We start from the raw sequence: 62,153 nt of genomic DNA, 5'->3' as shown, positions 1-62,153 counted from the left end.
TTGAGGCAGAGTCTTGCTCTGTCACCCAGGCTGGAGTGTAGTGGTGCGATCTCGGCTCACTGCAACCTCTGCCTCCCAGGTTCAAGTAATTCTTGTGCCTCAGCCTCCTAGGTTCAAGTAATTCTTGTGCCTCAGCCTCCCAAGTAGCTGGGATTACAGGCATGTACCACCACACCCCGCTAATTTTTCTTTTTTTCTTTTATTTTTTTTTTAAGTAGAGATGGGGTTTTGCCATGTTGGCCAGGCTGGTGTCCAACTCCTGGCTTCTAGTGTTCTGCCCACGTTGGCCTCCCAAAGTGCTGGGATTATAGGCGTGAGCCACAACACCCAGCCCTTTTTCCCTCTTATTGGTCTCTTGGCAGTTTAGGGGTTTTAGATTAGTGTTCTAATCTCCCATCCACCTCTGGTATTTTAACTTCCTATGACCCTTAGAGTCTCTAAATGTCTTGATCATTCACTACATGAATGAATGTTATGGTGTTTTGCATTTGCTGTCCTTGTTTTATAAAGGGAATAATCTTCCTGCATGAAAAAATGATTTATAAAATTCACTGGTTTCCTGGGGAATGTGAAAGTAAGGAGTATCATTGTATCTGGAGTATGAGTCATTTGCAGAGTTTTAGATAGTTCACCTTCTTCTTGCTTAAAACTAGTAGAATATGATATGCTTCGGGAGATGTTCAGTGATTCTAGAAGTAACAATGATGATGATGAGGATGAGGATGAAGATGAGGATGAGGATGAAGATGAGGATGAAGATGAGGATGAGGATGAAGATGAGGATGAGGATGAGGATGAGGATGAAGATGAAGACGAAGAGGAGGAGGAAGATTTTTCTGAAGAGTGTCTGGAAAGGCAGCTGCAGGCCAAGTTTATTGAATCTGGCCAGTATAGGGCAAATGAAGGTACCAGTTCAATAGGTAAGTCAGAGAAAAAACAAAGGGATGGGACCAGGGTGGGTGGCAGTGCTAACAGTTGACTCTAAGCATACATTAGACTCAAAGCTAAGCTCAAGAAGTTATCGCTTTGATGTGTAGTGGATTTTTATTTGATTTGGATCTTGGTCCATTCATTTAGGCTATATTTAATATATAAAGTTCTGTGTTTCTCTGTTAGTCATGGAAATTCAGAAGCACATTGAGAAAAAGGAGAAAAAGCTCCATGAGATTCAGAATAAAGCACAAAGACAGAAGGATCTCATCATGAAAGTGGAAAACCTGACACTCAAGGTAAATTCTTGGCTGGCATAAAGAAATCCTGATATCTTACTTTCAGTATCTTGCCTTTGTGTTTCCACTTATGTCATCTCTATGCAGGGTTCTTGTTCATTCATGAACCTAAACAGGCTCTTGGAAACTCCTAATAAAAGATAACCCTGTTTTCTTTTACCTGAGTAATTTTGATCATCTAATATAAGCATTTTGGGGAAGTGACTAGGTGATTTGAGATAAAAATTGCCAATATTGAGCATTTGCTATGTAAAAGGCACATAAAGGGCTAAGAATTGTGTACACATATTATCACATTTTATCCTCACATCCTTGAAACATAAATACTGTCACCACTCCCATTTTATAGATAAAGAATGGAAACTCAAAGAGGTTAAGTAACTTGCCAGGGATCACAGTAAATGATTCGTGAGTAAGGGATCTTTTAGTAGAGATGAAACCTCATCTCTACTAAAAATACAAAAATTAGCCAGGCGTGGTGGCATGCTTCTGTAATCCCAGCTACCCAGGAGGCTGAGACATGAGAATCACTTGAGCCTGGGAGGCAGAGGTTGCATGAGGCAAGATTGCGCCACTGCACTCCAGCCTGGGTGACAGAGGAAGATTCCGCCTCAGAAACAAAAACAAAAACAATTATTTGCCAAACTCCTTGCCTCCCTTGGTTTTTTTTTTCCTTTGAGACTCAGTGTTCATCATTTATACAATTTATTTTTCAGAATCATTTTCGCTCTGTGCTGAAGCAGCTTGAGTTACAGGAAAAACAAAAAAAAGAGAAGGTAAGAAGTATGTTTTCAAGTTAACCAGAAAACATTTGATACAGAGAATCCCCCACCTCACTTCCAATATCATTGCTGGCTGTTCCTCTCATAGGAATAGTGGTAGCCAAATCCTCTAAATGAAGGTAGCAGGGTGGAACAAGGTCTTTGTGAAAATTCACTCATTCAACAGATATTGAATGCCTATGAAGTGAAAAGCACTGGATGTACGGTGTTGAATAAGACAAATGCAATACAGTAAATCCTCAGTGTCATTGATAGGTTCTTGGAAACTAACTTTAAGCAAAATGATGTATATATAATGAAACCAATTTTACTATAGGCTAATTGATATAAAGAAGAATTAAGTTCCTATAGCATATTTCTGGTCACAAAAACATCACCAAACTTCTAAATAAAAACCAAAACTCTTCTAATATTAAACATTGAAATAAATGTGAGCTATACATACATTTGAGAAAGACTAATAAAAACAAGTAAGACAATTATGTACCCAGTGATTCCAGTTCAGGGTCTCAGATGGCCAGAGCCTATCCCAGCAGCTCAGGGCGCAAGGTGGGAACCAGCCTTGGATAGGATGGCACCCCATTGCAGGGCATACTCACACCCACACTCACACCCACACCCACACCCACACTCACTCAGACTGGGACAATTCAGACAAACCAATTCACCTAATGTGTACAGGGAAGCGATTTTATTTTTCTCATCAACATTATAACGAGGCCAGGCGTGGTGACTCATGCCTGTAACCCCAGCATTTTGGGAGGCCGAGGCAAGCGGATTGCTTGAGCTCAGGAGTTTGAGACCAATCTGAGCAACATGGTGAAACGCTGACTGTACAAAAAATTAGCCGGTTGTGGTGGCATAAGCCTGTAGTCTCAGCTACTCGGGACGCTAAGGTGGGAGGATTGCCCAGGAGGTTGAGGCTGCAGTGAGCCATGATCACGCCCCTGCACTCCAGCTTGGGCAACAAAGTGAGACCCTGTCTCAAAAAAAAACGAAAAAACAAAAAAAACCATTATAATGAAATGACATTGAACTAACGATGTTATTTGGAGACCTTTTGCATGTCATTTTGCTTAAAGTTGCAGTTTCTAAGAACCTATTGATGACATTAAGTGAGGACTTACTGTAACAAAACGACACTGAACAAAACGATGTTATTCAAGGACCTGCTGTACTTGTCCTCATGGAGCTGTCTAGCAGGGGAGATTGACAATAAACAAATTATACAAATATAAAGGTACAAATTGTGAAGAAGTGCTGTGAAGGAAAAAAGTCAGTGGTGCTATTAGAATAAAGAGAGTCTTGAATTAATTGGGGGATCATGATAGACCTCTCCTAGGAGGTGCTATTGAAGCTGAGACCAGAAAGATTAAGTCCAGGCGAAGAGTGGAATGAAGAGCCTCTTAGGTGGAGCGTATGCAAGGTCTCATGCTCAGAAAGAACTTGGCCTCTTTGAGGACCTTTGGAGTATTTAAAGCCAGGAAGAGAATGGCTTAAGATAAGGTTGGAGAAGTAGGCAGAGACCATAGTGTATGGTTCCTTGAAGGCCATGATAAAGAGGATGGGTTTGGCCTTAAGTGTAATGGGAAGCCCTTGAAGAATTTTAGATAGGAAAATCACATCTAATTTAAACTTTTTTTTTTTAAACGGAGTCTTGCTCTGTCGCCCAGGCTGGAGTGCAGTGGCACAATCTAGGCTCACTGCAACATCCGCCTCTTGGGTTCAAGCGATTCTCCTGCCTCAGCTTCCCAAGTAACTGGGACTACAGGCACGTGCCACCATGCCTGGCTAATTTTTTGTATTTTTAGTACAGACGGGGTTTCACCGTGTTAGCCAGGATGGTCTCGATCTCCTGACCTCGTGATCCACCTGCCTCAGCCTCCCAAAGTGCTAGGATTACAGGCGTGAGCCACCACATCCAGCCTAATTTAAACTTTTAAAAGATTACTCTCATTATTATCTGGAGAATGGGTTGGAAGAAGGTGAGTAGAAGCAAAGAGGCTGCTTGGGAGGCTTTGTGGTACTCTAATAACAGAGGATGGTAACTTGGACTAAGGTAGTAGCAATGGAGATTGAAAGAATATAGATTTTTAAACTGCAATAAAAATGTTTTTATAACTGTTTGAGATGTAATTCATAAACCATACAATTCACCCATTTAGGCTGGGTGCAGTGGTGCATGCCTGTAATCCTAGCGCTTTGGGAGGCCAAAATGGGCAGATGGCTTCAGCCCAGGAGTTCGAGACCAGCCGGGGCAACATGGTGAAACCCCGTCTCTCCAAAAATTAGCCAGGCATGGTGGTGTGTGCCTGTAGTCCCAGCTACTCGGGAGGCTGAGGTGGGAGGATTGCTTGAGCCTGGGAGGCAGAGGTTGCAGTGAGCAGAGATCCCACCACTGCACTCCAGCCTGGGTGACAGAGTGAGACTGCCTCAAACCTCGTCCTCCTCGCCCCCCACAAGTCACCCATTTAAACTATACAATTCAGTGGCTTTTAGCATATTCAGAGTTGTACAACCATCACTGCAGTCAATTTTAGAATAGTTTCACCACTCCAAAAAGAAACCCTATATCCATTAGTAGTCACTCCCCATTTCTCCAGAACCTCTCCCCTGCCCAGCACTAGGCAACCACTCATCTCATTTCTACTAATCTGCTGCCTATTCTAGTTATTTCATACAAGTGAAATCATATAATACATGGTCTTTTGAGTCGGGCTTCTCTCATTTAGCATATTTTCAGGGTTCATCCATGTTATGGCATGTATCAGTACTTTTTTCCATTTAAGACTAATACTCCATTGGATCAATATACCACATTTTGTTTATTCATTCATCTGCTGATGGACATTTGGGTTGCTTTCACTTTTGGCTATTATGAATAATGCTGCAATGAATATTGATATATTAGAGAATATACATTAAAGGTAGAATTGATAGGAGTTGGGTCAATTACTGGGTGTTGAAGGAGAAGGAATCATTAAGGATGTATGCCAGATTTCTAACTTGAATGACAACTGTATTTTTTCAAAGCCACAAGAAAGTGTACAAGGCGAAGAGAGAAGGCAATATAGGCTAAATGAGGGTCAAGTAGCTGTATAGAAAATGTGTGCTGACTCTAACCTTATACTGTTGAGGGTTACAATTTTAAAGAGACTGGAGTTGGTATTATGAGGATGGGCTTAGCATGGTGCTCTTAAAGTACAGGCACTACTCCCCACCCCCATCCCCACAAGGCCAGCGGAATTTTTATGTTCTATATAATCCCTTCCTCTCAGCAAATCACTTACCTGCTTAATACTGCTTTAAAACAATCAGATGAACAGTTAATGCCAGGATTGTTTCAGTACCCACCAAACATCTTTGTTTTCATCAGTGTAAGTACAGTTGTATGCTGCATAACAACATTTTGGCCAATGACAGACTGCATATATGATGGTAGTCCCATAAGATTATAATGGAGCTAAGAAATTCCTGTCACCTGGTGGCATTGTAGCCATCATAACATAGCAGCACAATTACTTAATTTTTTAATTATTTTAGTATAGCCTAAGTGTATAGTGGTTTTTTTTTTAATTATACTTTAGGTTTTAGGGTACATGTGCACAATGTGCAGGTTTGTTACATATGTATCCATGTGCCATGTTGATTTCCTGCACCCATTAACTCGTCATTTAGCATTAGGTATATCTCCTAATGCTGTCCCTCCCCCCTCCCCCAACCCGTGTATAGTGTTTATATAGTCTTCAGTAGTGCACAGTAATGTCCTAGGCCTTTACATTCACTCACCACTCACTCACTGACTCACCCAGAGCAACTTTTAGTCCTGTAAGCTCCATTCATAGTAAGTGCCCTATACAAGTGTACCATTTTTAATTTTTTATATTGTATTTTTAGTTTACCTTTTCTATGTTTAGATACACAAATACTTAACATTGTGCTACAATTGCATACAGTATTCAGTACAGTAATACGCTGTACAGGTTTGTAACCTAGGAACGATAGACTATACTGGGTAGCCTAGGTGTGTAGTAAGCTATACTATCTAGGTTGGTGTAAGTATGCTCTATCATGTTCACATCATGCCAAAATTGCCTAAGGATGCATTTCTTAGAACATATCCCCATTGTTAAGTAACACATGAATATATTTAGTATTGAGGAGCAGCATAGAAATGTAGCTGTAAACTTTATTTACTCAGAGTCCCTTATGTTAGTTCATTTATCCAAATTAGATTTAGTAGGTGTCTACTTTAAGCTGGGCTCTGCAGGGAGCTATGATATGCTTATGATGTAGTCTCTGTCTTCATTTGGGGAGAAATTGGCAAGAGGGGTAGGGACTTAAAGGAATGACAGATTGTCCATGGATATTAAGGAAGACTTCATGGAGAAGATGGTGTTTGACTGGGGCCTTAAAATATAGGTAGGGTTTTAATAAGGAGATAGGGAAAGGAGTGCATTCCATGAGAAAGCAGCATGCACACTGGCTCAGAGTTGGTGATGCCAGGGTGAACAGTTTAGATTTTCAGTGTAGGTCATAATGAGCCTTCAAAGCTTTTTTACCTGGGGAGTAACTCAGGAAGATTTTTCTGCCGGAAGTATATAGGAGAAATTGGAGTGGGGACAGCCTGGAGCTTCAAAGGTGCAAGTGGTAGAAGCAAACAGAGCTTAACAATTGATTGGATTTACAGGGCAAAAAGGGGAACAAAGATGAGTCCAAAGCCTGGGCAACTGGGAAATGATGTGCCATTAACTGAAAATAGGATAACAAAAAGTGGATTTGGAGGGGTATGTGGAGAAGTGCTTTTGAAAATGGGAAATTGGAGAGAGGCCCATACACAGAAATGATCATTGAAGCTGTGGGGCTAGTTGAGTTAGCCTGGTTGATTGTTCAGCAAGAAGTCTGAACCTAAGGAAAAACCTATCTTTAGGGGGTGGTGGGAAGAGAAAGAGCCTGCAAAGGAGAAAGAACTGGATCAGTCAGTGGTTGTAATCATGGTCAATCAGGGGTCACTCAGCAACCGAGTGAGAGGAGCCTCTAAGTTACTGCGGATAGCAATTATTGTGGTTTGGTAGGTGATGTGCAGCATAGGATTGTTTTATAATGTTCCTTTCATTTCACAGACTAAAAATTCATTCTGTTATGGAGTGTCCTGAAATGAATAATATTCAAAAACAACCTTTGTTGTAAAGATGGCATACATCTCTAAATGTTATTGGTCACTTTACCATTTCAAGTTAAAAAAATTAAATCCTATACCACAAAATGTTCAGGGCTTCTAACTTAGAAAGCATAAGTAGAACATCATCAGGCTCCTGATTGGTCAGGACTCTGGCTGTTTCTAAGTATCTCCTAATGTGGTAAGAAGCAGCCGGTAAGACTCAGTCTAAGACCCATTGTGTTCATTGGGACAAGAGAGTGTCCCAATTGTTTTATCATCTGACTCAGAATATGGCTACAGAGATCCCATCTCCTTTGCCCCTACAGTGAGCTGTGACCTCTGTATATTCACAGAAGCACAAATTCTTAACAGCAAACATATTGTTTTTTTTTAAAGCCTATTCAATTTTAAAACTTGATACGGTTTGTCTGTGTCCCCACCCAAATCTCATCTTTAATTCCCATGTGTTGTGGGAGGTACCTGGTGGGAGGTAATTGAATCATGGGGGCAGGTCTTTCCCATGCTGTTCTCATGATAGTGAATAAGTCTCACGAGATCTGATGGTTTTTAAAAGGGGAGTTTCCCTGCATAAGCTCTTCTCTCTTTGCCTGCTGCCATCCATGTAAGATATGACTTGCTCCTCCTTGCCTTCCACCATGATTGTGAGGCCTCCAGCCATGTGGAACTGTAAGTCCATTAAACCTCTTTTTCTTCCCAAACTCAGGTATATCTTTATCAGCAGCGTGAAAACTGACTAATACAAAGCTTCCCTTCATAAATTGGGCATAATAAAGGACATCATCATGGCCACAGCAGTATGCATGCATTCTTGACTGTGGCCAGTATTCTCTGGAACATTGCAAGACTAAGATAACCTTATAAATGCCAAATAACAATAGTTCTTTTTGGTTCATTTAAGTAAATTCTAGATCAAGTAATGGCACTTCAAATTTTGAATGAATTTTTCATGTCTTTCTACCTCTCCCTACAGCTCATTTCCCTACAGAAACAATTGCAGCGTTTTCTGAAGAAGTGAGGAGAGCCATTGGCCTGGCCCACAAACCTTGGATTCACCATCCAGACTGCAGACTGGATGAAACTGTGCATGTTTTTGTCCCTTCAGTTGCCTTATGTTGAATCAGTTATATTTATCTGTACCTTCTTTGCTACTTATAATATGCTCAAAGTTTGTAGTCATGTAGAAAAGGCCAATATAAAAATTTAGTAGACTTAGAGACCCCACTCGACCATGAGACTTTCTCTTTGTCAATTTGGGAATTATTATTATTAATTTAGAAATGGGGTCTTGTTATGTTGCCCAGGCTGAATTCAGACTCCTGGGCTTAAGGGATCCTCTCGCCTCAGCCTCCTGAGTAGCTGGGACTATAGTTGTGCACCACCACACCAAACAAGAATTGATTATATTGCTTCTGTGCTATGGTACCAGCAGATGATTCAGCCATGCTTCCAAAGGCAGTCTAGCCTAGAGGACATACAGCTGTTTGGTTTGCATATGTTTTAGCTTTTCTTTTGGTTTTTAGTATTTCCTAAAACATAGGGGAAAAAACGAGGTCATTTCTACTAAGCACTAGGACCTGCCATAGTGAGTTTAAGTGCCTACCTTGCAGCAGTTAATGCTAGATTGTGTTCTGTCTCTGTTCAGGTAACGGCTGCATTCCTGCTCAAGGATGATTTCTTGCTGCTGCTTATGTTCTGTTGTTTTTAGGATGGAGCTCGTTGTTATTCACCAACTAAGGGAACAGTTAGAGCAGAGATGAAGAAATTATGAACTGTTATCCTTATTCTGAGCCTTCTCCTCCTAACCCCCATCAGTTAAGGTTAGGAAGAACAAGATGCCATAATGCCTATGAAGACTTCTTGAACAATCTTGTTTGGGTTTTTTTCTAGGTGTATTATTAGTGTTTTATAGTATATGTTCTTTAAGCAATAAATAAATTGTTCATTTTAAATGGATTGTTGTCAATTTATTAAACCATCCCCCATGATGAGTGTACTCATATCCAAAAGGAAACAAGAAGAAAAGCAATAAGCTCTATATCTTAGTTCATTTGGGCTGCTGTAACAAAAATACCATAGACTGGGTAAATTATAAACAACAGAAATTTATTGCTTATAGTTCTGGAGGCTTGGAAGTCTAAGATCATGGTGCCAGCAGCTTTGGCATCTGGTGAGGGGTTTGTCTGCTTCCTAGATAGCGTCTTCAGGGTGCATCCTCACATGGCGGCAGGGCAAACTCCCTCAGGCCTCTTTTAAAAGGGCGCTAATTCCATTCATAAGGGTGGAGCCCTCATACCTAATCACCTCCCAAAAGCCCTACCTCTTAATACTAACACATTACTGATTATATCTTAACATATGAATTTTGGGGGACACATTCGGACCATAGCACTCTGATTAGAAAATGGCAGAAGATGCTATCAGCCTTGGGGCATCCTTCCAGAGTTCTTAGGGTAACTCCTAATGAACTAAGCAAATCAAATCCCAATGCTATATTGTTAAGGTGAGAAGATTTGCTCCAAATCCCAATGCTATATGGTTAATATGAGATGGAGCGGGTGGGGGTGGGGGGTGGTTAAAGAAGTGATACAAATGGCAGCTCCAATGTTTGGGTTGAATTACCATGCTGTAGTGGAACTCACACAAGGATGGAACTTGCCTTGGGCAAGTCCCTATGGTTCTTTTTTTTTTTTTTTTTTTTTTTTTTGAGATGCAGTCTTGCTCTGTCGCCCAGGCTGGAGTGCAGTGGTGCGATTTTGGCTCACTGCAACCTCGGCCTCCCGAGTTCAAGAGATTCTGCTGCCTCAGCCTCCTGAGTAGCAAGGATTACAGGCACCTGCCACCATGCCTGGCTAATTTTTGTATTTTTAGTAGAGACGGGGTTTCACTATGTGGGCCAGTCTGGTCTCGAACTCCTGACCTCAGGTGATCCACCTGCCTTGGCCTCCCAAAGTGCTGGGATTACAGGCATGAGCCATCACGCCTGCCTGCCCCTACGCTTCTTCGAGCCTCTATTTTCTCATTGTAAATCATGGGTGATAATGCTTACCCCCAAGAGGCATCTGGGGGTTTTCTGGAAGTAGCCCAGCTAGCCCCAGGTCTGATCCCAATTGACAAAGTCAGTGCTGCTTTAGGAAATATACTCCTAAGTTCTCCGTGCCACTTTTAGTGCTCCTACTCCAAGTCAAAGTTAAGCCATGGGCAAAGGAGAGGTCATGTATGAGCAGGGCCTGTGAAGTTGGGATGGAGACAGCAGGAATGCTGGGGGAAATGCAAGGGAAAAAGTAGGACTAAGGGAGATAGGCATGTTAAAGGCAAACAAAATGGAGCCCAGATTAGGACAGAAGTTCGAGGATTGCTTGAAAACCAAGAAGATATTTTTAAAAGATTGTTTTTTTCAGAAACTCGTAACTTAAAAGATGAGAATAAGGAGAAAGAATGAGGGAAAGAAGTTGAATGTCAGAGGCAGAAGGTGGGGGAAGAAGCAGAGTTTGAAAAGAAGATAGGCCTTTCCAGATAAAGGCAGGCAGGGGACTGATAGAAAGTACCCTGGGGTCATGCTGGAGAGACAAGCCAGTGAGTGTGGCACATGTGCCGCAGCGGGCATCCAGGAGTGGAAGAGGTAGAAGAGCCCTCATACAGCCTCTGTCTGATACTGCAGCCTGAGAACAGTCAGAGCTCTGCTGAGAGGCGGGGTGGTAGGGAAGACAACACAACAAGAAGGGGCAAGGGCAAGCTAGTGTGTTTGCAATGCCCCTCCATCTCCTCTGCTACCACTTCTCAATGTAACCCAGGGGGGCTGCTTCACCACTGTCCTCCAGTCACCCAAGGCTATTGCCATTCTGACTTTCCACCCCACCCTAACATACGCATGCACACATTCACTCTGACACCTCAGAAAGTTTTCCTTTGCTATAGCTCAGTGATTTTGACTTCTGTATGCTACAGACTTGTGCTGTCCAATATGGTATACACTAGGCACATGTGGTTTTTGAGCACCACATGACTAGCCTGAGTGGAGATGCGCAGTTTAGTGTAAAATAAACACTGGATTTCTATAAAGGAACTGCTCTGTGCCCGCATCCTGATGACCTTACACTATCCACGTAGGCCGCGCAGGCCAGGCTCAACTGCAGGTTGACTCAGGTCCTGGCATAACACCCTGTGATCCTCCCGGAACACAGGAAGACAGGCAGTCTTGTGAGAATTTGCTACAAGAGCGTTTCTCAGTCATCTCCTTATCTTGAGGGAGGTTGCCATGAGGCAGCTTGTCACCTACCTCCCTCATTCCAGTTAACTATAGGGCTTTCTGCCTGCTTCCCACTCCAGAGGGTACAGTTGCAGGCCATACAGCTGCTTAGCTGCAGTGTGGCATTGGCTACACAGTACCAGGGGGTCCTACCATTCATGTTGCCTGTCATCTAGCCCCTTTTGTTGTCCTGTTATATTGTTCTGTGGGACGAGGGATGCAGGGAGCTGATACCATTGCTGATCTTGCTTTTCTGTCTCTATAAGGAATAAACTGTCTGGATCTATCTGGATCTCGTGTGTGTGTGTGTGTTTGTGTGTGTGTGTGTGTGTGTGTGTGTGTGTGTTTCCCCCAGCTGAATGTGTCATCTTACTTGACATTTCCAAAGACTTAGTTAAAAATATATTTTAAAATCTCATTAATAATTGTTTTATACTATTACATGTTGAAAGGGTAATATTGTGGATATATTAGGTTAATTATTAAAATTAATTCCATCTATTTTTATTTTTGTAATATGGCTGCTATAAAATTTAAAATTACATATGTGGCTTGCATTATTTTATACTGGACAGTGGTGCTATAGTTTGGTGAGAGGCTGAGGCAGGAGAATCGCTTGAATCCAGGAGGCAGAGGTCGCAGTGAGCTGAGATTGCACAACTGCACTCTAGCCTGGGTGACAGAGTGAGACTCCGTCTCAAAAAAAACAAAAAGAAAAAGAAAAGAAAAGAAAAGAGGGACTGACAGGGTTTTATTTATTGACAGGATATATATATACACACAGGATACATATATATATATAGATGGATATATATATACACACATACACATACTATATATATTATGTATACATATATACGTATTATATATCCGTAACATATTATGGATATATATATATATATCTATAATAGAAAAAGATATATATATATTATGGATATATACATATATTACAGATATATATACATAATGGATATATATATATTACAGATATATATATATAATGGATATATATATAAAACAGATATATATATATATAACGGATATATATATTACAGATATATATGTAACGGATATATATATATATATATCCGTAATGTAAAAAGGAAAGAAAAGAAAAAGAAAAAAGAAAAGAAAAGAGGGACTGACAGGGTTTTACTTATTGACAGGATATATATATATATACACACAGGATATATATATATATATATAGATAGATGGATATATATATAGATGGATATATCTACACATACACATACTATATACATATTACGGATATATATATACACACACACACACTATATATACGTGTATATACATATATATACGTGTGTATATACGTATATACACACGTATATACACGTATACGTGTATATACGTATGTATATACGTGTGTATATACGTATATATACACGTATATACGTGTATATATACGTATATACACATATATACGTATATATAGTGTGTGTGTGTGTGTGTGTGTATCCGTAATCTCAGAATAAAAGGTAGACCTTTAAACTGAATAAATATAATTTTATGAAAACTCAATGCATTGTCCTGACTTTCTTACAATGCTTCAGCCTGGTGAAAAACCCTCAGATTGAGGAGGATGAAATTTAGAAACCATTGCTACACACAGCTCATCTCATAAGGCGCTAACTAGCTAATTTGGGGAGGGTTGGGAGAAGGTCGAGAGGTGATTAATCCGGGTAACGGTGGCCGATGAGCTCAATGGGGAGGTCTTTTTGTGTCCCACAGGTGTTGGACTCATCTGGTGGCCTTATGTTTTACAGTACTTCTGTGTCTTCTTGGTCTACCCTCTCTTCCCACCCCCAAATAAGGGAAAGATATGAAATATCAGACTCAGAGAGTATAACCAGAGGAACCAAAGTAAACAAGTACAAATTTATTCTTTTCAAAGCAGAATTCAAGGGAAAGGGGGAAAGCACCACAGTGAGTGGCAATCAAAGTTAACCAATTTGTTCCCAACCCTGTCCCTTTGTCCCCTAGACTTCCATGCCACCCTTGTCACCTCCCCCAAATCCTTTCCCCAATTTTCATCCTCCTGTGACCAGTTCTTCCAGCCAGCAATCAGCATACCAGACTTCGGTCAGGCCTCAATACTGCCATAGGGGACAGCAAGGGCATTCAGCAGGCCCCCTCTCAAATGTGGCAGCCGTGGGAGAAGATGGACTCTGCGAGCTGAGCCCTGGCCTTGAGCCTTTCCTTCTCCCACAGCCATTGGTGTTAAAAGAGTAAGAAGTAGCTAAAGTGTTCCTTGTTCCTACGGGAGCCACCCAGCAAGAATTAAGTCTCCACAGCGCCAGGACAAGGCCCCCAGTTTTTTTCCCAGAACTGTTCGAGTTAAGGCAGCTACTTTCTTGCTTATCCTTCATCTATGTGAAGGGAAATTGGATGGGATTTTTGGCCTTGAAATGGTGCCACAGGCCATGACTCTGCCATTGAGAATGTGAGTTCAAATGCTGGATATGGAGCCCAAATCTCAAGCACACACATCAGGAAGCACAAATATTCCTTAAAAAGAATCTGGAGGGAAAACATCTCCTAGGATTGGCCTCTTCCTGGCCTCAGGGTTTCTCATTTCTGTGTCCTGCCAACCCATTTCCTGGAGCACCAGAAACTCAAACAGATTTCTCTGTAGGGAAATATTTCCCAACCTTAGACCTTGAAGAAAATGGGCACTTGAGAGTCTTGATTCTAGCCTTTCTAATCTGGAGGGAAGGGTACATGTCCTCCCTAGGGAAGCATAGCACAGCCTGATGTCCTCCAGCTAGTTAGCCTTCCATGACAATGCCCAATCAATGTGAATCCACTCTGCTGTCACTGGAAGCAGAGGTATCCTCGTAATGGCTTTTTGGCCTCTATCAAATTCTGTCAAGAAGAAATCACTTCTCAGTCCTAACTGTTCTCTGATACTATTTGACAACAACACCAGCAAATGCTCACATTTCTTATCATTGATGCTAATCCCACAGTCAGAAGGTTTTCTTTAGGCTATCAACCTAGCAACTCCCTTCACCATCCTTCCAGTGTAGGGCTATAAACTACACAGTGCCATGCACAATACCCTTAGGAGACTAATACTCAACAAGATGTCTAACAACATACAACACATTTTGGTAAATCCAACCCCAAGTTGGATTCATAGTACCCAAGGATCCATTTACCTTACTGTGAGAAAATTCCCCACACATACTGCAGTGACTGTCCCTGGACCCTTGAACAATATACTCACCTTAGGCATTAAGGTAAACACAGGACCACAAAATGTCAGTGACCCCTTAGTGAGAATTCAACTCTTGACCTGCTGCTTCAGTCCACCTACAACGCAAATCCTACATAACAAGATCTACATCTTTTCCACCATGCCTGGCCCACTGCAGTTGCCACAGGCCCTCAGCAGCCCAAGAGCTCTCAGGTGGGGTGGGGATAACAGAAAAGATCTTCCAGGACTTTCCTGGTAAAAAATTGCTCCATAACATGTACCCGCCTAAGGCTTAGGCAGGCATATGCCTCCAAGTCCTTGAGCCCTCCGTCCCACATTCCTGCCCACAATCTAGGCTCCTACAAATATGCTCCCACTCTGACTGATGCCCAGGTTCTATGATTGATGCCTGCCTACCACCTGCTCACCATCTATCCAGATACCCAGTTCTCCTGCCCAGAGACCTCATGAACACTAAGGCAGATGTTATGCTGTGAAGTCTGACACCCTGGACCTGTGGCTTAGTGGTGGAGGAGGCAACCCTAAGCTTCTGGACCCAAGCCGCTGCCCTGCCTCCCCTGCGGCAGATCAAACTAGGTTCCCAGCAGTTCTACCCACTGGCCCACTGCTGGATTATAATACAACACCCCAACCGTCACTCCCTCCTGATTGTGGTGGCAACTGTTGCTTTCTTTAGCCCTGAGTGAGACCATAAGAGCTGGAAGGGGCCAGAGAATGTTCTCTGCGTCTTAGCTGGCAAAGGCTAATAAAGGCCTGTTTGTCCTTTTCTGCATGGGGTGGGCAGAGCTTGGATTTGCTCTATTTTGGCACCTAAACCACTTAGGGGAGCCCAGGAAAATTCACCCAAGGCCCAGGTCTCAAGCGAACAAGATTTGGAATAAGTGAAGAGAACAGTGACTCTTCCTGTTAGATTCTCTGTGACCACGGGTTTCTGTTGCTTTGGTCTTGAGGACAGCCCACCCCAAACATCAATGGAGAGAGATATCCTAGGGGAGCAGCCAGGATACATTTATCTTTCCAACCAGAGGCTGGGGCTAACAAAGAGCAAGGCAGAACATTAATACTTCAAGAGGTATTAGAATTTAATGTGTAAGTGAGGCCAGGAGAGCACTGATGTACAGTAGATATGTAGAATAGATATGTATGTATATAAACTTAGGCAAATGAAGTCAACTACAGGGCTCTAGGTTATAAAGCTCCTCTTGGTAGAAAGCTGCCTAAGTGGGCTCTGAATCTATTCAACATTCCCAAGCCCACTCCCCCACCCCTACTATCTATTCTGAACAGTTTCTGGATAAAGAGATCATGGTATATGTTGCCTAGGAAGAGCTAGTTCAGTCTGAGGATTGGATTCACCTTCCAGAGTTAGAAAGAACAATTTTAGGCACAGGAAGGCCTTGTTGTTGTCTGGGTGGAAAGTGGCCAGCTTCCTGATTTGTGGCCTGTGGCTCCTATGGAGGGGCCACTACACACGGTGGCCAGTTGCAAATGCCTGATGATTAGCTGGGGACAATCAGCCACCTCACCTGATTCAGCCTGAGGGCTAGAAGGGTCACAGCCTGGAAGGGCGTTGGATGGCAGTCATACTACTCCAGACTTGAGGTGGGCTTCCTCTTCCTCACCCAAAGAAAGCAACACTCCCTTGCTCAGCAAGCTGCCACTGTGTCCTCAGGTCTGTGAGGACAGACTCAGAGGAGCAAAGGGTGGCTTCAGCCAGGTTTCCAGAGCAACTCGCAACTCAGTGGGTCTCTCAAAATGCTGAGGCCTTTAAGAAATAGGAAGATGTGGGGCAAAAAAAAAAAAAAATCTAAACCCATAAGTATAGATTTAATGCTTCCAAATATAACGTAGAAGAACCAGAATGAACTGTTCTTCCCTTAAGGAAGGTCTGTCAGGGACTGAGGCTAAAGAAAATGAAGATATTTGAGGAGAAACCAATACCTAGGTAGCATTAGGATGGCTAGCGATCTGTCCTGGAGCTGAAGTAATAGAACACACACTGCCCAGACTTTTTCAGGGGCACTTGGGGTGGGGAAGGTGTCTCAGGGATACCCTTTTGCCTCCCTGAGTTGTGCCAGAGAGTAGGGGTAAACCCTGTGGATTCATAATGCTGGAACCTTGGGGTAATTAGGCTTCTCTCTCTCCGTAATTCTACGGAGAAGGAAGAGGGGCCAACAGGTACTGCTTAGCTCTGCAAGGCAGCTTCTCTGCTCCCCATCTGAATGGTCAAGTGATATTTGCCTGGGCTGCAACAGAAAGGTACTTAAAGGGCTGACCTCGAACTTGAAGATTAAAGGGAACATTTCTAGAGTCAGAGGAATCATGCCTCCCCTTCCCCCATCACCGCCCGCACCCACCTCACATACCACCAGATCCCTGCTGCTGCCCAGAGCCCAAATAATACTAGTTGAGGAATGTGGGGCCAGTGGAAACTGGAAAGGTTGGGTGAAGGCTGAGGAAAGGCTTTGACCGGAACCAGGAGAGGACTATGAACTATAGGATGGGGATCTGGCTCCATCAAGAGGCCAGCAGGGTGTTGGCAGTCACATCAGAACTTCGCACACTAGGGAAGGCATGACGGAGTTTCTCCATGATGTCCTCCAAGCACAGGCTGACATCCTGGCTCTTTGACCCCACATCATCTGGGTTAAAAAACAGACATTTGAGAAGAGAACTAGAGACTCCTTTATGAGGCCAAGGGACCAGATAGAATTCTGCCAGCTGAAGGGCAGACCTGCCCGCAGCATTTGCATCTTCCCAGCACAATGCCTAATACATAGGTTGTGCTCAATGTACATTTATTTGTAGAATAAGCATATGAATTAATCAATCAGTAAACCAATCATCCCTGACCCTAAGCACAAACGAAGAGGAGAAATCAGTCCCAGCCCCGCAAAGCCTTGGGCAGGAAATCGAGGGCAGGACAAAGCCATGGAGAAAGGGGCTGGGAAGGGCCAGGGGAACTCACCTGCAGCCTCGGTGTCTGGAGTAGTCTGTCCCTTCTCCCGGGGGTGACTGCCTTCTGACTGCTGTGGAGAGGAAGCTAGGGACGAGCCTGCAGAGCCACTGCCATCTGATTCGGTGGGTGGCTAGCAAGAGGTAAGGCATGACTTAAGTGGCTTTGCCTTCCTGACAGACTTACTTTGCCTTACTTTGACAGACTCCTGAGCTTAGAAGGGACCTGAGAGACTTCATACCATCCCTCTACCCTTAGACTTTAAGAAGCTTTTGGTATTACCTAAAACAGTGGCTTCCACTTTTAGGAAACTTCTTAGAATATTGAATTACCCATTACCTTCTTCCTTTAGCAACATGTGCCAAAGACTCCCAGTTCTTATAAGAATGGCACTGTAGGCTGGGCACGGTGGCTCACGCCTCTAATCCCAGCACTTTGGGAGGCTGACGCGGACGGATCACCTGAGGTCAGGAGTTCAAGACCAGCCTAACCAACATGGAGAAACCCCGTCTCTACTAAAAATACAAAATTAGCTGGGCATGGTGGCCCATGCCTGTAATCCCAGCTACTTGGGAGGCTGAGGCAGGAGAATCGCTTGAACCCGGGAGGCGGAGGTTGCAGTGAGCCGAGATCAAGCCATTACACTCCAGCCTGAGCAACAAGAGCCAAACCCTGTCTTGAAAATTAATTAATTAATTAATTAATTAAAGAATGGCATTGTACCTAAAGGTCTCTTGCTGTCATTTCAGCTATAATTAAGCTATTTAGAACACAATTCTCTCTGGAAATGTAGAGTTTCACACCTGATCCTTGGTTCATGACATAGCATATGTTAGAAACCTCCAGGAATCCATAGAGGCCATTCCTTGGAGGATCTGGGGAAGAGGCAGAAGAGTGGTATTTTCCATTACATATGATGACAATAATAGGTAACATTTGTGAAGTGTGTACTAGATTCCTGGCATCATGCTAAATTCCATAAATGCATTATCTCCTTTTATGTTCACCACGATTCTATGAAGTTGGTACTGTTACCATCTCTGTTGTACAGATGAGGAAACTGGGGCTTAGAGAGGTTAACTAACTGTCCAAACACCCCACAGTCAATTGGCAGAGCCACATGCAAACCGAGAGCTGCCTGACTCCAGAGCTTTACCACAGCATACACACTGCCTCTCAGAGATGAAAGGTGCAAAAAGTAACAAGAAACACCTTTAGATAGCACAAATCTTTCTCTTGCCAAACTTGTCCAAACCCACTTCTTTCTAGCAAATACCATGATAGCAAAATCAATGTTTTAGATGATTTTTGAAGTTTGTTCTTATAGTATGGGATTCCAATGGGTTGTGAAGAAATAAGCCCTCAGAAGTCTTCTCTCTGCCCCAGGCCCCACAGTGGCTGGAGGGTGACACAGCGGGTGGCATGGAAGGTAGGTGGAAGAGAGTTGGCTGAAGATGTGACCATACCAGTCTCTTCTTTCCCCCGCCCCCCATCAACTGCAGGCCCAGTTCTCTTCAGGAAGCTACCTGACAGCCACTGCCAAGGCGCTCTCTCTTGTGTCTTCTTTGCCACAGCCCTCAGCAACCCAGCCCTTCCCCTGGGCTCAGAGGCCGCCCTGGCTCTTTTCCTGTCTCCAGCCTCACCTGCAGGAGAAGCTCTCTCAGACGCTGCAGCTGGGACTCTAGCTGCTTGTTGTGATCTTCAAGGATCTGCATGCGCGTCTCCAGGCGGCTCTTATGTTGTCGAAGGATACGGGCCTCGGCCAGAAGCTCCTCATTGCGGTGGTCTGGTGCTGCCTCAGTGGAGCCGTCAGCCAGACTGGGTGCTTCGGCTGCCTCCTCATGCTGCCACTTCAGGCGCCTCAGCTCTCCCTGGAGAATCCTGCCATGGAGAGAGACACCAAGACCTATGGCTCTAACAGGGCTCTGACTGTCCAGGTTGCAGATGTCCCCTCAGGCCTAGGTGTGAACAATCCCTATGCTCTTCCACCCCACCTCACCCCCACCCCCACCCCTACCCCCACCCCCAGCTGTCTCAGTGCTTTCATGTGCTGCTTTAGGGATTAATTCTGACCTTAAAATCAGGCAGAAACACAGTCTGCAAATAAAGGAGGCATTAGGGCCACTGACTCACCTACTCCATTTTTAGATGTTTAGATTCCAAGGGAAAACATAACATAAACAAGAGACCACCTGTCTTGCCTCTTCTCTCCACAACCCTCCTCTTTGGCCCACTTTGAACACCCATGCTGGGTCATCAAAAAAACAAATTCCAAACAGCTGGCCTACTTTTGGGGCTATCACTTTTGGCTTTGTTCGTTTTTTCTTTATTTGCAGCAGAACAGTCACTCTCAGCCCAGTGTTTCCCAGGGCCTGCGGACTGCTGCTCAAAGGCAGTTTCTCAAATGATTCATGGTAAAAATCCAGGGTTTTTTTTTTTTTCACTCTGTTGGGGATCAGTATGTGATCCCAATGCACATGACTAGTACATAGCTCACACCACGTGCAATTCATCACACAAGTTCAACAACACTCAAACTGGTCTCTACCCTATTCAATGAGATGAGCCTACTAATTCGGTGCTTGAATATCATAGCAATGTCAAATTACTGTAAAAGTTTCTAAAAGCTTACTCTCTGTTTTTTGTTTTTTGTTTTTTATCTTGCCTTGGACTGGTCACAAACTGGCCCTGGTCCGCTCTCCAAAATCTGAGTAGCACTGTTCTAAAGACTTGCTACTCCAAGTGTGGTCTGTGGAACAGCAGCATGGGCATCCACTGGGAGCTAGTGAGAAATGCAGAAACTGAGGGCCCACCCAGACCTGTGACTTAGAATTTGTATTTTACCAAGCTTCCCAAGTGACTATCTTACACACTACTGTTTGCAAAGCACTGCTCTAAGGGGTACTATGAATTCTACTTCATGCCTCATAAGTGGCTTGGACCCTCCTTAGGTCCCTGCTGCCACCTTTACTTTATGGAAAGTCATGCCTTCCCTGTATTCTTCTTCACCATCCCTATTCCAGACCTCAGACGCTCTATGTAGTGTCATCGTCCTCTGGAATACTTTTACTAGGGTGATACATATTTCTTTCCACTTCCAACATTGAAAGGTCTCTGAGGGCAGGAACATGTCATACCCTCTTCTGTTTTCTCTATGCATTCTCTCTGCTTGCATCTCATGTGTTCTTGGAAAAATTTGGGTTACATTAAAAGGATTCAGGCCGGACACAGTGGCTCATGCCTGTAATCCCAGCACTTTGGGAAGCCGGGGTGAGCAGATCACTTGAGGTCAGGAGTTCACGACCAGCCTGGCCAACATGGTGAAATCCCGTCTCTACTAAAAATACCAAAAAAAAAAAAAAAAAAAAATTAGCCAGGCATGGTGGTGCATGCCTGTCGTCCCAGCTACTCGGGAGGCTGAGGCATGAGAATCGTTTGAACTTAGGAGCCAGAGGTTGCAGTGAGCCGAGATCACGACACTGCACTCCAGCCTGGGCAACACAGTGAGACTCTGTCTCAAAAAAAAAAAAAAATTTAAAGGATTCAAATAATTAATATAATAGCTAGCATTTATTGAACCCTTACTATAAGCCAGGCACTGAGCCAAACACATTATATGCCTGATCTCATTTGGTCTTCACGTGACCCTAGGAGGCAGGTTTGATGATCATCATCCCCATTTTACGGATAAGGAAATAGAGGATTACAGAATATAAGTAACTTGCTCAAGGTCAGACAGCTAGGATGTAGAAGTGCCTGGACTTAAATTCAATCTGTCTGCCTCAAGAACCCACACAGATTTCTGCTATCATCACACCCACCGGTTCTCATCTTCCAAGTGGGCCAGGATCTTCTGTAGCTCCCCCTTGCTTTCTGTGGCCACACTGCATGGAGCCTGCTGTCCAAAGGCTGACTCCCGGTCTGTGATGGGGCTGGAGTGCCGCAGCAGGTACTGGTCCTCGTCTCTGCATGGGTGTGGGGAAAGCAGAGTAGGTGGCCAGTTGTTGAACAGAGAAACAACTCAGCTCTCAGCTCAGGCCCCAGGAAATGCATGCTGGAGGATTCACTTCTAAGTCACATCGAGAGGGAAAGGACATATACTGAGGCTTGAGAGGGATGAAAGTGTTCAAAGGAGGCAGAGGCTGTGGTTGGGGGTATTGAGAGAGTGTTTTCAGGATGCGCGTATCTGGGTTCTACTTACAGCCCGCCGGGAAACAATGAGCAAATCATTTCCCTTTCTGTGCTGTTCCCCCACTCTACCCTCCTTTGTTTCCTCTTCCTCTAGGGGAATCTGAGTCCCAGTCAGGGCAGATTGATCCATGTAGCCAGCAGCTCCTAGGACCTCTGAGCAGGGTGAGGACCTCCCTAGAGACACAAGACCCCTTCTCTGGGCTGTCATACCAGGGAGTTCCCTTGGCTATACTTCAGCCAAGTCCCTGATGTCTCCCAGGGTTAGTGTAGCACTAGATAGGGCTTTGGCATCTTGAGCGCAAGATAATGGCTCCTTTCTGCAACTTCAGATGAGGGACGGCATATTCTTCGTTCCTCAAAGTTGTGTATAGAAGGATGGGATCTTGTAACAGTAAGGGACTTGGAAAGATGGCAGAGAGCAAGTACATCACTCATTTCCTAGGTTGATTGATAGAGGGAAGACTGCCTTTCTTACTGAGCACCATGCCCAGAAAGCAGCCTTCCTTCCTCAGGGAGCTAAGGATCCTAACCACCACACACCCCCATTCCCTGGAGGATATACCCTTCCCAAACAGTGGCACAAAGATCTCAAGGAGAACTATTTCTGGCAAATAAGCAGCTGTGGAAACTCACATGCTGTCATCTGGGGACAGGCTGTCATTAAAGAAGGAGCAATTTTGACTTTCCATCTCAGCAAGCCTAGGAATAAAGAGCAGAGGCAGGAGAGAAAACAGGATGTGGGGCCTGCTTCCATCTCAAGGACTCTAATCTCACAACAGGATCACTGGCTTTGAGAGCTGCCCCAACTACTCCTAAGTATTGGACCTTGCTGGCTGCTGCACACCCCACTATGCACATCCCCTGGCCCTGACGCCATTCTCCTTGTCCCAACTGAAGATCCTTTCCCCTCGGACTTCCTACAACAGCTCCCACCCACCTCCCGCAAACCTGGTGGTACCTGCTGGCAAAATGCTCAATTCGGGAGTGTGTGTCGGCATGTGGCAACATCGGGGAAGAAGCCGGCCTAGAAGAAAGCAGCAAAGACTCGGAGGACCAAAGACTGGGCAGCCTGTTTCCTCCTCCCTCTCCTGCTCCCTACATTATGGACATGGGCAAGAGCTGATGGGAACAAAATACAAAGACTGGATTCCAGTCTACTTCTCAGGCCATAGGGCAGGTCAGGCCCAAGCTGAACTGCCCTATTGCTAGTGGGATTTACCTTGGAACATTCTCCTAGCCCACCCGGGACTCGGCCCCTTCACAGCATATGATCGGGCTCAGTGAGGCTGCCCACAGCCCCTGCTCAGCCACCAGTACTCACGTCTCACTGTAGTCAGCCTCCAGCACTGATTGCACAGGCAGATAACCTCGCTGAGGGTGTTTGCTGAAATAATGCTTGGAGCGGAATTTATTCTTTAAGGTTGTGGCAAAGTCCCTCATGTTCTCACTGGATGTGGTCTGAGGGGGAGACAGGGCAGAGGAACTTACCCTAATGGCTTCCAGATACACTGGGCAGGTGTGGCTGCTCTGCTAGAGCAGACAGCCTGCTGGGTAATCCACTCTTGCTCATGCCCACCATACCCTGCTCCTAGAAGAAGGTCTGGGAGGATATATGCCAAACTCAACACTGGTTGCCTCTGGGAAGTTGAACTGGACGGGTGGGGGCCAGGGTGAGGAGAGAGAAGGACTTTCATTTTATACTTTAAAAAAATTAATTGTCTCAGTTCCTCTAAAAGCAAAAATAATAATAATAATAATAATTAATTTTGTAGAAACAGGGGTCTCACTGTGTTACCAAGGCCGGTCTTGAACTCCTGGGCTCAAGAAATCCTTCTACCTCGGCCTCTTAAAGTGTTGGGATTACAGGTGTGAGCCACGGCACCCAGCCTTTGTTTTATACTTTAAACGCTTTTATATGATTCGAATATTTTATAATGAGCATATGTTTGTTAATTTTAAAAATAGCTTTTCTATGAATTCTAATGATGTAGAGGATGAGCAGGTGGTAGAGGATTATCAGTCTACCAGATCCAGCCAGTTTTCCATGTATGACTTTTCTAATGTTTTCTTTAAAATGATAATAAACGAAAAGTAAAGGGCATGGTCCCTGTTCCCACCAGGCCACTCGTTTCTGTGCCAACAGGATTTGAAGAGATGAAAGCTTGGACAGATGGATTGTGGGGAAACAGGTTGAAAAATAGGAGAGAGAATAGGGGAGAGAGAGCAGTGGTGGGAGCTGGGGATATGATCAGGGCTTTGGGAGCATCTGCAGGGACAGAAAAGGATAAAGATGAGTAGGGAGCAGAGTCAGTGCTGGAAGCTAAGCATGGAGCTGTGGGTTTTAAACACAGCACAGGAGCAACTCTGTGGCTGGAGTTCAGGGATGCTGACTGAACTGGGCTAAGGCAGGTATGGAGGACACAGTTACCAGGGAAAACCAAGTGGAGTTTGGGGGTCTAGGTAAAGGACATATCTTTCTTTTTTCCCTCCAAGGGATGAGTAATTAATTTGTGCATAAGCTTTGGTACTGACTAGAAGGGGTAGAAATAATGACAAAGCATCAGGGAAAGACTGAGTGACCCAGTACAGAAGCAATATAGGAAGCTAGCCAGGAAAAACTTAAGTGAGCAATGGAAGGCAAATCACCTGGAACTGCCTTGCTCTCTCTGTTTTGGTTTGTTTGTTTGTTTTGCTTTGTTTTGTTTTTCCTGAGACTTTTCTCTGCAGTAAAACAGTGAGTGCCCTTTAAATGGCTGAGAGTGTCCTGGGCCAGCTGTGGTCAGGCCTGGTGAGGAAGAAGCTCTGCTGGAAGAACAGAGAGGCCTGAATTTCCCAAACCAGTGAATCACCAGAGCTCCTTGGAGAATGCTCCCCACGGGAAAGCAGAAAACAATGAGCCAATGCTGGACAAAGTGGATCAAGGCCTACTACCTAAGAGCTGCCAAACCCTCCCACGCATCCTGGAGGCTTCATACCGGTGTGTAATACTCCATGATGGGGTAGTGCAGCTTATTGCCTTTGCTGGCCCTGCCTGTCAAGAAGCAGGTCTGGCAGATGTCGACGTTGAATTGCTTCAGACTCCGGTACCTTGGGGGAGAGGAGATGTAGTAGGAAAGAGAGTCCAACGTGCCACAGTGACCTCCCTGCTGTTCCCCTAACATTAAAATATACATACACAGTAGAAGGGGATGAATGAGGCATGGAGCCATAACATGCCCAACCTCGCATACATAGCAGTGGCTGAGTTCTCAACAGATGAACAACTTTATTCTAGAGACTATAAATCTCTATGAAATCACAAGGCCAGATTCCCAAGAAGTGTGGGAAATAGCATTGTCTCACCACCTTTGTTTAAGGGAGACGGGAGGGAAGCGGGGGGTAAATATCTCATTATATCAAATGGCCTTCTAAACAAGGACGGCCCAAACAGGTCCAGGCTCCCAGGGACCACCACCTATCCTGGAGAAATTACACTTCCAATATGAAGGCAGTTCTTTCTACCAGCCTTGGCTAAGTTGTCTAAAAGTTATTTCCAAAGGTTGTTCATAATAATATACCTATTATTGCAGAATAAAGAATAGCCCTTCAGATCTACTTCCAAAGCCTGGCTGAACTGCCCAACCTTGTAGCATAGGACAGTGAAATGCCTAGACTTAGAGGAGTCATACGATCCAATATCTAGTCTAGATCTACCACTAACTAGCTGTGTGCCTCATTTGCTCATCTTACGAAAAGCAGAGTGATGATAGGGAGAGTTGTGGGTTAGTGTTTTACAAAGGTAAAAAGTTGAGTGTTTTATGATGAAAGTCCAATCCAGGATAGTGGTTACCTTTGCTGGGGAAGGAGGGGAATATAATCAAGGAGACCTCAAATGTATTGCAATAATGTTTTATTCCTTAAGTTGGTCACGGGTATATACTGTGGTATGCTGAGGCCAGCTCATACCAGCTCACGACAGTTGGCTGTTAAAATTTCAGGGGTTTTCTAAGCTAGTTGTTAAATCTAGCCATTATTAAATTATATAAACTCACAATTAAATAAATTATATTACAAACAAAGGTAATAAATACTCAAAACTCATTACTTCCTAATTACTTTGCTACTCTCTATACTCTTGAGGTTACTTAACATCTATTGTATCTGCATGGTGGACATACTATATAAATGGTGTGCAACTGAGTATCTGTTTCTGACTCTGCTCAGAGACCTCCTGTAAATAGCCTGATGTCATTCACAGTGGGAGTATATACATCACAGAAATTAGCAAATGCTACAGATCAGGTTTCCTTTTTTCTTTCTAGAGAGTAGGTTGTGAAACATTTGCTGCATACCATTTAGTATATAGGTGCTCTTACACCTATGTTCTTCTACACATTTTTGTAGGTCTGTAATACCTTATAATACAACTAAAACAAAATATTTCCTCACTTCCCATTTAAAAACAATTAAACATTCTGCAATAGAAAGGATTATAACAGTATATAATAATGTACAATAGACTAGCTGTAATTATATAATAATTAGGTAACACTTTATTTTATAATATCTGAGTTATATGTCACATATTTATTATTATCATCCCAGCAGGTATTGTTTTCCCTACCTGAACCCCTTGATGGGGCACTGCCTACAGATAGAGCACTTGGTCTGATGCTTCACTTGCTCAGCAATGGTGACCCGATGCAGAACAGCCAGCCACACCATGGACTGGGGCTCCAGGTTGACCCACTCCAGGAACTGGGACGCTTCAATGACTGGCTTCCCAGTGCTCTACGGAAACAAGAAGACCAATGGGAATGACTGAGGCCCAAAGTGTCTTATCCCTAGAATGGCAGCCCTCAGAAGGGCAGGAGAACCAGCAGGGGCTAGGTTGGCCTGTTCTCCAGAGATGTTCACGTTCTGCCCTGTGCTAGTTGAGCTGACACCGTCCCTAAGAGGACTATGATTCTAGAGCCCAGAGAACCCTCTGCCCTGTTGTTCCATCCCAATAAACTCCCTTGCATCTGCATACTTCAGATCAAAAGCCTGGCTCGTAGTCCTCCTTCCCTTCTTCCCACCCTTCCTGCAACCTCCCTTCCCTCCTCCACTCCCCAGTTCCATACTCACAAAACGGAAGCAACTACGGACACTGGGCTCCACGTTGCTGCCCCCAAAGGCTGCCACTTCGCCCAGCTGACGGGGCACCTGAATGGCCTCATGAAGCAGAACACCAAGGTGGCGCTGGTCACACTGGCTGCCTGAGTTGGCCACTTGGCTGAAGAGGTCTGCTGGCCCCACCGTCAAGAATGGCCAACCCCGACACAGGAATGGCCGGAGAATGGTGAGGAGAAAGGGCAGGAAAGGAAAATAGGGAAAGAGCACAGACTGAGCTAATGACTCTTCAAACTGGACTACAGAGGTCTATCCCTGACCTTCTAGTAGCTGAGTTCTAAAAAGAGAATTCTCTGAGTTCAGAGAGAAAAATCAGGCCAACACAAAGAGAGAATATCAGGGGGAGGGGGAGACAGAGAAAGAGTGAGAGAGAGCGAAAGCAAGAGAGAGAGAGAAAGAGAGAGATCGAGTGCACTGTGTGTAAGAGCAGTGCCAGACACAGATATGATACTGTTGGGAAAACAGATTCTTCCAGAAACAGGATGATGGGGTATGGGCTCAGGGGCACCTGAACATGAGTCACGGTCAGGCTGCCATACCATCTCTCCTGTTTATGTAGTCTGACACTGCAGTAATCTCTCAATTGTCCACACAAATGGAAGGAAACACTGGCATGCATAATCCAAAAAGAGAAGCTAATTCAAAACATCTGATCATCTAAAAATTATCTCTAAGTCGTTGTGGAATCTACTATGATACTTATCTTTGTATATGGGTTATTTAAGCCCTTCTAGGACTGTTCCCTTCCACATCCCAATCCAGCCTTAGCAAACCTCTTCCAGAGGTTATTCTCTGTCTGCTTCATACCTCGCTTAAGGCTTAGAAAATACACAGAAATAGAAGGCAGAGAGCCTAGGTTCGAGTTCCGGGTCCATTACTGCCTAGTTGTAGAATCATGGGTAAGTCATGAACCTCTCTATGCTGCAGTTTCCTTACTTTTTAAAATTAGAGATGGAGTCTCACTATGTTGTCTAGGCTGGACTTGAATTTCTGGGCTCAAGTGATCCTCCCACCTGGGCCTCCCAAAGTGCTGGGATTACAGGCATGAGCCACCATGCCCAGCCCGGTTTCCTTACTTTTAAATTGATGATAAATAATCACTGTTCATCCCACCGCAAGGAAATGTTGAGAGAAATACATAATATCATAGCCATGAACATGTTTGGAAACATTCTATTCCCTGTAAAGTTTTTCCAGACTGCTGTCATCTGTCTCTTTTCTGTCATATGATGTAGGATATATTCTTGGCCATTTGGATTATTCTCATCAGTACTTTCTAAAAAATGCTTTCTGTGTACTTCCATCTCCTCCTCTGGACTGTAAATCATTGGAAGCAGGGACCATGTCTAATTTAACTTAGCACTCACCCCATTTAGCAGAGTGGTCAACACACATTAGGACTCAACAACTAATCATGCTGCTACTGAAAAGTTCAAAATGCTGAACACAAGATGGAAGACAGAGGGGAAGGCAAAGGTACTATAAGCCAAAGATGTGAAAAATTACAGAACAACATAGTGTCCACCTCCCAGATATTGGGGATTACTGTGCCCTGCCTGTGTACATAAGAAGTCTCTAGTGACACGGCTTGAGCTTCAGACTGGAAGAGGGCTAAGCCTAATAGGCCACAGGGTAATGCAACTAGAACATCAGGGCCCTGGGTACCTCAAAATGCCAACATAGATCCTGACTAAGTACTTCCATCAGTTCAGAAGGAATGAAGCCCGTTGGAGTGACACTGGGAATAGTAATATACCTTAGGCCCATCTTGTCCTTTGGCTGTCGTGTGTTCTTTGCAATAGTGTGAACCAAGAAGCATCATAAGGTAGCCCAAGTAGCCCTCTGCTGAGTCACAGGATGTACCTTCTGCTTATCTTACACCCTTCCTCCTCCCTGCAACACCTCTCCCTCTACCCAACACCACTCCACACTTTGGAGTTATACTCACACTGAAGTTTTTCCTTCACTTCCGTGCCACACAAACATGCAATGCCAGTCTTAAAAGACAGTGCCCGCATCTTTCCGCTGCGACCACTAGGTTTAAAAGAAGAGACTGAGAACACGAATGTATGTAAAGGGTTAACATCTTGGCAATCATTTCCCTCACAAAGTTGATCCCAGCAGCGCCCTGTTCCAACCATGCCCCAAGCTGAGCTGGGTCCAAGTCTACTATGGGAGCAATACCTTTCCACCAGGCCCACTTGAGACATCCCATTGAATTTTATCCTGGAGGCTTCCAGAGCTGAAAACCCTTACCTATCAAAAACATTGAGGAGCCAATTGAGGCTCATGTCCACACAGAGTGGCACGTTGACCAGGATGCCTCTTTCCTCCTCCAAACGTTCATATAAGGCAGTCAGGCAGTGAATGACCTCCACCACATCCATCACGTGCTCACTGGCCTGCAAATCATGCTCATTGAAGATTTCCAGGGCTGTGGTTAAAGTTACCAGGTCCACTGGTAAGGAAAGAAGAGAAGGGAAAAAAATATAGCCAAAAGTAGAACCCCAGGGATTAAATAAGGAGATAAAGCCACCAGCATCACCAAATTTGACTCAATCTCCAGATCAACCATTTGCAAATATAATACAAGCTTGTCCTTTACCAAGACCCTCATCCAAGGAGGCAGAAGGCAGCAAAATGTTCCTCAAATTAACCCAACATGTTTTTATATCCAATGTTCTTTGACATCAGTTTCAAAAAGATGATGGGACATGAGTAAACTCAACTCCTATGTTGTACTAACTCCCAAGGGATCAAATCCCATTTTAAGTTTCTCTGTCTTTGCATGAGTTTCAACTGCAAATAGGTTTGTCTGTAAGTTTTATTCTGAGAACCTAGACACCAGCAATGAAGGCTCAGGTATGGTTGGGGAAATGTGACATACATCAAGAGGACATCTTAATTACCCTCAAATGCTGGCTCAGCCCAGCCAGACATGCCTGAGCCAGGAAGTCTGAATGAACAGTGTCTCCAAGAAAGACCAGAAGGCATATTATAACTTCCTGTCACAAAGCAGTTGCTTGATTATACATACTGAGCATGGGAAAAGGGTCAAGGAGGAGCATAACAGTGGGGTTAATTTGGAAACACATCTGGGGCCTAGCGAGAGTGGAAGGGAACTGGGAAGAGCAGAATTTGACAGCTAGCATATTGCAGGCTTTGGAGAGTTTCCACCAAGCCAATCAACAACCTTTGCCAAGGTGGGAGGAAAATGAGAAACAGCAGACAGATGAGGAACAGGAGAGGGGTGGTGAACGTCATAGAGAAGTACAAAGGAGACGTACGGCGCAGGGCTTTCTGGACTCTGCGGAGCTTCATGGCAGTGCGATAAGCTGAGAACTTAATGTTGTTCAGATCAGCTGCAAAGAATGGAGAGAGACCCACTCAGATCAGAAAAAGTCAAGTTAAAGCCACAACAAGATACCACTTTACACCCACCAGACTGGCAAGAAATAGATGTCTGACAATAGCAAGTGTCAACAAGAATGGGGATGAATGAGAACTGCCAGTGAAAATGTGAACTGACACAATCATCTTTGAAAACAACCTGGTATTACCTAGTAAAATGGAACAGTCACATATCCCACCACCCAGCCAGCTATATATCCCAGAGCAGTGACTTGCAAATGCTTTTTGATCAAGACTTGCAGTATGAAATTCATTTTATAGCATACATGTGTATATGTAAAAATAACTAAATCAAACATTTCAGGAAGCAATTCCTTACTAGATTGGATAGAGTGAAAACAACAAAATTAATATCAACTATGACTCTTGCTAAGGATCTGTTGCATATTAATATTTCTTGCTCTATTACAAATTTTTAAATGTTTGTCACAACACACTGAAATGATGTTATGACCTGCAGACTGAAAAACATGCCCCAGAGAAATCTTTGCACACATGTACTGGAAGACACATACAAGAAACTCCTCAGCAGCACTGTCCTCATTAGCTCAAAACAAGAAATGACCCACATGTCTGTCAACAGCAGAAACTGTGCTATATACAATGGAACATTCTATAGTGGTAAAAAAGAATGAACTGAAGTCACATGCATCAGCATGGATAAAATGTGCAACAAACATAATGATGAGTCTCTCTTAGTAGGCAAAGATAAGGCACGCAAGAGTCACACTCGTCACAGCCTGGACAGTCTTTTAAAGCAAATCAGACTTCACATCTGTAAGAATAATGCACTAATCCGGTGATAAAATGGTCCAGAGGGGAATTTAGAGCCTCCAGTTGAGAAAGGTGCGAGGGTAAAGGCAGGCAGCCTGTTGGAGAAACGATGAGGCACTCATTCCCTCTCTCACCTGCTTATTGACTGCGATTCTCTTCTATTCTTTTTAAAACCACTTTATTGAGTCATAGTTGACATACAAAAAGCTGTACAGATTCAATGTCTACAAGTTGATGAGTTTGGAGACAAGTATGCATCTGTGAATCCATCACCCCAATCTATGCCATTAGTACATCCATCACTTCCAAAAAGTTCCAACTACCCTCTTTATTGTTTTTTCTGTAAGAACACTTAACATAAGATCTACCTTCTTAGCAAATTTTTAACGATACAATCCAGTATTGTTCACTATAGGTACTATGCTGCACTGTAGATCTCTAGGAGTTATCCATCTTGCACAATTGAAAATTCTTTGTACTCTTGACCAGTATCTCCCCATTTTCCCCTCCCCTCAGCCACTGGCAGCCACCATTCCACTCTCTGCTTCTATGAGTCTGTCTATTTTAGATTCCTTACATACATGAGATCATGTAGTATTTGCCTTTTGTTTCTGGCTTATTTCACTTAGCACAATGTCCTCCAGGTTCATCCACATTGTTTCAAATGGCAGTATTTCCTTCTTTCTAAAGGCTGAATATTCCATTACATGGATATACCACATTTTCTTTATCCATTCATCTGTAGATGGACATTATAGGACAAAGGCAGCTGTGTATATGCCCACCCTATACAGGAAACCCACATTCTTACCTAGGGTTTGGTATAACTCTGTCATCTTGGGATGGTCCCAGCATGTGGTCTGAGCCTGGTGGCTACAAACAATAGCATCAATAGCACCAGCATCTATACCACCCACCCACCCCCACACACAGGTGTGCACACCACTCAGTGACAGGTTGGATGCAAGAAGCTGCAGGATTCGAGGGTAAACCCAAGATGCCAAAGCCCAAGGGTTCACCTTTACCCAAGTAGAATCTTGAGATCTTGAGATGAGTAGGAGAAAAACCAAACTGGATGGAGGAATCCCAACAGGGTGACAAGGACAGGTAGCAAAAAGGCAGGAGAGGGAGGGGGTGGGCAGGTGACTGACCCGCTTCTGATTCAGATGGTCACTCACTTGATGTAGTAGGGAACTTTATTGGGTGAAATTGCTCTTTCCCAGGGAACCTGGACAGAGGCTGGTAAAGGAGAAGAGAAAGAGAAAAAAAGCTGGCCACTAATGCTCTTAAGGCCCCCAGCTACTCCCTTGCTCTAACCTCCCAAAGAGGTGGTCAAGCCCAAAAGGGGATGTCTGAATTTCAATGCCAGCTCTTAACAGCCTCTGAGGGTGGGGCAAAGAGTTCTAATGAACACGCTTCTCTCCCTGATGTTAGGGCAAGGCAAGGAGAAGAGGTTGTCACCGATATCCTAACATACCAGAGATGTGGCAAGGGCATGAACAGGAATACTTGGCCTTGGCCACCCTGACAATCTTCTCCCTGAGCAGACTGCCATTTCTACCCATCAGCTGCAGGCAGCTGGATTACTCTTGCGGATATGAAGTAGACTCCACTTTCCTCTTAGGGCTCAAAGATCTTCCCCTAGAAGGTCAAGCTTCTCAGTCCTGTGGGACTGTGGGTAATGGTACTGCCCATTTCTCTCTCTCTCATGAGGAACTCTGGAAACTCATGCCTCTCTCTGCCTGTGTCTATCTTTTGGACCTTCCAGGAATGGCTCAGTTTACATGGTCAGCTTGCTCACTGCAGTTTTCCTCGGTACAAGAGTCCTCCGCCTGCAGGTATAGCTGTATGCCAATGATGATAATAGCAACAATTTTAACCACAGTTAACATTTACTGAGCTCCTACTATGTGCCAGATATTATGCTCATTGCTTTGTGTGCATATCTCATTTTTCTGTCTGTATATTCTCACCATCTCCACTACTACCAGCCCCCCAGTCTGGGCCACCACCAGCCCCCAGTCTGGGCCACCATAATCCCTCACCTGGATTATTGCAATGTACCTCCAATAGGCCTCCCTGTTCCCACTTTGCTCCCCAGTAGTCTCTTCTCAACACCCTGACTCTGTTGAAACATAAGGCAGATCATGCCATCCCTTGGCTCAAACCCTGCCAATGGTTCTCCATTGTACTGAGAATAAAATCTGAAGTTCCTCCCATTGCCTACAAGGCCTTACATGCTCCAGCCTCCCCTACTCCCGCACACTTTGCTCTCCTTACTGTTTCTCGGACACATCCTTACCTTAAGGGTGTGGAATATGCTATTCCCTCTGCCTGGTATGCTCTTCCCTCAGCTATCATCCACACGGTTCATCCCTTCACCTACTTTAGACCTCTGCTCAATTGCCACCTTCTCAGTGAGGCCTCTGCTAACCACCCTGTTCAAAACTGCAACACCTCCATGCTTAAGTCCAGCACTCCCTATCCACGCCTTCCCTGCTTTAATTTTTTCCATAGCCCTTGTCACCAAGTAACCTTATATATATTTTACTTATTTGTTTGTGGTCTGGTTTCCCCAGCTAGAATATAAGCTGTCTAAGGATTTCTGTGTGTTTTGTTTACTGATGCAGCCCCAGTGCCTAGAGCAGTATCTGGCCCACAGAAGGCCCTCAATAAATATTGTTGAAAAAATAAAGTCATTTAATTCCCATAACCTGATGAGCTAGGTAATATTTTTCCTTCTTTTTACAGATAGGAAAATTGAGGTTCAGAAAGAGTAAGCTATTTTTTTTTTTTTGAGCCTGCACAGCTATTAGGTTGAGGTGCTGTGCCTCAGACCCAGATCTCTCCGATTTGAGAGATTGTTCTTTTTTTTTTTTGAGATGGAGTTTCATTCTTGTCACCCAGGCTGCAACCTCCACCTCCTGGGTTCAAGCAATTCTCCTGCCTCAGCCTCCCAAGTAGCTAGGATTACAGGCGCCCGCCACCATGCCCAGCTAATTTTTGTGTTTTTAGTAGAGACGGAGTTTTGCATGTTGGCCAGGCTGGTCTCGAACTCCTGACCTCAGGTGATCCGCCCACCTCAGCATCCCAAAGTGCTGGGATTACAGGCGTCAGCCACCACGCCCAGCCGAGAGACTGTCCTTTTAACCACTATACCACACTGTTTTATCCTTACTGCTTCTCGGATGTCAAGGTATACTGGGCTCCCACCAGGGCCCCAGGGGATAACAATAGACTCTCCAGGAAGATGGCTGAGGTTCTGCTAAGTGGAGTCCAGTTTGGTTCACGTACAGGAGAGAAAGTGCTGTGACCCAGGCCCAAAGTCCCGGTGGGCATCCTGGAGCTGCTTAAGCCTCTCACTAACTGACGCCTATGGAAAGAACAGGGTGAGGTCAGTAGATTCATTCCAGCTATTTAGAGTGGGATCCCCAGGTGCCTCCGGGAATCTTTATGAGCTTCCTCAGGGACTGGCTTTTCTCTGGTTCCAGCCTCTCCCACCGTCACCCAACTCCTAGCCACCCCCCAGAAATCCCAAAGGTCACAGCAGAGCATCCCTAATTCCAGGCCACAGTCACTCTTCCCTTGCCCCTGTCTACCCTGAGTGCCCAAATCCAGAAAGACCCCTCTTATTCGTTTCAATCATTCCCTGCAGCTTAGAGGTTGAAAAGCCCATTCCCCAGCCCCACATTCTCCACTCCTCTCTTTTCCCATGAAGATCCTATTTCCATACCCCTGAAGAAGTTTCCCCCAAGCCTAGTTATATGGAGGCACCTCCCCATGGTTCACTCCAGGCTGCTCTCCTACCTGTAGTTGTTTCCATCGGACGTTGATCTGTTCCAGGGCCTGGGAATTCTCCATTGACAAGTGAACATCAGAAATGGCAAGTTGGTGGGCCAGATCATTCACCAACTTTACTCCATCTTTCATGGGGGAGAATTCTTCTTTGAACAGCTGAAGAACCAGGACCCAAGTGCCACAGCAGACAGAGTGGGAAAGAAGAAACATTAGTCATTCACCTCTACTCTTCCCTCTTCACCCAGAGGTTTTATTTCAATAACACAGCCTAGTGCTTGCCTATTAGGGCAACCAGACTAAGGTGTGGGTGGCCACTGTCCTTATCCTCTTCCTCTCATCCTCAGAAAACACCAGGAAAAGAGAAGAAAGTAGAAAAACAGAAGAGACTCCAGCCAAACCAGCCCCAAATCTAGCACATAAACTGACAGCAACTCAGTTGTAGTCCAGGCCAACAATGGAGTCTCAGCAGCAGAAACATTGTCAGGGTCTGGGGAGAGTGTCAGGTCTCAGGGTAGACTGTAGTCAGGGGAGGGGGCTTGCATACCTTAATAGCCTGGATGTGCTCTGGGAGTGAATCAATGAAGAGATCCCCAATGGGCTCCCAAGTGGCTCGGACTCCCTCAGCTTGGCTCAGAGTAGTGCTTAGTTCCTCCATTGCCCCTTGAATCTCCAAGAGCTGCTCCAGAGTCCGTTCAATGTGACGGTGCTGGTCCACACAGCGGGCTGTCAGCTTCTCCCACAGTTCACTGGCCACGGTCGCCTGCTTCCATACAAAGCGGCTGAGATTCTGGATCCGCTGTTTCGGGGAGGTATCTGCAAGAGGAGGCAGGAAGCCAGGTTAGGCCAACCAGGCAGGGTCAGCTCAGAGAAAGAGACAGAAACAGCCCTTTATAAAATGTGTGTGTATGTGTGTGTGCACATGTGGGCATGTTTGTGTATATATTCATACACACACAAATACATATTTTTCCATGGTTGAGCCCTTTAATACAGTCACGTTTTTTTAAAAAAAACTATTTTTAAATCATTGTAGAGTCATAGGCAGTTATAAGCAATAACACAGAGATTTCATGTACCCTTTACCCAGTTTCCCCAAATGACAACATCTTGCAAAACAACAGTATAATATCACAATCAGGATATTGACATTGACATAATCTGCCAATTTTGTCCAAGGTTCCCCAGTTTTGGTTTTTTTTTTTTGAGACAGAGTCTCGCTCTGTCACCCAGGCTGGAGTGCAGTGGCGCGATCTCGGCTCACTGCAAGCTCCGCCTCCCGGGTTCACGCCATTCTCCTGCCTCAGCCTCTCCGAGTAGCTGGGACTACAGGCGCCCGCCACCACGCCCGGCTAATTTTTTTGTATTTTTAGTAGAGACGGAGTTTCACCGTGGTCTCGATCTCCTGACCTCGTGATCCGCCCGCCTCGGCCTCCCAAAGTGCTGGGATTACAAGCGTGAGCCACCGCGCCCGGCTGGTTCCCCAGTTTTACTTGTATTCGTGTGTGTGTGTGTGTGTGTGTGTGTGTACACGTGCGTTTAGTTCTATGTGATTTTATCACATGCGTTGGTTTACATATCCGCCACCACAGTCAAGAGACCATATTGTTTTTTTCCACTTACTATATCATGAGGATTTCCTCATATTTTAAAACAGTAGGAAATGAAAAAGTAAGACATTATAAGAGGTATAGTGAGGCAAACCATCTAGAGCCCTATTCATACGACCCTGGAATGTGATTTTGCATTAGTTTCTGTTGCCCACTTCCAGCAAAAGGGAGGCATTTTATGAAGGCTCAGCCCAGGAGAAGTTGGTGTAATGTGTCTGGCTTTTCCACCTGGGCTCCTAATCTGTAGATTTCTTCTTCCTCCCTCATATCTCTCCTCAGAAGATCCAGAGCCCCATAGCCCCAGGCTAACTAGAATTGTGCTGCTCTTTCTAGAGCTTGTCCTATCTGAGGCCCATCAGGCATCAAATTAAGTACTAGCCCTCCCATTGAAGGGCCAGAAATAAACTGATAGGGCATATGGCATTGACAAAGGGCTCAATTCATGAAGGGTCCTTTCAGGCTATTCACAATCCATCTGAGAGGGTTGAGGATTCTTTTTGGAGAAGAGGGCTTGCTGGACCACCACTCAGATCTAGTCACCATGAGTCCCATCCTACTGCCTTATTTGAATTTAGACCAGAGTGGCCCTCTCTATCAAGGGAAGGGGCTAGAAGTCACTGGAGTCAGTATCAAAGAGTCACAGTCGGCTGGGTGCAGTGGCTTACACCTGTAATCCCAACACTTCAGGAGGCCAAGGCAGGCCGATCACTTGAGCCCAAGAGTTCAAGACCAGCCTGGCCAACATGGCGAAACCTCGTCTCTTCAAAAAACACAAAAATTAGCTGGGTGTGGTAGCATGCACCTGTAGTCCCAGCTGCTCAGGATGCTGAGGCTGAGGCTGGAGGATAGCTTGGGCCTGGGAGGTCAAGGCTGCAATAAGCTGTGATCACGCCACTGCACTCCAGCCTCGGTTACGGAGCGAGAGGCTGTCTCAAAAACAAAGACTAAACACAAAAAAATCCCAAAGAGTCATAGTCAATTCACCTTTCAAAGGCAATCATCACCCAACTTTTTAGATTTTATAAAGGTTTATTATTTGCTGGTTTGCATGTCCCTCGATGTTGGAATAAAGCAGTATTTTTAAATTATGATTATTTTACTTTGTTATTTTATTGTATATTATTTATTTTTGGAGTCAGGGTCTTGCTGTGTTGCCCAGGCTGGAATGCAGTGGAGCAATCATAGCTCATTGCAGCCTCGAACTTCTGGGCTCAAGCGATCCTCGCATTTCAGCCTTTCAAGTAGCTGGGACTACAGGCACACACCACAAAACCTAGCTAATTAAAAAAAAAATTGGGGGCCAGGTGCAGTGGCTCACACCTGTAATCCCAGCACTTTGGGAGGCTGAGGTGGGTGGATCACGAGGTCAGGAGATTGAGACCATCCTGGCTAACACAGTGAAACCCCGTCTCTACTAAAAATACAAAAAATTAGCCGGGCGTGGTGGCAGGTGCCTATAGTCCCAGCTACTCGGGAGGCTGAGGCAGGAGAATGGCGTGAACCCAGGAGGCGGAGCTTGCAGTGAGCCAAGATCGCACCACTGCACTTCAGCCTGGGAGACAGAGTGAGACTCCGTCTCCAAAAAAAAAAAAAAAAATTGTAGAGATGGGAGTCTCACTATGTTGCCCAGGCTAGTCTTGAATTTCTGGGCACAAGTGATCTTCTTGCCTCAGCCTCCCAAAGTGCTGGCATTACAGACATGAGCCACTGTGGCCAGCCAGCACTATGTTTTTAAAGGACATACTGGTACTTTTATTCATTGAGTCAGTTCAATTCGAGTGGTTTTTTGTTTTTCTTTTCCACATCTCATTAAATGGCCACACATGCTGCTCTAAAGAGCCACATACAGCTTTGGGTCACACAACTGTTGACCCCTGCTCCAGGCTATATTCTCTTTGCTTTTTTTCCTGCAGTAGGAATCTTGCTTCCCCCCAACTTTGGATGGACTCCTGGGGGAAACGATCCTCCTAGATAACAGATAAGAAAATGAGTCTGGGGAAGGCAGGAGGGTGTTTATTCAGCAGTACATGGCTCAAGAAGAAGTGGGAAAAACAGAAGACCACCTACCTTTGCTCTCAGAATGAGGCTCCTCTAATTCCTCAAATGGGTGCTGGGACAGGAAGGCCTGAGCTGACTCCAGCACAGAATAGATGTAGGGGCCCCGAGACTTGACTTCTTCCATAAAGGCCTATAAAGTTTAGCAATAGGGTCAACAGGAAAGGAAAGTTTTTCAATCACTTTACATTCCATCCTGCAATCGACAACCTTTCTTCTTCTCAGTGTGACTTGATTCTTTGGCATTATCAGGTATCTTTGAACTACCTAGACAAAAAGACGTGCAATCCTCCTGATAGACAGAAAAATAACTCTGACACTGAAAGGTCTGTTTAGTATGAAATTTGTCTGTCTATGCCACAGGATAGAGAAAAATGTGGGGATCTTGGTTTTCCAGAAGACTCAGAAAGCTTCCTGTAAGGGTCTTATGGAAATCAAAACCAAGATAGGCAGGATTTATATTAAAATTATAATTAAATTTTTGGTTGAAATATATACAGGGTACACAAACTAAAAGTGTACATCTTGATGTAACCAGTACTGAGATCAAGAAACAGAACTCTATCAGCATCCCAGGTGGGCCCTCCTAGTCACTATCTCATCTTCATGCCCTACCTCTCCCTCCCCTCCCACAAAGGTGACCACAATTCTTACTTGTAAAACCACTGATTAGTTTTACCTATTTTTAAACTTTGTATAAGTGGAATCATACAGTATGTTCTCTTTTTGTATCCGGCTTTTTTTCACTCAATATATTGTCTGTCTGTAAGATTCACCCATGCTGTGGCACGTGGTTATAGTTTATTTTATTGCTGTATTATATTTCATTCTGTAGTCATTTTAAGAAGCATTTTAACTACAGTAGTAACATATATCACAGAAATATTAGAAATTTCAGAAAGATATGAAGAAAATTAAGAACTCCAATTTTATTACCTAGAGTTAACCATTGTTAACATTTTGATATAGTTCCTTCCTATGCTGTTATATGTATGTAAACATCACACTCATCTATATACATTTTTATGCAATTGAGATCCACTTGCACTTAGTTTTGTATCCTGTGTTTTTTCACTTAGCATTATATTATGTTCATTTCCCCATGTTCCCATTAAAAATCACGGCAGTATTTTAAGGGAGGCCAGAATTTGATGGGAGGGGTAGAAAGAAAATATTTGACTTAGGCTGTGGCATGCTAGCCACAGACTAATAGGACTGCATACAGCCTCCTATTCATTTAGGTGTCTCAGCAGAGCTGGGTGTCTGTCAGGGTACTGCAGAAGGGATTCCTCCCCAGCTGAGAGGCTACACACTACCGCTTCTCTGATTCTAACCTACCGCATGTGTCTCCTTCTCCTGTTGCACCAGGGCCACATCCCCTTGTAGGGGCAGCTGAGCTGACAACTCCTCATCCTTTTGGCTGAGCCAGTCAATAATCTCTTGAAGAGGGAGCTGAAGCTTTCCACTGTGGTCTGAGAAGGCCTCTAGGCGAGCGCTGCACACAATGGGTAAAACCAGTGATGTTCAGTCTTCTTTTTAAGTGGCAAAACATTTTTTTTTCCAAACTAAGTTATACGGAACTTTAATATAGAAAACAAATTCAGGAGGAGCTTTTCTGGTTCAAGTGGAAGGAGGCCTGGAGTCCTCCCTCTTACCCACCCAAAGAGGGTCCCAAGGCACCTCCACATGGAGCACAGTACTAAAACCAGTAGGTAGAACCATGGGTGTGGAGGCATCCCAAACTTGAATGGCTTAAAATGTCACTTTGTGGATCTCAGTTATTTCAGTTGCGTGCCAAACATCAGGCTGGGAAGGGTAGGAAACTGAGCAAGGGCATTAGAGGTGACAGCTGTCTGGTTCCCCTCTTGCCCTGGTAGAATTCAAGTCATGCCAAACTGCTCAACCACAGAGGCTGCTCCGAACTGCCCTCTGAGCAGGAGAGGATTCAGTAAGTGGAAAAGGCAAGTTGGGTGGTTGAGTATAGGCATGCACATGTGCAAGGATGCACACGAATATAACAGCCCTTGGGACCCAAAGGAACATTGGCTAGAGGTCTGAGATATGGAAACAGAAAAATCTGTACTGTATAATTATCTCTGTCTGCCCTCCCACCCCGCTGCCCTCCAAATGAGCCATGGTAGGAAGCTGGAGGCTAGCCAAGGATATGGGCAGCCATCAAGCCATTCCCCTTGGCTGACAATAATAACTACCTTTATTCATTGCCCCCCCTCCCACCACCACCTATGCCAAGATCTTTACCTAAATTATTGCTTCAACTAATTCTTACAACAACCTTATCAAGTAGGCATTTCTGTTGCCCAGAAAGGTTAAGTAGGTTCCCAAAGGTCACACAGTTAAGTCATTGATAGAGCGATGATTTGAACTCAGGTTTACCTGACTCCAAAGCCTGCATTCTATCAACTTATCTACAATGCCTCACCCCTAACAAAGCCCACCAGAAGCCAGAGGCTTGGACTTTGATGATAGAGAGTAGAGAAAAAAAGTGGCAGGCATGCACAGACAGCTAGGGAAAATCGATCAACTGAGAAAAAAATTGACTTCAGGCTCTTACAGAGCTACCCTTAGTCTGGGGAGAAATAGGTGGGCTGAAAACTTATGGATAGAACGTAAAAGGATGGGGAAGCGAACAGATGAGACCTACCAAGATATAGGACAGCTATGAGAGGAAGAGGAGAAGGGAGCAATCATCCCCTTCATTTACACGTCGGCATTTTTAAGTTTAGAAAGCATTTCCACATCTGATTTGAATTTCCGTGACCACACTGTGAGGTAGTTAGAACAGGTATTATTCCTCCACTCATTTTTTGTCCTTATAAAAAACAAATGGAAGCTAACATTTCGAGAATTCAAACAAGTTATTCAGGGTGACACAACTACTTAAAACTGAGGCTCAGATCCAAGTCTCCTGACTTCTAAAGCAAGGCTCTTTCCCCAGTGCCAGCATAGGAAAGGGAGAAGTGGGTGGGCTAAGGAAAGGGGGATGCACAGGCTGAGAGGAGAAGGACAGGGTGCAGCAGCAAAAGGAGCCCAACACCATCTAAGCCAATTCCCTAAGGCACCTGTTTCTTACCGGAGGTTGTGAGACTTCTTTTTTATTTCATTCCAACACAGATTCATGGCTAGTGGTTCCAGGGGTCCAGAGGCACCAAGAGACCCGTTCAACAGCTTTAGGCTTAGGCAGGGAACCCCAGCACCATCTTGAGGAGGTGCAGGGCTGGTGACAGCAGCTCTAACCTGGACAGAAACACAAACATCCTGTGATCCTTGGATTGTGCCACACTCTGGTCTGCACCAAGCCAAGGGTGAGACAAGTGTGAACAAGGGGAGAGAAGGGCTGCTGCCAGGGTTCAGAAACGCATTCTCTGTGTGTTCAGGGGCTGAGATGAAGAAAGACCCTGTGGTCCTGTTCATTGCCAGGTCTTCTCTTGGTACAGGTCAGTTACATAGAACTGCTGCCTACTATTACTGTTACTCATGATTATAAATTTTGGACCTAGGGAAAGGTTAACATTCCCAAGCTGGGCCCCCAGCCCTCAGGACCACTGCCCAGATGGGGTCTTGGAAGTACCTGCATTAGGTAAGAAGCTGCACAGAATTGCCCAAATTCTGGGCAACCATATCATTGCAGGTAAGCTGTTGGCTCATACTTCAGGGTCCTACAGTTTACCCAACCTTCTAGAAAAGCAAGCTGAGGAGTTTCTCCATAAAGATTTATAGAGGGAGTAGACTGGCAAGAGAGAACTATCAGTGGTCCATGTCTTACTTCCCATATGAACTTTGGCTTTGATGTGTCCACCACCCTTCCCCACCTGTACTTCCCACCACAGTCAGGAAGCCTGGACACAGTCTTCAAGAGAACTGCTCATAAAGCTGAGCAGAGGACTCTGATCAGAGTTGGTGGCCAAGAGGACAAGCCATGGAGCCTGCCAAAGTCTAGTCTTGAGCCCTCAGGCACATAGTCTATTGCTTGCTCTCCTGGGCACTGGTAAGGCCCTATGGGGGTAATTGTGGGGTTTGGGGGAATGGTGGTTATCCCGGATAGCCCTAAGGAAGGTAGCTACCTATAGCACAGTGTCAGAACTGCCCAGCCAGGGGGCAGGAGCAGGCGGAGGGAAGGGGAATTGGAGGAGGAAATCGGCCTGGGCTGCTCTACCCCAGACTAGGGAGACCACATCTGCCTACCTGCTTGTCTACATGCTTGCCTTCATTTGGAAAGAAAATGGCCCTGCTAGTCAGTGGCTAAGACTCTTGTGGTCTCCCCTTGCCCCCAAACCATACTTCTTCCCCACACAACACTCTCCAGGCAATTTAGGAAACCAATCATCCCATTAAAACCATAGCTCACAGCCACACCGAGAAAGGCAAGTGAGGAAGCAGTCAAGCTATGGGAAAAGCTCAGCACTCAGCCAGCCTGCAGCCCCAGGAGCTGACCCTACCTGTGCTGCCTGGGGAGTCCATAGCAGGATCCGGCAGCTCCATGATCATCCCTCACCAGGAATCCAGACCTAGTGCCTGGTGAGCCACAGACAGGCAGAATCCTGACAGGCTCTGAGCAAGCCCTCTCAGGGAGGCAGGAGGGGCTGAGCCAGGCCAGGAGGCAGGGGTCACCCTGTTTCTTTACTGACCCCCCAGGAATCTGGAGGGGGCGGCTATGTCAGGGCCTGGCTGGTGAATCAGAGCTTTGTCTCTGGGGAATGCCGGTTCACTCCCAACTGGGCCTGCCACACCAAGGCCAGGATGGCCCTCTCAGGCTGGCAAGGATGGCGGGAGTGGGACTGGGCATTCCATGGTGCTGAGGAGGGGCATGCAGAGGGTAGCTTCTGTTGATTTATTTTCCCTTTCCATGGAAGACACAAAGGGCTCACTCTGCCTCTAGGCCCACCCCTCCCCTGAGGTGGAGGATAAGATCAGACCACTTTGGTGACAAGCTTCTGGTAAGCAATTTCCCCAAGACATAAGAGAATGGGCTTGGAAAATAAGCCTTGTCTTCGACTAAGTAAGCCTCCTCAGAGACAGGAAGGTTTGTGGCACATCTGGGGACACAGCCATGGGATGGCAGCATCGGGAAGCAGGCGCAGCAGAATCCCTCTACATGTGATTATCCTTGGGTGAGTGCAGAGGCCAGGAGATTTGTCAGAGTCTACTGTGAAAATGGAGGGGTGCTCTGCCCTGCCTTTGAGAGGCAGACAGGAGTGGAGGGAGAGCCATAGCCCTCACATCTCTCGCTGTACCCTGAGGCCAAAGGGAATTGGATAGTTAGTGGGCATCCCGTTGAACTTTCACAGGGGAGGGAAAGGGGTCATTGGGACCCAGCAGTTCCATGTAGGCAGCCATTGCCAGGGAGGCTCCTGTGTCCTGCCTGTGCTACCCTGGGTGGGGGCAGGGGAAGGCCCTTTCCTGTAAGCCACTGGCCTGAGGGGTAGGGCCCCTCCTGGAAGTGGCCACTCTTCTCCTTTTCCAGCAGACTTGTCTGGGGAAAGGTTAACATTCCCAAGCTGGGCCCCCATCCCTCAGCACTGAGGGAAAACACATCGTTTTTACCAAAAAGGGTTCTGTTCCCATCCTTATTTATCTCCCACAGAGTCTTCTGGGCTTTCCAACAGTTCCACATTGTTTCCATGCTGAGGCCCACCTACAGGAATAGTTGGAACAGCTGCCTGACTCTTTCTGGGGTTCTGGGGTGGAGCCACCCAGGGTGGCTGGGGGATGGCAGGGGATGGCAGGGCAAGAGCAGGGAGTCGTTCTAGCTCTGGGCCATAGCTTCACTCGTGCTGGGTCCTCTGCACTTGGAATGCCCAGAGTTAGAAAAAGCCCCTTGTGACCCAGCCACAACCAAGCTGTCCTGGCTCTGTGGGGAGCACCCACGATGAGCTGGGCTCCACCCATGTTAGCTTTGCATTCCCTGCAGACTTCTTGGTTTCCTAAACCCCCACCCAGCTGCCATACTATTCTCCATCACCCTGCTCTCCCTCTCCTACTTCCCAGTATACTCGCAAGTCACACCTAGCAGAGCCAGGCACACAATAGACACATTTCTTTCTCCTTCCCTATCAATTACCTTCTACTTCTGGCTTTTGTAGCCAGGATATTTGCTTCTTGCACCCCACTCCTCTCGAGGCTCTCTACCCATCCCCTGAATCTTTGAGAAAAAGGCTGCAGGAAAGGAAGAGAAACTGGATCGTGGCAGAAGAGAGAAGTTGGCCATGCTATTGGCAATTACAAAATGAAGCCTTCAGGTTTCCCTGCCTACATGGTGGTGCTTGGAGGGGGTAGACAATGAACAGGGTAAGCCTTTTGGAAGGGCTCAGTTTTCTCAATCCCTCGACCCTGTGAAAGTCCCACTCTGGGGAAGGGGTAGGTTAATGGGGGAGTCTATGTTGACCCTCGCTTTGAGAATATGTTCGAGGCAGTAATTTCTTTCTAGCTGGATGTGGGAAAATAGCTCAGGGGGACCTGACTCTAATGCCTCTCTGGACCTTGACTTTCCTTCATTACTGCCCCCAAAACAGGCTCCCCAGCATCCACATTCTCCATCCCCACTTCCTTTCTTCCTCTCTTCCTCCTTCCTGTATATTCAGCCGCTGCCTGCCTCCTAGCAGTGACTCAGCACTGCAGCCCATCTGTGAGGCTCCAGGAGACATAGCACTTTCTCACACCCCCATAGTCTCTGGACCCCAAAGCATTGTAGGGCAACCAAAGTATGCTTATGTGTCTCCCTTCTCCAGTCAACTTTCCCTAGACCTCCCTCATTGTTGGGAAACGGGGCTGCCCTCTCTACTGTCTCATACACATCCTCTATCTGCCTACCAACATACACAGGTGGACACATACACCACCACCATCGCACTACTACAGGAGCAGAGAGGACAGGAAGATATGGAGCTCATGGAATTCTAAGTAGGGATGAGCCAGGAGCTATGAAAAAGGCTAGGAACTTGAGAGCAAAAGCCGATGGCAGGACAGAGACACCTGTAGAAAATGGAAGGCATGCCACAGAGAAGCCAAGGCAAAGGAAGGACCTGCCTAGTCCTAGACCATGCCCTGAAGGATCATACTCTTCTAGGACATTCCTGGACCTGTAACTCTTAGAAGGTTAACATGGAACCAGCGCCCCCTCAGCTGCAGTGGGCCCTCTGAGCTGCCCAGCCCAACACCCTTCCTTTCCTTATGCCCCGCAATAAAAGACATAATGAGTAATAAAGGATGGGCCCAGTATATTCCCCATGCTATCCAAGGGGTTGCATGTATACAGAGAGTGCCCCTGAGCCTTAGGAAGCGTGGGTACCCCAAGGACACACAGATCCTGTGTCCACTCTTTCTCCACAGGTCTTTCTTTTACTATCAGACTCTTACCTGAGGGTGGGGGCAGGTGCTTCGGAGGCTGCTGCTATGATGGAACTGGTCAGCTGCCTGCCAATCATGACATCGTGGGAGGGTGTAAGGGCATCCCTGCATGACCATAGGTTGCATAAAAACCAAGGCTCATGGGGAGGGGGTGAGGATAGGCAGTGCACCAACTATTGATCATTAAGCACCTGGAAAAGCAATAGAGAGAGATTTCAAGTCAAGACCTAGAAAAGCCTATGAATCAAGCATCTACCCAGAGGTGCCTTGATCAGATATACAAATAAGTATTCAAAGATTACTGACCTACCCAGGCCACCATGTACTATAAAATACTTTATTTAATTATTGACCAAAGAAGCATTTATTGTTTACCTATAGTGCTTTGTGCTAGAGACATAAAGATAACTGCTGAGATCTCAAAGCCTAAGGGTGGAGGTGGGCGAGATGGGTAGGGGAGGCAGTCATGTATGCTGATAATTATAATAAAATGCTTACATAGCAAATGCTAAAATCAAGAGTTTACCAAAAGGCTAAGGGAGCACAGAGTGGGGAAGAGCTAACTCTGAGAATATGCACATATTTCAGAAAGAGCACACTTGAGATGGGTCTCGAAAGATGAGTAGATATTTGCTTGTGCAGAGGAGAAAGGGAAAATGGCATTCCCAGCAGACAGATCCACAGGTGCGAAGGTGGATGTCATAAAAAGGCCTAGCATGTTCAGAGGACAATGTGATCAGTATGGTTAGAGTTTAAGAGGCATAGAGATGAAAAAGACATGGGGGCTTCCCCTGAGGAGTATCACATACAGAGAGAACAAATGTGGGGAAAATAATGGCCATAAAGTGTTATTTGAGGTCATAATGGAAGTGTTTATGGGATGAAGTGAAGAGACAGATGAGGGAATCGTGAGTTCTATCTGGTCATGTCAAGAAAAGTCTCCCTAGAGGAAATGTGCTTGAGGTGAGTCATGAAAGAGAAACAGATTTGTCATTAGGCAGTGAAGGTTAAAAAAAATACAAACATGAAAATTAAATATATGGTGTGTTCCATGTGACCAGAGTACAAGGTAGGTGCCTTGTTGTGTGTAGCAGGAGATGAGGCTGTGGTCAGATTGGGTCATGCCTTGAATGACAAGCAAAGGATTGTAGGCTTTATCTTGTAGACAATGGGGAGGCACTGAAGATTTTAAGCAGGGAGTGACATAATGAGATTTGCATTTTATTTTATTTATTTATTTTAGACGGAGTTTCGCTCTTGTTGCCCAGGCTGGAGTGCAGTGGTGCGATCTCGGCTCACTGCAACTTCTGCCTCCCAGGTTCAAGCGATTCTCCTGCCTCAGCCTCCTGAGTAGCTGGGATTACAGGTGCCTGCCACCATGCCCCACTAATTTTTTGTATTTTTAGTAGAGATGGGGTTTCATGTTGGCCAGGCTGGTCTTGAACTCCTGGCCTCAGGTGATCCACCCGCCTCGGCCTCCCAAAGTGCTGGGATTACAGGCATGAGCCACCGTGCCCGGCCGAGATTTGCATTTTAGAAAGAGCCCTCTGCCTTCCTTGTAGAGTGATTCTCCAAAAGGAAGAACCTGTTGAGAAGCTGTTAGAATCGGCAGGCAGTTGCAGTGAGGATGAAGCAGACAGCATGACTCTGAGGTACATTGGAGAGGTAAAATACATTGGGCTTGATGATCAATTGGATGTGAACAGCAAGGGAGGAGAAGGAGTCAAAGGTTTCTAATTTGGGAGCTGAGTGGATAATGTTGCCAACAGCAAGAGAAGGAAGACAGGAGAAAGAGTAAATTTGCTGTGGTAGGGAATAGGGGCAGTGTTGCATAATAAGCTATGCTTGAGACATATTCGGCTTTACATGTAAAGAGCTAAGCTTAGTAAAGGAGAAATATGGGGACAAAGTTTAGATGTGCAAACCAATTGATGGTTTAGAGAATGTACACAAATGTGATGAGAATGGGTGGCAAAGATGATGCTTGCAAATGATAAGGTGATCTCTTTTAGTGTGGGGCAAAGACACACAAACCCTGATTCAAAGGGCCGGAACTGAGCATCTTTTATTCATGATGCTGATAATTAAATAACCACCATTTTTAGACTCTATTCCAGTGGTTCACAACGTTTTAGATATAAGGGGCCCTTCTTAAGACTAAAAAAAAAAAATCTCACTTCACCCACTCTCACCCACAATAGTAGCAGTGCTTTTAGAACTTACCGAGTGAGAAAAACATTTATGCATTTAAAGATATGTGGACTCCTTGCATTAAGTACCCACCCCTCCTCCTCCTCAGGAGACCATAGTCCAAAGAATGGAGATTATTACAAATCACAAGGGCACAAGAGGTTGTGGTCTAAAGAGTACTTTGTTGTAGTCAAAGTCCCTAGAGATTATACAGCTATGTAGCTACTCATCCCCAAAGAATGACTGAAAATATGGCTCCTCTGTGATCAGACACCACAAAAGCATTAGTCACTTAGATTAAAAAATGAAGTACTGCTATGGATGTGTTATAAGCATAAAGGCTACAAGAGGCTTGCTTTCAGACCTCTTTTTATGTTAACATTTTTATTTTTGCTGATTATAGAAGTAATACATGTTCTTTATAGAAAAACTGGGAAATACAAAAAATAATAAGGATGAAAATAAAAATAATCTGTAATATTACCACCCAGAGATAATCATTACTAACAGCTATGAACTTTAGTTTTTCTCTGAAAAATACATACATACATTTTTAAAATAAAATCGCCATCACATGCTATCATTTCGTATCCTGCTTTTTTCACTTGCCATTAAATCACGGTCATTTTAGAATGTCATTAACTATTCCCTTAAAACATGATTTTTTTTTTTTTTGAGACAGGGTCTCTCACTTTGTCACTCAGGCTGGAGTGCACTGGCGTGATCTTGGCTCACTGCAACCTCCCAGGCTCAAGTGATCTTCCCGCCTCAGCACCCCCAAGTAGCTGGGACTACAGGTGTGCACCACAATGCCTGGATAATTTTTTGTATTTTTGGTAGAGACAGGGTTTTGCCATGTTGCCAGGCTGGTCTCAAACTCCTGAGCTCAAGAGATCAGTCTGCCTCAGCCTCCCAAAGTGCTTATATTACAGGTGTGAGCCACCACGCCCAGCCTAAAACATGATTTTTAACAGCTGCATAGGAAGTACAGCACTGTGATTGAGGCCATGGGCACTGGCATCAGACAGACCTAGAGTCAAATCCACACCATTCAACCTATTAGCAGTGTGGTCCAGGACAAGTTAACCTCTCTGAGCCTCAGTGTCCTCATCTGCAAAATGGGGATAAATAATGATAGCATCCTCACAGAATTATTCTAATGATTAAAGTTAATAATTTAAATAACTTAGCACAGTGTCTGGCAACAATACACAACTCAGTAAGTGTTAGCTATCGTCATTGTATAGTATTCCACTGAATGGATACACCATAGTTTAGCAATTAGACATATGTTTATAATTCCTCTTTTTTATAAATCAAAGTGCAGTGAACAACCTTGTGCATATTTGTGATTCTTTCCATAGGATAATTGCCTATAAGGGGGAATTCCTGGATCAAAGCGTTTATGATACATATGTCTAAATTGCCCTAGAAAAAGTTGTATCATTTTACACTACTACTAGCAATGTATGAGAGTGCCAGTTTCCCAGCACACTTGCCAACAGTATGTATTCTTACTTTATTTGCCAACTTTGTGAGTGAAAATGGCATTTTGAGGATTACTTTGCATTTCCTTAATTGCTAAAGATATTTAGCTTTTCCTCCACACTTTTAGTGGTCGTTTGTATCTCTTCTTTCATCAACTATCCCTTTTCTTCTCTTTTGAGATTCATTTCTCTCCAGATTATAAGATTCTTTCTTATTCCTCTACTGACCTGATGCTAGGTTAAGGCTTCACAAAACAAAACTAAGATAAACCCAGGAGTCAGAGAATTCAGACCTTCTAATCCCAATACAGGCAGAAAAGGAATAGATTTCTTCTGGTCCTGAAATGACTATCCTCTGCTCTTTTTAGACTTTGCCCCTGACTGTGACCTCAAGTCATATTGCCTCTCTAGGCCTTAGTTTGCTAATGTATCAAATGTTAATGTTTAAGCGTTGCTAAGCACCAAACACTACATTCCCTGTATTCATATAGCGTGCCTTTGTAGTCTGCTGTGCTGTCTTTCATGATCCTCAGTACAACTTAGTAAAGTTGTCCCAGCCAGAATTAAGATCCCACTTTATAGACGAAGATGCTGAGACACAAGTGAACCAGGGCCTCCTGATTCCTGGGCGAGTACTCTTTGTTATACACAAAGATTCTTCTGCGTCTATCTAGCTCCATCCTATCTCAAATCACCATCTGCACATACTGATTCTTTTCCTATTCCTCTTTTTAATTTGCAAAGGCTATGAGAGATTGAAGATGAATCAGACTTGGTCCCCAACTGGTCAAATGTAGGAAACAGGACATATAAACAAACAAACAAAAAGGATAATTTTAGTGGGGAAAATTATTCATACCCTACATGGGTGCTGTGGTTTGAATATCTGTCCCCATTGTGACAGTATTGAGAGCTGGGGCCTTTAAGAGGTGATGAGGGCTTTGCCCTCATGAATGGATTAATCCACTCATGGATTAATGAATTAATAAGTTATCATGGGAGGAGAATTCATGGCTTTATAAAAAGAGGAAGAGAGATCTGAGCTAGCCCACTAAGCCCTCTAGCCATGTGATACTCCGTGCCATCTTGGGATGCTTCAGAGAGTTTCTACCAGCAAGAAGACTCTCACCAGATGCAGCCCCTCGAACTTGGACTTCTCAGCTTCCATAACCGTAAGAAATAAATTCCTTTTCTTATAAATTACTCAGTTTCAGGTATTCTAAGCAACAGAAAATGGACTGAGACAGCAGGACACGGAAATCATGCTATAAGAGGTCACAGAGGAGGAAGTGTTCACTTCTAATTGGAGGGATTTGGGATGTATTTATGGAAAAGAAGCTTTTGAGCTAAGGTGAAAGAGAAGATTTTGACATATGCAGGTGTGGAGGATGCTTTTTGGGTGGCAATAAGCCTTCCCTGCCCTCCCCTAGGGATCCTGCTGGATACCAAACTGTGGCTTTTTGCTACTACAAATACTCTTCCTGGTTCTAAAAGCCATACACAGGCTGTTTGAGGAGGATTCAGCGGGAAGGCATTGTTTCTCTTGAGCAGAGATAAAAAGCTTTAAAAACACAGGGGAAATATTAGGATTTCAGCATGAAAGCAAGATTGCTGGCTCATGGAGGACAAAACCCACACCTGATATTTATTTATATCCCACATATTTTTAACACAGTGCTAGGTACCTCAAAACTGGAGATGTCTAGGAACATATGCTACTTAAATTTGTGTGGAATAATGTACAATGTTAGCATTTGAAACAAGTACAATAATAAGTACAATGTCAGCATTTGAAACAAGGCTTGAAATGGCAAAAAACAAAATTGCAAAAACTTAAACGTTTATCACTAGGGGACTAATTAAATAATGGTGTATCCATACAATGGAATTCTATACAGCTACTTAAAAAATAATTAAGAACTCTTTATATGCCAATACAAAATGATCTCTTATGATATACCTTAAGTAAAAAGAAAACAAGAGAAAAATCAAGGTGGTGGTTAGTCTACATTTGTATACTAAAAATATGTGATTATAGATGCAAAAAAAAATCTTTGGAAGTATACAAAAGAGCCTGTTACCATTGGAGAAGGGAACTGAGCAGTAAAAACTCTCCCCATGTCTTTGGGATTTCTACTATTTCTGCCCTTTTCAAAATGAGAAATATACCTATAAAAGTACATAAAGCATATATGTAAAGTATATTAAATTATTATAAAGTAAATTCATATAATCACTTCTCAGGTTGAGAAACAGAATTATTCCCCACACCACATAAGCCCCATGTTGCCAATAGGAGATAAAATTTTTTACTAAATATCATTTTGTACTTTTTGAATTTTGACCCATGTGAACACATTACCTATTTAACAACAGCTAATTCTTCACCCCCTCTCCGCTCCCCACCAAAATGCAAGGAGGTCACCAACTATTTTATGGAAAGATTGGTGTGTCAGCTTTTCCATAGCCAAATAAATAATAACTGTATTCTGTGTTTTATATATATTAACTAAGCAGTCTATATACATTAACTCATTTAATCCTTATGACAACCCTATAAAGTAGTTACTATTGCTATCCTCATTGTGTGGATGAGAAAACGGAGGCACAGAGATGGTAAGTAACTTGTTCAGAGTCATATTGTGAATACATCGTGAAGAGCTGGGATTTGTACCTAGGCAGTTGTGTCTCAGAATACAAGTTATTTATCATTATGCTATTCTGCCTCTGTAAATTCTAGAACCTAGGCTCTGAGGCATTGTAATCACTGATACCTGGCAAGTGTATCCATACAGTGGATACAATGGAGACAATTTTTGGCTATGGACCACCAGGTGGGAGCCCAAGCATTGACTCAGTTATGCCACTACCCAGGCAAAGACACAAGCAATTAAAAACAGACAAGATGCAGTGAGTCTAAGGTCTGGGGCAGCACCAGGCTGGCAAACCGTGAAAAGCACTTAAGTGACCTTTACAGGACATCTGAGAAGTGAAATTCTGGTCAAGTCTCCTGTTTTAAGCTCAGAGCCTCCCCAATGCCTAGAGCTCAATAAATTTTTTTTCAATAAATAAGCTCTTTCCACCTAGAAACCGGAGAAATCTAAGAGCCTATGTTACAAAAAGACCTCCAGAAGTGAACAAAGATGTCTGCTGCAGTATTGTTTGCAATAGCAAAAATCTGCATTCACTCAAATGTCCACCAACAGGGGACTGGTGAGTAGACTATCTCTGAGACATATCACAGCATTATTGTCTGGGGCATAGGCTCTGAACTAGGATGCTCTGGTTTGCACCTTGGCCACTTATCAGCACAGATATGGACAAGCTCCCCAACCTCACTGTGCTCTAGTCCCCACATCTGTGAAACAGGGATAACAAAAAGACCTACCTCCTAGCTTTGTTGCGAGGAGTTAATTCATAGTTTCTGGCATTTAGTAAATATTCAAATATTATCTATTACGATAGCCACTCACAAGGCGGAATATTATGTAGCTGTTAAAAAGAAAGAGGTAGATCTATATGCACTGATTTGGACAGATTTCAAAGTTATATATTTTAGGCCAAAGAAAACAAATGCCAGAATAGCATGTTTAGTGGAACTCCAATTTTGTAAAAACATTTTTTAAAAATCTACTGTGTATGTGCAGAAAGGAAGCCTGGACATCTGGTTTTTTTTTTTTGGTTTTTGTTTTTCTTTTTTTGAGACGGAGTCTCACTCTGTCGCCCAGGCTGGAGTGCAGCTGGAGTGCAGTGGCATGATCTTGGCTCACTGCAACCTCCGCCTCCCAGGTTCAAGTGATTATCTTGCCTCAGCCTCCCAGCCGAGATTGTGCCACTGCACTCTAGCCTGGGCGACATAGCAAGACTCCATCTCAAAAAAAAAAAAAAATAGCAAACATTTATTATTCTTGGGAGAAAAAATTCAAGAGATAGGGAAGACTTCTAAGATGAAGAGGTTCTGTAAAGAACAGGGCAACGGGAAGGAGACCCCCTTCCCATGGGCTACAGAATCCTCTCCCCAATCCAAGGTAACACTGTGTAACTGCCTTTCCTCTCATACCACTGGCTTTCTACCTGACAGCATGGCAGTAAGAGAGAAGATACACATTTCATTGGTAACAAACTTTGTTATAGTTCCTAAAATAATTCCTGCAATGCACCCAAAAAACCAAGGTTCTGCTTCAGATGTACCTCATTTAATGAATAAATCATAGAAACTCAGATTTTCAAGCTAGAAAGGACCTTTGAGATCATCTAGGCCAATCCCCTCATTTACAAATGAAAACAAGGAAACGTATTCCTGAGAAGTTTAGCTGTCAAGCAATTTTGAGAAATAAAATTTATTATCCAATTAAAAAATCAGAGATGCATCCCCATGGGAGAAAACTCTAAGAGCCAATTAATGCAATAAACCTGAAACCTTTATACACTGATGGTGGGTGTGTAAGTTAGGAAACTATTTGCACAGTGATTTGACAATATCTCCCAAAGGTGACAATGCACATACCCTGTAAGGGGACAATTCCACCCAGATATTTACCCAGTAGAAATTGTCACCTAAGAATAGCTACACAAGAATGATCACAGTACCTCTGTGATTGCTCAAAACTAGAAATAGCCTAAATGTCTATCAACAGCAGAATAGATAAAGTGTGGTATAGTCATTACAGGAGTATACAATAGTGAAAAAAATAAGTAAACTAGAGACCCGTGTTACAACATGGATGCTTTTCACAAATATAACATTGAATAGAAAAAATAAGTTTCAAGCCAGGTGCAGTGGCTCATGGCTGTAATTCCAACACTTTGGGAGGCTGAGGCAGGAGGACTACATGGGGCCAGGAGTTTGAGATCAGCCTGGACAACATAGCAGGACCCTGTCTCTATGAAGGAAAAAAAAAATTAGCTGGGCATGGTGGTGCCACCTGGGGGGTGGTGAGGCTGGAGTATTGCTCCAGCCTAGGAGCTCGAGACTGCAGTGAGCTATGATCACACCACTTCATTCCAGCCTGGATAACAGTGCAAGATCTTGTCTCGGGGGGGGGGGGGGAGAAAAGAAAAATCATGTTGCAGAAGAATACATATGATACACCACTGATATAAACTTTTAAAACATATAAAGCAGTAGTATATGTTGTTTAAAAATATATACATGTGTAGTAAAAGTATATAAATCAATGCATGGGAATAATAAACACCAAATCCAGGATAGTGGTTACTTTGGAAGGAAGAGAGAACTTTAATCATGGATAATAGACAGAAGGTTTCAACTCTACTGTAATGTTTCTTTATTAAGCTGGGCAGTGAATAACCTGATTTTCACCATATTATTTTTATACCTTTTTGAATGAACAAAGATATTTCATAACACATTGTTTAAGAGAATGCAACAAAGCCCATGCTGAAAAGAAAGTTGACAATTTTTGCATATAGCAAAATACTAGAAGAAATGTATTAAATGTAAATGTTGCACTCAAAATTTAAGGATTATTCCTTAAATCTGCTTCATTTTCCTGGGACTAGTTTCACAGGAGGGGATCTGCTAGAGAAGCAGCAGTTGGGTACAGTGGGCTGGGGAATCAGGAGATAATCCAAGATTCTTATCAGCTATGGGAAGGAAAACAATATGATTAACCTCTTGGGTTTTTCATGTTTAGAAATGCATTGTTGGACTAGATTATTTTACAAGTGTTATCCATGTGACGATTTCTTCCAGTTTTTTATTTTTTTATTTTTATTTTATTATTTTTTTTTTTAGCAGCAGTTCCCCAAACTGTATCTGCAAGAGGCAAAAAGTGTTTTCCATACAGAAAAGTGTTCCCTGGTCAAACCAGTCTGGGATGTACTGGGTTAAACAAAATTAAACAGATTCATTTACAGCAGTACTTCTCAGAGTCTTTAATATGCGTTACATACACTGTGACTCTCCAAAATGAGAATTCGGTTAAGAAGCATTTCCAAAAAAGTATTGAACTGCAGAATACACACACATGCATGCACGCACACACCCAACACTTATTTTAAAACATAATCTATTAACATTCTCTCAGGATGGGGCTCTATAGAACATTGGTTTGGTAAATGCTATCCCAGAAGGATTTATCTCACTTGCTATTTTTGTTGCTGATGTATGTTTAGAATCCTTCGTAAGGGAGGAATGTCATTTCATAGTATAATTCCCACTGAATGGGTTTCCTCTGAGTGTGTATCCCTGAGAAGTTTAGAAGGCTATCTTCTTGGCCTTCATTAGTGAGACCCCATCCTAGCTGGCATGGTGGCAGATCCAACATCAGAAACTTCTGAGTATCTACAGTTAGAAGGGCTGAATCCCAGATGTGCTCTCCGCATCTGGCTCGGGGCCTTTGATAAATTCATTGCTTCAAGCTATTATGCTCCCCTCCTTTATGGTGGACTTGAAGGGTAATCTGACCTGGAGCACAGAGCTACTTAGCTGAGGCTGAATGCCTAGAAGTACAAATCTCACAGGAAGAGGAGCTCTTCCCATGTGCCTTCATCCCCCAGCAATGGTTTACAGAAAGCAAGACTACAGGACAGAGGCCTGCCAATCCAGAGACAGAGGGGCTTGGTCTTCTTTCAGAAACAGGACACAACACTGCCACTTCCAACACTGCCTTTTCACGGAGGTTTCCTTAGAAGGCCCTGAGATTCTCTGGGATCATCTCCCCACGCAAACCTTAGAAGGAAAATATCCTGAGGCTTGTGGTTCCCACAGGCCTTTTAAAAGGTGATTTACCTGAGGGCCTTTCATCTAGAAAGAAGGATTCTTTGGAAAAGTCGGGAATTAAGATGAACTAGACATAGAGCTTTTTTAAGGCTTTTGTTCTTTCGACAATCAAAAAGAAAACATTTTTAAAAAGTATGTTCTTTTCCAGACAGCATGCACCACGCTTTCAACGGAAGCAGGCGGCAGCTGCTGCTGACGTTCTCCTCTACCCCACTCCACCCCACTCCATCCCAGCCTTGCCACCTGCTTAGAACCAACACCTGTGAGGTCTGGCTCGACCTGCCTACCAAAGGAAGGATAAACATTAACTACCCATATAGTCTCAGGCCCACTTACTAGGCTGGGGCACTTGGTCTGATGCTGGGAAAGGTGGTGAGAGCAGAAGGTGATAGGGTGTTGGACTCCAAGAGAAGCAAGCCCTATTTGAAACCACTCCAAGCTATGCTTTCAAGAGTGGAAAGATGCCTCCTGATTACAGGGTGTAGAAAGGAAACCAGGGGAGAAGATAAGGGGGAAAAATGTCACAGGAAAAACAACAGAGCCAGGAAGTAAATACAGAGATGGGATGAGCCCTTCGGCTCCAGGCTCTTAGGTCAGAGCCTGGTTTACTTCAGCAAAGAACTCCTGTGTTCTGTCTGCTGGCCAGAACACTCATTTGTTCAGGGAACCTGCCCCAAGGTCCCATATTTCCTCTCTCCTCCCTTGTTAGCCAATGCTTTCCACACACCTTTCCTTCCCTCCTGCCAAGAAATATACCCTTGGACAAGAAGCATGCTATTGAGAACCTAAAATAAATAAATGCCCCTCTCTTCTCAAAGAAGCAAACTGTGTACCTCCTTCTTATTCATTTTTAGACCTTAGTTGCTCAAATCGGCTTGAGTTTCTATTCTTGGGCATCTTTTTTTTTTTTTCTTTATGAATCTAAATGGTGACTACTTTATTGTGGGCATTTTTAAATGCAAGTTTTCCCCTAAAGGCACAGGCAAGCAGACCGCAGGCAGGCACACGTACACACACACACACACACACACACACACACACTCATTTTCTCTCTCTCTCCTCCCACCCCTCGCCCGCCACACAGTACCTCTGGAGCTTCCCCTCCCTCAGTCATTTCCCCTCAGCCAGCTGAACAAGGGCAAGGCTTGGAAATAATTTTTCTGTGGCCTACCTTCTGATTCCGTCCGGTCTGAGAAGCAGGCGGCAGCTGTAAGCTGGAAGGCCGGGGCTGGGCTGCCTCTGTGAATCAGCAAAGAAGTCCCTGAGACAGGGATGCCGACAGCTGCTGTATGCACACTCTCCCTCTGTCTCTCCCACTTCCCTGTCTTCCTTCTTCTCCTCCTCCTCCCCTCTCAGAGCTGCTCTGTGTTGCTATGCAATCATATCACCAGGACTAACAGCATCATTCCGAACTCAGGCAAAAATACCCTTGACTGGGCAAACGCAGGAAGAGCAAGGACAGTTTTGTAAAACTACCAGAGATGTGGCAGCTCTTGGAGATTTCAATTCATTAGAAGCAGAGGAGGAAAGCGGAAGAGCCTGAGATGCAGAGGGGGAGAGAAGGAGACAGGGAGAGGGGGAAGAGGGGGAAGAGGGGGAGAGGGGGAGAGGGGGAGAGGCTTCCACTGGGGAGGAGGAGACAAAAGAGCCCTGGAGATCAATCAGGCTGTTGAGCGAGCAGCCTGGACCCCAATTTACACCGATCTAGCCCACAGACAAAACCAACTTCGGAGGCAGCAGCTGGCAGGGGCCCCTAGGTAGCCAGTCCAGGATTCTGTTTCTGTGTTGAGGGTTGAAACACTGTGATCCAGAATCATCACTGGTACTCAAGGTACAGTTTTGGGCTCAGGACAGTCTGCCAGTCACCCCTAAGTCTCATCTTCACACCCTCTTAGATCTCACATGTAGAAAAAGCCTCAACAAATTGGGGAAACAAAATGGATCTTGAATAATTCGGGAAAATACAGCTCCTCCATGACTCCCCTCAATGACTACTACCCCAGGCACCTTCCTGCTTTTGTCCATACCAGCCCTTACTCTTTTAACTGTCACGATTGTTAAAGAGAAGAGGGTATGAGCTCCAAACACCCTCAGAGACCTGGGAGAAGCCACTGGCAGGATAGATAAGATTATATCCCTTTACCAAGTGCCCAGCACACAGTAGGTTACTTAATAAATATATGTTGAATGAGTAAATTGAATGAATAGGTGGATGAATAGCAGTCAGAAAGTCCCCATCCTCATCCTCCTACACAAACATACAAAGATTTAAAGCCCCAGCAGTCCCAGGCCACGGCAAAGGATAAAAGCAGCTTTCTTCTTTCCTCCCTCCATCTCTGGGAACAGGGTGTATATGGAGAGAGACAAAGACTGGTTGGGAGTGGGTTGCTTAAGTTCACTGATTAGCCTCTAAAAATTTTATAAGCTCTGATGGCACTGGAACTTAGAAAATACTTCCTAGGGCCGGGCGTGGTGGCTCACGCCTATAATGCCACACTTTGGAAGGCCGAGGCAGGCGGATCACAAGGTCAGGAGTTCGAGACCAGCCTGATCAACATGGTGAAACCCCATCTCTACTAAAAATATACAAAAATTAGCTGGGCATGGTGGTGTGCGCCTGTAATCCCAGCTACTCGGGAGGCTGAGGCAGGAGAATCGCTTGAACCTGGGAGGTGGAGGTTGCAGTGAGCCAAGATCGCACCACTGCACTCCAGCCTGGGTGACAGAGCAAGACTCTGTCTCAAAAAAAAAAGAAAATACTTCCTAGGACTAGTATTGACATAGGATCTAGGACTAGTATTTACATAGGATCTAGGACTAGTGTTTACAAAGTGTCTAAAGGACCCAGAATTATTGTTTTTTTAGTTCCATTTTAAAATTATTATGTGATTTTTTATGAAGTATTTTTATTATTTATTTTTAATTGACAAATAATAATTGTATATATTTATGGGCTCCAGTGTGATGTTTTGATCTATGTATACTATGCAGAAAAATTCAGCCCAGCTAATTAACATATTCATCATCCCACCAACATCATTTTTTTTGTAGCAAGAACATTACAAATCTATTCTTTTAGCAATTTTGATACATATAATACATCATTAATAACTGTGGGCATCATGATGATCATTACTATTATTGAAAACCTTCAGCTAGAAAATAGTGTGTATATATGTGTATGTTTTCTTTTGAGGTGAAATTTTAAAAACTTAAGTTTCTAGCTTCAGTAAAAGGCTAGAAATATGGCCTGATCTCCTCTTCAGAATAAGCAACATAGGAACCAATTGCCCCTGTCATCAAGCTTTCAGAGCTGTGTAAGCAGCCCTTCCTATCTGGTCCAAATAGCAAAAGGCACGCCCCCATGCAGGTGCAGAAAAGGCCTTTGATTTCTGAAGGGACTTTTGAAAACACATCCAGCTTCTCAACCTACACATCCACAACAGAACATTTCTCAGCTACCTAGCCTAGCCCAGGCCTGACCCTGTCTTGCCCTCCATCCTAGCCCTGGAAGCTTACAGGGTTTGTCAATACCATCCAGAACCAGGGACCTCAGAGTCCTTTACAACTGACTTGGAACGAGTTGGAGTGGGGAGCTGGCTAGAAAAAAGACCAGAGGGAACATTGTGAGAAATAGTTTGGGAAGGCACACACTGAACAACTGTGACGGACATATACAAAACACATGGGAACCTCACTCACTACTCACCCTCGGCACCAGGTTACCACATGCCCAACAAGCACATAGGCTGGGCTCAACTATTTTCAGAGGAGGGCAAAGGAAGATAAAAGTAGGTCGGGCCACAAGCTTTGACTTTAGTTTCACCTTGGTAACTGGCAGAAGGATGTTCAAGGTTCACCCTGGTATCACTGCACAGGACTTTGCTAGGGTATTTCAGATAGGGAGAAAGCATGTATAAAAGCACAAAGGTTAGAGCACACAGCCTGCTGAGGAACTGCACGTCCTAGTTAAGTATGGTTAACTTAAGATAGGGATATGGGTGGGAGAGAGGAGAAGGTGGCAGGAGATGAAGCTATGGAAGCACATGGGATCAGCCCATGGGGGCGATGGAGTACCATGCTAAGGATCATTTAAAATGTTTAAGCAGGCAAGTGGCATGATCAGGTTTATGTTTTAGAAATATCATTCCAGTGGTTTTCATTCAAAGAACCATTACTGAGTGTCTACTACATTCCATATTCTGTGCTAGACCCCAGGGGCACAGAGAAGACTGGAAGACTGCCTTCAAGTTGCTCATAGCCTAATGGGTGAGACAGTTAATTAAAAACAAATACAATAGAGTGATAAGTGAAACGAAGGATGAATCTGAGGAGGGAAAGGCTGGAAGCCTGGGTGCCTGGTAGGAAGCAGTTGCAGTACTCATCCGATAAGGGCCTGACGTAGAGCAGTTAGTAGTGAGGGTGGAAAAAATGGACAACTCGGTTTTATATTGGAAGAGTGGGCCTCGTCCCCAAATGGATCTTCTTCATACTGGCCTTTCCTTGTATTGATTCTTCCTAGACTGCCTACTTGCTGCATTGCTAAAGGAGAAATAAACTGTATTTTTGTCCTTTGTGGGTGGGAGAGGTGGTATAGCTTATTCTCATTGCTGTTTTGCCATTCCACAGCCTTATTTGCTGGTCCCTGACCATGTTTACCAAAACAACTACTTCTGTTCATGTCTACCAGACACCCAACCCCAGCCACCTACCTCAGCAAATAACTTCCATTCTCTTGCTTTACTGAAAAGGTGGATGTTATCCCTGCAAACTTCTCTATCTCAGAATGTCTTCCAGTCTTTCCCTCCTACCGTCTCCAGACAAAATGAAATCATTTATTACCTCCTTAAGGTCAACGCCTCTTCCCATGACCTCAGGCCATTTTCTCTGTATCCCCTCTGGGAACTTCTTATACATTGTTTCCTCTCTTGCTTTCCTCTGCTATCTTTTGGTTGCCTCCCTTTCCCTGCTGTCAAAAAACATGCGAGGAGCAGGAAGTATGTTGACTCCGATGAGCTGGGAAGTGGGAAGAATGTTTCCCCACTATAGAAAGCCCTACCCCCTTGGGCCGGGCACAGTGGCTTACATCTGTAATCCCAGCACTTTGGTGGGCTGAGGCAGGAGGATTTCTTGAGCTCAGGAGTTTGAGACCAGCCTGGGCAATAGAGTGAGACCTCGTTTCCAAATAAATAAAGTTTTTTAAAAAAGAAAGTCCCATCTCACGTACACACACACAACCAGTTTAAGACTATGTTATTAGATCCCATTCTAATAACATAGTCTTAAACTGGTTGTGTGTGTGTGCGTGAGATGGGACTTTCTTAAACTAAAGAGCTTCTGCACAGCAAAAGAAACTACCATCAGAGTGAACAGGCAACCTACAGAATGGGAGAAAATTTTTGCAACCTACTCATCTGACAAAGGGCTAATATCCAGAATCTACAATGAACTCAAATTTACAAGAAAAAAACAAACAACCCCATCAAAAAGTGGTCAAAGGACATGAACAGACAACTTCTCAAAAGAAGACATTTATGCAGCCAAAAAACACATGAAGAAATGCTCATCATCACTGGCCATCAGAGAAATGCAAATCAAAACCACAGTGAGATACCATCTCACACCAGTTAGAATGGCCATCATTAAAAAATCAGGAAACAACAGGTGCTGGAGAGGATGTGGAGAAATAGGAACACTTTTACACTGTTGGTGGGACTTTAAACTAGTTCAACCATTGTGG

At 44.4% G+C, this 62,153-nt stretch overlaps 2 protein-coding genes across 6 annotated transcripts in view; one reads left to right on the top strand and one right to left on the bottom strand.

Annotated features, from left to right (window-relative positions):
• TAF7L (TATA-box binding protein associated factor 7 like) overlaps window positions 1-9,142 on the top strand; it is a 24,545-nt gene extending 15,403 nt beyond the window's left edge. For 2 of the 5 annotated variants that reach the window (XM_058441578.1, XM_058441579.1), the window contains exons 10-13: window positions 654-920; window positions 1,117-1,229; window positions 1,946-2,005; window positions 8,164-9,142. In XM_058441578.1, coding sequence (XP_058297561.1) covers window positions 654-920; window positions 1,117-1,229; window positions 1,946-2,005; window positions 8,164-8,208 — 485 coding nt within the window. In that variant the 3' untranslated portion in view covers window positions 8,209-9,142. The remainder of the gene's footprint in view (window positions 1-653; window positions 921-1,116; window positions 1,230-1,945; window positions 2,006-8,163) is intronic. The other 3 variants (XM_058441580.1, XM_058441581.1, XM_032756405.2) reach the window with 2 other exon arrangements.
• Window positions 9,143-13,322: 4,180 nt separating this feature from the next.
• Window positions 13,323-57,898, bottom strand: DRP2 (dystrophin related protein 2). The gene is made up of 23 exons (XM_032757277.2): window positions 57,585-57,898; window positions 46,001-46,182; window positions 41,718-41,881; window positions 39,965-40,121; window positions 38,639-38,759; window positions 35,509-35,777; window positions 34,974-35,120; window positions 34,461-34,539; window positions 32,345-32,405; window positions 31,978-32,039; window positions 30,269-30,343; window positions 29,238-29,439; window positions 28,930-29,015; window positions 26,937-27,094; window positions 26,434-26,600; window positions 24,806-24,917; window positions 23,152-23,288; window positions 22,789-22,854; window positions 22,464-22,529; window positions 21,461-21,604; window positions 19,283-19,520; window positions 17,652-17,772; window positions 13,323-17,325 (listed from the first exon to the last, which is right to left on the bottom strand). The coding sequence occupies exons 2-23, from the start codon at window positions 46,115-46,117 to the stop codon at window positions 17,201-17,203; spliced, it is 2,874 nt and encodes a 957-aa protein (XP_032613168.1). The 5' UTR covers window positions 46,118-46,182; window positions 57,585-57,898; the 3' UTR covers window positions 13,323-17,200.
• Window positions 57,899-62,153: the final 4,255 nt, after the last annotated feature.

Source organism: Hylobates moloch, unplaced genomic scaffold, assembly GCF_009828535.3.
Source record: "Hylobates moloch isolate HMO894 unplaced genomic scaffold, HMol_V3 SCAFFOLD_7, whole genome shotgun sequence".
NCBI classification, from domain to species: domain Eukaryota; kingdom Metazoa; phylum Chordata; class Mammalia; order Primates; family Hylobatidae; genus Hylobates; species Hylobates moloch.
Note: the sequence above shows the minus strand (reverse complement) of the source record. Positions and strands in the feature narration are given on the sequence as shown.

Coding starts and splice junctions, on each gene's coding strand:
- DRP2 (XM_032757277.2), bottom strand. CDS start 46,117: ATGCAACCTATGGTCATGCAGGGATGCCCTTACACCCTCCCACGATGT. Junction 41,882..46,000: donor GCACCTGCCCCCACCCTCAG/GTAAGAGTCTGA, acceptor GTTTCTGTCCAG/GTTAGAGCTGCTGTCACCAG. Junction 40,122..41,717: donor AAGAAGTCTCACAACCTCCG/GTAAGAAACAGG, acceptor CATTGTGTGCAG/CGCTCGCCTAGAGGCCTTCT.